Source organism: Dasypus novemcinctus, chromosome 30 (genome assembly GCF_030445035.2).
Source record: "Dasypus novemcinctus isolate mDasNov1 chromosome 30, mDasNov1.1.hap2, whole genome shotgun sequence".
NCBI lineage: Eukaryota > Metazoa > Chordata > Mammalia > Cingulata > Dasypodidae > Dasypus > Dasypus novemcinctus.
This window is the reverse complement of record NC_080702.1, coordinates 28,213,228-28,285,316: the sequence shown is the minus strand read 5'-3', so window position 1 is coordinate 28,285,316 and position 72,089 is coordinate 28,213,228. Positions and strand designations below refer to the sequence as shown.

Below are 72,089 nucleotides of genomic sequence, written 5' to 3'. Positions count from 1 at the left end.
GGTGCCTAAACCAGCCCAGGAGAGAAGGAAGCCAGCAGAGATAGCCAGCAAACTGGTAGAAGCCCAAATTGCCTGAGGGAAAAGAGGGCATGGAGAGCCAGATAAGCTTTCAGAAGCCTACCTAAACTGTGGAGTGGGTGTAGTTCAGTGGAAGAATGTTTGCCTTATATATAAGAGTTCCCTGGTTTAATTCCCCATACCTCCTAAGAGAAGGGATCCAGAGAGTGATCTAGTGAGTTGTTTGGGCATCCAGCTGGCACCTTATGACAGGGAACTTACAGACTGAGATTTTTTTGTTTTAGGTTTTTCTGTCTGTAATTTTATGTTATTTATTATTTTTTTATTCTTTACTTTTTTCTCTAAAACCAGATACCTTACCTGTGGAGGGTAGCCTACAGGGTAATTGATTGATGAGCACTGGCAGCCTGAAATGGTTCTTAGGGGCCTAAAAGGGAAGCCTGTTTTTCCTGTTTTTTTTTTTTCTTTCTTGCCTTTAGTTTTGTTTCCTTTTTTTCTTTTCCTTATTTTCCCCCTTAGTTTCATTTCTTTTCTTTCAGTTTCCCCTCCTCTGTAGCTTTTCTTTCATTCCACCTTCTCATATTTGGTCTTCATTTTTTTACCCCTTCTCATCTTCCTGTTCCTTTTGTTCTATTTTTCCTTGTTTCATTTTTTTATTCCACCTTTTATTCTTATTCCTTTGTACTTTCAATTGTTTTTCACTCTTGTTAATTATTTTTTCATGGCTCTTTTATGGTAACTTTTCTATCTTCTATTATTATTTATTTATTTATTCTTTTTTTTTTCTTCTTTCTTTCCTTTTCTATGGTCTTGTTGCTGCCTCCCTTCACCCCTCCTCCTAGCCTTTGTTATCTCCCTTTTCCAGCCGTTGCTATCCTTCACCGCCTACCTCATAGCTGCCTGCACAGCTCCGCCTATCCACTACCGCCCCGTAGTTCATCCGCCCCCATTCCTACCCCTCCCTTGACCCGACCTTATATAATCAAGTGTATTTCCGCAATAAAGTGGACTAGCTCACTCTCACAGGCTGTCTCCGTGGTTTTTACTGCGCGTCCCCCACACCTGGAGAACCTAGGCCTACGCGCTGGCCTAGGGGCTCACCGCCGAGCCGTGGAAGCCCGCCCGGTCCTCGTGGGTTGCTAACTCAAAGTAGCAAGCTCAAAATAGCAAGCCCACAGTTGGGGGCTCGCCCAGGATCCTTTCCTTCCACTGCCCTCCGGCCCCTCTCTGCTGCTGCTGCTGCTGTCTACAGGCGACCATTTCAGCTCTCCAGGTAGGGACCCCATCGCCGTCTTTTCTTCTCCCACTATGGGCGCCTCTCTCTCCTCACACCATACCCCTCAGGTTCGGCTTTTAGCCGCCCTGCTTGATACCAATGGAGTCCGCGTTTCCCTGAAACAGCTCCAAAAATACTGGGACCTGCTACTCCCTTTTAATCCGTGGCTCGCCACCTGCCAGCTCTGGAGCCCAGACACATACTCTCGACTCATAGATCGAGTCACCTCCGCCATAGAGCATGAAAAGCGGTCTTTTCTGCCCGGCCTGCTGCCTGCTCTAGTAGCCATACGCGCCTGTCTCCTTGGTGCGCCGTCAGAAGCCATCCGAGACAAATCGGTTAAGCAACCCAATGACTATGAGCCCGATGATCCTGGTGACACAAATTCTCTGTCTGACCAGCTCGCCGCCGCTCTCGAGCGCGAACCTCCCCGCCCGCGCTCCCCACGACCCGCAGAAGCCGTTTCAGTAGCTCCTCAAAATAGCGGACTTTCTCCCTCTTCTTCCACCTCTGCCCAAAATGGCGCACTTCTGGCTTCTTCTTCACCTATATCCGAGCCCGCCGGTGGGAACAAAGGCGCTTCCTCTCACCTTTACCCGCCCCTCCCTGTCCCGTCATCTTCCGGCCCTGCCCCGGAAATAATGCAGCCGCCATCTTGGCCGGCGCCCGGAAATGACGCGACTTCGCCACCATCTTGGCCGGCACCCGGAAATGACGTGATTTCGCCGCCATCTTGGCCGGCACCCGGAAATGACGTAACTACACCGCCATCTTGGCAGGCGCCCGGAAGTGATGTAGCCGCTCCGCCATCTTGTCCAGCGCCCAAAAATATCCCGCCGCCAGTTTGTTGCCGCCTTGACGCTGCTAAGCCATCATTCTCTCATCTGTTTCCCGCTACCGTTCGTCCCTCGCCACCACCGTATGGCAGCAGCCCCCCACCTGCTTCTAGCGAAGCACATTCTCCCGCCCCCCAGCTATACCCGCTCAACCCGCTGCCCACGCAGCAACGCCCTCAAACTTGGCTTCCATTCACAGCAGAAGAAGTTAAAACTCTTCGTAAAGCCGTTAAAGAAGACGGCATTGATAGCCCATATGTTCAACAACTAATAGAAGAGTTGGGGGTTCAGCTTGTTCTTCCCTATGATTGGATTTCTCTAGCTCGTTCCATCCTTCAGCCAGGCCAGTTCCTTGAATGGCGCGCTCACTATCAAGTAGCTGTTGATCAACAAGTAGTGGAAAATGTTCGAGCGGGTGTCCAAGATCCAGCTGATGCCTACACAGGGGTTAACAACTATGCTGACCCTCGTTCCTATGTGAACATAGACCCAGGGTTTTGGCTCTGAGTGAAAGTTCTCGTTCAGCGGTCATTCTCTTTAATTTCCACCAAACAATCCACCAAGTTCGCGCAAATGCTTCAAGACTCGCAAGAAACCTTTCCGGCATTTGTCGCCCACGTTATCGAAGCATGCCAATGTAAAATTACTAACGAAGATGCTCAGTTTGCGTTAGCAAAAGAACTCATTCTCGATGGGTGCCTCACACCCTTCCGAGCTGTCATCCTTCCTATCCGCAACAAGCCGATGCACGAATGGGTCCTAGCTTGTCGAGACATTGACCCACAGACTAAAGCACTTACTGCTGCCTTCGCTTCCGCCATGGCTGTCTCATCTGCCTCCACTTCTGCCTGCTTTCGATGCGGTCAGCCCGGTCATTTTGTTCGCGAGTGCCCTCAACCGGCAGCTCCCCGCCCTGCCGTAGCACTGCACAGACCAAGAGGTCCCCCCACGCCATGCCTGCGCTGTGGTAAAGGGTATCACTGGGCCCGCGACTGCCGCTCAGCGCAACGTTTTTCTCAGCCTTTAAACTTCCAGTGGGGCAGGCCTCAGCCCCTCCCCCAAGAGGCCCTCCACAAAGCTCCAAAACCCTAATGTGGACCATGCCTATCAAACATCACCAAAAACCTTCACTAGAACTTAAAATAGAGGGACAATGGCTTGACGGACTCTTAGACTCGGGTGCCAAAATCTCTTGTATTCCCTTCGAAATTGCCGCTTTTAATCACTGGCCCCTCGAAACTGGCCCTCAAGTCATCGGCGCCACAGGAGCTGCTACTTCTTGGAAAACATCTCAGCCTCTGCATTGGAGCAACCGAGAGGGTAACGAAGGTCAAATTCATCCACTCGTCCTCTCTTCAGTCCAAACCATCCTGTGGGAAAGAGATGTACTCAGCCAGCTAAAAGCTCGAATCACCACAGAAGCCTTCTTAGCTGCGCCGCCCCCCCCCCCTTATAGGGGCCACTGCTCCTGTTTCAAAACCTGACCCTATCCCTCTGGAATGGGACACAGAGGAGCCCATCTGGGTCGAGCAGTGGCCCTTGCCAACTCACAAACTACAAGCTCTCTCTGCCCTCGTTGAAGAGCAACTACAGGCAGGGCATATTGAGCCGTCTACCAGTCCCTATAACTCGCCAGTTTTTGTCATCAACAAAAAGAACACAAGTAAGTTTCGCCTCCTCCACGACCTTCGAGAAATTAACAAGCATATTAAGCCAATGGGGTCACCTCAGCCTGGTTGCCCGCATCCCACTGCAGTCCCCCAGCATTTTTATGCAGCCACTATTGACATCAAAGATTGCTTTTTCTCCATTCCTCTTCACCCGCGAGACTGTCCACGGTTTGCGTTTACAGTCCCGCGTACCAACAATCAAGGAGCAGCACTCCGATTCCAATGGCGAGTACTACCACAAGGCATGCGGAACAGTCCAACTATATGTCAGCTCTATGTCAATCATGCCATTGAGCCGCTACGCTCTAAGTTCCATCCAGAGCACACATACATCATCCACTATATGGATGACCTTCTTTTAGCAGCAAGTTCTAACACACTTCTCAATGATTTACTTTCTGCAGTTATGACGAACCTCTCAAGTCTTGGATTAATAGTGCAACCTGACAAGGTCAACCCCCAGCCACCTTTCCAGTTCTTAGGCTTTCATTTTCATCAGTATATTCGGCCCACCAGCCCGCAAATCCATGTTTCTGATCACATGACGCTGACTGAGCTCCAACGGCTTTGCGGACAAATCAATTGGCTTCGATCAGCACTCCCCATCACAACAGCGCAAATGCAACCCCTTTTCGAGCTCCTGCAGACTAAGTGCAGTCCATCCGCTGCAGTCGTTCGCCCCATCACCATCACCCCAGCTGCCAAAGAAGCCATCCAACAAGTAAATGCTGCACTCCAGCAATGCCGCCTAGAGCGATTCTCTCCCGATCTCCCAATCCTTGCCTTAGTTTTGCCAACACCAGTCACCCCAACGGGTCTCCTATGGCAAGATGGTCCTCTTCTCTTTCTACACACGTCAAAAAGTAAACTCCCAAAAATCTGCCCATTTACAAGGGCTTGGATCACATTAGCCACTGACTTAGTACTTCTCTCCATACAAACGTACGGCGTCCTGCCACACACCATTGTTTGGCCCTTTGATGCAAAAGAAGTTACTTCCCTTATCATGAATAATGCTCAAATGCAGAGCCTGATAGAGTTCTTTCGTGGCTCCTTCGACAACCACTATCCTCATCATCCACTGCTGCAAGGTGTATCTCAATTAGCATTTTTCAACCCGTTCCGTCCGCTGCCCGCAAGAAAGCCAATCCCCTTTGCCATCACTGCTTTCACTGATGCCTCAAAAAGGAGCTTCGCTGCTGTCATATATGTGCCAGGAAAGCTTGAGCCACGACAGTTGATGTTTGCCAATCACCTTTCTGTTCAAGTGGGTGAACTCTTAGCTGTCGCTGCAGTCCTCAATCTTTACCCAGACCAGCCTCTCAACATCTTTACAGACAGCTTGTACACCTTACAGGTATGTCGCAGCCTCCCACTTGCTACCTTTCTACCCAGCGACTCATCTATAGACCAAGCACTCGCCTTTGTACAGCGACTGCTTGAAGAAAGGCAACAACCCTGGTTCATCGCTCATATCAGAAGTCACTCTGGCCTGCCAGGACCACTGACTCAAGGAAATGCCCTTGCTGACGCCTTAGCATCCGGCCGCCATGTATACCCAGCTGCCATTCGAGAAGATTCCATTGACAAAACAAGACTAGGAGACTTCGTCAACCAAGCCAAACTTTTACACTCTCAATTCCACTTCTCTGCGCGATCTATCCAGAGGCTCTTTCCAGACCTCCCCATCGAAACATGCAAACATCTTGTGCGTTCCTGCCGAACATGTGCACCTTTGCTACCCCTTGGACCCTTGCAGCCCCGCGGAGCTAATCCCCGCGGCCTGTGGCCTAACTCCCGCTGGCAGCTAGACGTCACCCATGTTAGTGCTTTTGGGCGCCTTAAATATCTTCATGTTGCAGTTGATACCTTCTCGCACCTATGCTATGCCGTGCCCCTCACAGGAGAGAGTGCCAAACATTGCATCAAAGCGCTTCGGCAAGCCATTCTATTCATGGGAATTCCCTGGGATCTCAAAACCGACAATGGACCAGCCTATCGCAGTGCCACCTTTGCCAGCTTTGTGCAGATGTACCACATCACACATCATTTCGGCATCCCCTACAACCCGCAAGGGCAAGGAATTATTGAGCATACTCACCAGCAGCTCAAGCTACTCATTCAAAAGGAAAAAGCTTCCTCTCCCCACAAGGCCCCTGCCGACGTCATTACTGCCTGCCTTATCCATCACAATCTCCTGACCTTCGATGACAAAGGACTCTCCCCAACCCATAAACATTGGGGACCCATGTGGCAACCTTCGCAAGTTCCCCTTGTTCATTGGAAAGACCCCGCCACAAACCTTTGGCAAGATCCAGCTCCCTTGCTAGCACAGGGGAGAGGTTTTGCTTGTGTCTTCCCAGACTCCGAGCCACAACCGCTCTGGGTTCCTGGGCGCTACATCCGGCCTGCCACCGACCCCAAAGTTCCACCGAATGATGAACACACTATGCCCTCCGTAAGAGACAACATTGACTGCGGAGGCCCAGATGTCACCCCATTCGCTCAAATCCAGCACCAACCAGCCCCTCCCTGAAAAGTTTATATTAGATAAGTGCTCTCTCCGAGTTTCCTTCTGCTGATTGTCCCTCCCCTATGAGGGCTCTCTTCTCCTTTCTTTGTCTTTACAGATTCCCCAAAAGGACTCACCTCTGCACAGTCTACAAGAAGAGCCTTATTGCCGCCTCTACAACCTGCTGCTGACAAGTGCCTAACCTCCACCGAAACGTGCCTTACAACTTATCAGAGAAGAACTCTCAGTGCAGATGCTCTTCCCACTCCCCTCGCACCCTCACCCACTTTTATACTTCTTTTTTATAGTCTTCATTTTTTTAACAATCTTTTCAGCTGTCTGTCTCGCGGCTACAGCCCCAGCAGATTGGAACCTCCACCAACGCTTTCTCCTTGCTGTCACCTTTCTACTTCTAATTGGCGTTTCCACCTCCCTCGTCGCCCTCCTCCCATGACCACCATGCGCCCCCAAGTAAATTCACTTGAGCCTACCTCTGCAACACCACCGTCCATGAGAACCACACCAGCTCCTTCTCGCCACGAACGACGTCGACAATGCTTCCTTGCCCGCCGCTTAAGCCGTCTTTCCCTTGAAGATGATGACCCCATCGAGCGCCAAGTTCTCCAGCTCCTCCGACAGGCCTGCTCTGTTCACACCCCCGCCTCCTGTTCCCCTACCCTTCCCTACCTCATCCATCTCCTCATTCTCATGTTGTCTCTAGCCTCCTCTGCCCAAAGCTCCTCATCCCATCAGCCATTCAACTGGACCTTGCAGACATTCCCGGAAAAACGCATTCTCGCTTATAATGTTACTAGTGTCGCTCCCTCCTTTCTCACACACGTCTGCCCTCTTGCTGGAATTTCCTTCCGTCCCGAATGCCAAGTAAGCAACATCAGAAAAGCGAAAGTAGGCCACCACTCCTCCTCATCCTGTCGAGGCGGGAATACAGCATGCCTGCTTTCTCGAAACAACCGTCTCCTTGGCCCTCAATTCAACCCTGTGTCTGGTTTTTACATCTGTCCTGCTAGTGCTCGAGGTTGTCATGACCCATCACACTTCTACTGCCCCTCTTGGGGATGTGTGACCATGGCCCATGGATGGTCCGGCGCCCCCAACAGAGACCCGTATCTCTCTCTCCAAGTAGCCAACAATTCCTGTTGGGACTTCATTTGGCTGACAGTAAAAAACCCAAATGACGATACATGGCTGGCCGCTCGCCCCTATGGACTCCAGTTGTATATGAGCAACTATGATCGTGGCGCTTTGTTTGAAATCCAAAAGCGTGTTGTCTCCACCCCACCCTCTGCTATTGGTCCCAACCACATCCTTAACCCTCCTCCCTCACCCACTGTTCACCTTCTTCCGTCCTCATCTACCCCCCTCAAAATCTCTTCCACCTCGGCCGCCGTCGTCCCTTCTACAAGCCCCACTTCCCCCTCCGCTTCAGGTATACAACCACATCCTCTCATCCCCTCTAGTCCCTACTTCAAACTCCTAAACGCCTCCTATTCCTCTCTCAACGCCTCCCACCCCAACCTCACTCGCTCTTGCTGGTTGTGTCTTTCCCCCAGCCTCCCCCTCTATGATCCACTTGCTATCCCTTCACCACTCTTTACTTCCTCCACTGACGATTCCCCCTCTTCCTGCAATTGGAATCAATCTACTCATGTCCCACTCACTTTTACGCACATCTCTTCCAAAGGTTTATGCATTCACCCCCGTTCCTCCCACACTCCTAGCCTTACTGCCTGTACCAACTATACCTCCCCAAACATCTCTGCCAAATACTTAGTTCCCCTAAACACCACCCAATGGCTCTGCTCTTCCACCGGACTTACCCCATGCTTATCTGTTGCCACACTTAACAAGACCAAAGAAACGTGTGTTCTCATCCTCCTCACGCCTCGAGTCATCTATCACACTCCTCTACATTTCTTTGAAGCCTTTGACCACACTCAAGAAGCTATTTACCTCCACAAACGCGAACCTATTACTGCTGTACTCACTGTCACTTCCCTCCTAGCTACAGCTGGAGCTGCCACTGGTGTTGCAGCCCTAGCCACACAAGCCTCCGCCCTCCAAAACCTCAGACAAGCAGTAGACTCTGATATCATCTACCTCCGAGATGCAGTCAAATATCTTAAAGACTCCCTCAATTCCCTTTCAGAAGTTGTCCTGCAAAACCGCCGAGGCCTTGACCTCCTCCTCCTCAAAGAAGGTGGCCTATGTGCAGCTCTGGGAGAAGAATGCTGTGTCTATGCCAACTATACCAGTTTAGTAGACTCCAGCTTAAAAGAACTTGAAAAAGGTCTCAACCAACGCCGACTTGAACGAGCCCAAACTGCTGGTTCCTGGGGCTTCCTGCAGCCCCTCCTCCCCTATCTCCTCCTGCTAATAACCCCAGTTCTGCTCATCATCCTAGGTCTCACCGTTGGTCCTTGGGCCATTCGACGAATCATCCGCCTTGCCAAAGATCACGCTGACAGTGTATTTTCCTCGTTTGTTCAAATCCATTACCACCGTCTTGCTACCTCTGATCTCGCTCCTCAATCTCGCCCTTGTCCTCGCCCCCCTTCCCACCATACTTCCTGCCTGTGAAGCTGCTTGCTGTGAAACTCCCTGACCTTAGCCGCCGGCACGGGTTTGTTTCCCTCGGCGTAAAGGGCTTGGGTGCACCCTCCGCCCCCCTTTATTGCTATACGTCTGAGAGTCCTTCACGGTTAAGCCAGCCACAGCGCTATCCACCCCAAAAAAGCGTGCGCAACATCTTGTTAGATATTTCGTCTAGCACCGGCACGCACCGACCCTAAGGGCTATGCATACATTCTGGCCAAATGGTATGTCATTTGCCCATTGCCAGTCAATTCTACCCCCTTTTTCTCTCACCCTCCACAGCCCATCCCCCTACTCTCACGCCCCTTTTTTTTATAAAACAAAAGGAGCAATTGTTGCTGCCTCCCTTCACCCCTCCTCCTAGCCTTTGTTATCTCCCTTTTCCAGCCGTTGCTATCCTTCACCGCCTACCTCATAGCTGCCTGCACAGCTCCGCCTATCCACTACCGCCCCGTAGTTCATCCGCCCCATTCCTACCCCTCCCTTGACCCGACCTTATATAATCAAGTGTATTTCCGCAATAAAGTGGACTAGCTCACTCTCACAGGCTGTCTCCGTGGTTTTTACCGCGCATCCCCCACACCTGGAGAACCTAGGCCTACGCGCTGGCCTAGGGGCTCACCGCCGAGCCGTGGAAGCCCGCCCAGTCCTCGTGGGTTGCTAACTCAAAGTAGCAAGCTCAAAATAGCAAGCCCACATGGTCTTAATTTTTTTTTCCCAAGGGAAAAAGGACAATTACAAAAATATAAAATAAGTGGAACCTAGAGCCAAAAAGGAACCTTAACATAAAACAAAACAATAAAATAGAGTAGAAAGAGAAGCTACCCATTTGAATAAGCCCATCAAGATAAACATATGCCTAGACACCAAAAAAATTACACCTCCTACTAAGAACAGGAAGACATGTCCCAATATAAGGAAGAAAACTAAAAAACAGGAGGAGATGAAGAAGACAGAACAACTAATCAAGGATGTCCAAGCAAATATCATGAATCAACTTAATGAAGTGAAGGAAGAGATAGAAGATATTAATAAGACACCGGGGGAACATACTGAAGAAACTGTATGTATGTACATAAAAAGATAACAGATCTGATGGTGATGAATGGCACAATGCAAGAAATCAAATATATGCTGGAAGCACATAACAGCAGATTTAAACAGGGAGAGGAAAGAATTAGTGGTGTCAAAGATAGTACATCTGAAATTGGACAGGGAATTGAATGACACCATGAAATTCACAAACATATGCATATAGGCATCCCAGAGGTAGAAAAGAAAGGAAAGGAGGAAGAAACAGTGTTGGAGGAAATAATGGCTGAAAATTTCCCAACTCTTGAGGAACATGGATTTACATGTCCAAGAAGTGCAGCACACTCCAAACAGTATAAATCCTCACAGTATAATTCAAGACATATATTTATCAAATTGCAAAATGTTCAAGAAAAAGAATATTGAAAGCAGTAAGAGAGAAGAGATCCATCACAGACAAGTGAAGTTCAATAACAGTAAATGCTGATTTCTCATCTAAATCCACAGAAGCAAGAAGGCAGTGGTATAACATAGTAAGGTACTGAAAGAAAAAAAACTACCAGCCAAGAATTCTGTACCCAGCAAAACTGGCATTCAAAAATGAGGGAGAGGAAAACGGACTTTGGCCCAGTGGTTAGGGCATCCGTCTACCACATGGGAGGTCCGCGGTTAAAACCCTGGGCCTCCTTGCCCTGTGTGGAGCTGGCCCATGCGCAGTGCTGATGTGCACAAGGAGTGCCCTGCCACGCAGGGGTGTCCCCCGCGTACGGGAGCCCCACGCGCAAGGAGTGCACCTCTAAAGGAGAGCCGCCCAGCGCGAGAGAAAGTGCAGCCTGCCCAGGAATGGCGCCACCCACACTTCCCATGCCGCTGACGACAACAGAAGCGGACAAAGAAACAAGACGCAGCAAAAAGACACAGAAAACAGACAACCGAGGGAGGGGAGGGGAATTAAATAAATAAAAAAAAATAAATCTTTAAAAAAAAAAATGAGGGAGAGGTGGGAGGTGGGGCAAGATGGCATCTGAGTGAGTGCACCTCATAATATCTCCTGCAAAGAAGTGGCTGAGTAGGGTTGGAGTCCTGCTGGACCAGGCTGTTTTGGGTGCTTGCAGGGCAGGAGGTGTCTGGACATCGATTTAGTGGGACGGGGACAGAGGAAGATTCTTGCAAGAGGTAGAATTTTGGGTCTCTTTCATGGAGGTCGGGGTTGTGGGTGGGGCCCTTCCCCCTGGGGCTGGTGGGCTGGAGGGCTGGCAGCGGCAATTTCCTGAAGGCTTTGCTGTGCTGGCCCTGAGCGGGCTGTTTTGGGGGCATGCAGGGTGGGAGGTGTCTGGAAGTTGATTTGGTGAGACAGTGACAGAGATTCTTGCGAGAGGTGGAATTTTGGGTTTCTGACATGGAGGTCAGAGGTTCTGGGTGGAGCCCCTTCCCCTAGGGCTGGTGGCTGGGCTGCGTCGGTCCCTGAAATCATTGTTGTGTTCCAGCACTCCCAAACCCTGAGCGGGCTGTTTTGGGGGCTTGCAGGGCAGGAGGTGTCTGGGTGTTGATTTGGTGAGACAGCGACAGAAGAGATTCTTGTGAGAGGTGGGATTCTGAGTTTCTGACATGGAGGTCAGAGGTTGTGGGCGAGACTCCTCCCCCTAGGGCTGGTGCCCAGCTGTGGGGATCCCTGAAAGCTGTGTTGTGCTGTGGTGCTCCCAGGCCCCCTGTTAAACAGATACGTGGTTCCCAGGTCTGTGTCCCCTAAACCCTGGGGGCCCACGCTCCAGAGACTCACACACCTTAAGTCTGCAATATCACAGACTTCCCATCTCTGAATGCACTGCACCCTGAGGTCCATCTGAGGTCCTTGATTACCCTAGCCCTTGGCGATTGTGTGTGTGTTTTTTCCCCTCTCTCTCTCCTTGAACTTGGAGGAGGGTACCAGCTGTCTTGGAGAGAGTCTAGGAAGAAAGGAGAGGTGCATCTGCTGAGAGAACCCAATTTACCTAAACATCCTGGGATAGGAAACTTGGTATGGGAGAAGGTGGAGTCAGAAAATCAGTTAGACCTCTCCTAGCACACCTAAGGGGCCCGAGGGACTGTAGGAGGTGCTATCCAAGCTTCCAGTAGCATAATTGGGATTTCTGGTGAGGTGTAGGTGCTCTCACACTGGAAATAAAGAGCCATAGTCTTCTGTGTTGAGTTGGTTCAACAAAGACCTACTTGAATCTCCTACTGGACCTCTCAGGTAGCTTTCCTGTTGCCCTGGGAGAGAGAAGTGAGGAAAGAGAAAGGGGGAAGGTCAGATCCCAAAGTGTATTATTTCACTGCAAAGAGGATTCCTAGCTTAAAACATTGTTTTTTTTTTTTTTTTTTTTTTTGTTTGTTTTGTCTTGCTAATATGGCATTGTGTCCTGGTCTTTTCTCCCATTTTATCCCCCAAGATCCTTTTTCATTTATCTAGTTTTTTTTCTCTTTTTCTTTTTCTTCCTTGCTTCCCCCCCTTTTCATTGTCCCCCCTTTTTCTCTTCTCTTTTTCTTTTCTCTCTTCTTCTTCTTATTTTATTTTCTTTATATGATACATACTGCAGGAAGCGCTTCACACTTGCTGTGTTTCCTCATCCTCCATTTCTTCTTTTCTGTCTGTATTGATTTTGGCCACATATACTATCCCCTGTCCCCCACATCTTTCTATCCTCCATCATCTACTATTTCTCTTACATTCTACCTCCCTTTTTTGACCCCCAAATTGTCTGACTTTTTTATTTCTAATACCTTTGTTCTGTTTTCAGTCTTTTATCCACTCTTGAAATTCTTGTCTTTCTTTTCTCTTTCCCTCTCTCATGAAAACACTGGCCTTCTAATTTGTACTATAATTCTCCCCATATTCAGTTGACTGTCTCATTATAGGTACTCTGCTTACTGCTATAACTCTACACAACTTACATGAGTCTAATATCCATTCTCCTAGATCTCACATTGTTGCTCTGTTGACATTTATTACCAATACTACTTTCTACATTTTCTTTTCTTACTCATTTTGCTTTCCCTGGCCCTAATATTTTCCTTCAAAGTGAACTTAGCCAGCAACAAGAAAATAGAGTAAGAAGAACAAAGTGACAAAGAGAAGAGATAACACTTACACACAAACAACTAATTAATCTCCAAGACTAGACAAAGAAGCTAAGGAACTGATTAAATCCATCAAGATAAAGTGATAACCAGACAGCAACAAAAAACAACAAACCAAACCAATAACCAGGAAAAACATGGCCAAATCCAATGAACAAACTAAAGACCAGGAAGAGGAGCAGAACATTGGACAAGTAATTAAAGATCTCAAAACATATATTAAAGACCAACTTAATGAAGTAAAGGAGAGATTAAAAATATGAAGAAAACACTTGGAGAGGAAATTGAAGACATACACAAAAAGTAACAGATATCATGGGAATGAACACTACAGTTCAAGAAATCAAAAATACACTCACAGCAAATAGCAGCAGATTAGAACAGGCAGAGGAGAGAATTAGCAATGTGGAAGACAGTATATCTGAAATAAAAAAGATAGTAGAACTGATAGATTAAAAGACAGAAAAAATCTAGCTAGGACTTAGGGACTTGAATGACAATGCAAAATGCACAAACATACAAATTATAGGCATCCCAGAAGGAGAAGAGAAAGGAAAGGGAACAGAAGGGGTGTTGCAGGAAATAATGGCTGAAAACTTCCAAAATCTACTGAGAGAGACGGATGTACATGTCCAGGAAGCACAATGCACCCCAAACACCATAAATCCCAACAGGCCGACCCCAAGACATATACTTGTCAAATTATCCAATGCTCAAGACAAAGAGAAAATTCTAAAAGCAGAAAGAGAAAAGAGAACCATCACATACAAGGGAGGCTTCTTAAGATTAAGTGCTGAATTCTCATCTGAAACCATGTAGGCAAGAAGGCAGTGGTTTGATATAGTCACAGTACTAAAAGAAAAAAATTTCCAACCAAGAATACTCTACCCAGCTAAACTAGCATTCAAAAATGATGGAGAGTTCAAAATATTCACAGATAAACAGAAATTGAAAGAGTATGCCAACAAGAACCATGCCCTTCAAGAAATACTAAAGGGAGTTCTGCAGGAAGAAAGAAAAAAACAGGAGAGGCAGAGTTGGAGGAGAGCGTAAGAGCATCAAAAAAGACAAAAAGAGAAGGAAAAACAAACAAAATATGACAAACACAAGTCCAAAAATAAATGGCTAACATCAATAATTCCTTGAAAGTAATAACACTGAATGTCAATGGATTAAACTCAACTGTCAAAAGATTCAGACAGGAAGATTGGATAAGGAAATATGACCCATCTATATGCTGTCTTCAAGAAACACATCTTAGACCCAGGGATTCATGGGGTTGAAAGTGAATGGCTGGAAAACAATCTTACAAGCAAAGAATAACCAAAAAAAAGGCAGGAGTAGCTATATTAATATCAGACAAAATAGAATTTAAATGTGAAACAATTGTGAGAGACAAAGGATACTACATATTAGTGAAAGGGATAATCTTTGAAGAAGAGCAAACAATCATGAATATTTATGCTCCTGACAAGGGTGCCTCCAAATACGTGAGGCAAACACTGGAAAAACTAAGTGAAAGAGTAGATGCCTCTACAATTATAGTGGGAGACTTTAATACACCACTATCAACTTTGGACAGAACATCTCAAAAGAGAATCAATAAAAAACAAAAACTTTGGACAGTATATTAGAGGAGCTGGATCTAATAGACATTTACAGATCATTACATCTGAATACAGCAGGATATACATTTTTCTCAAGTGCACATGGATCATTCTCCAAGATAGACCATATGCTAGGCCACAAAGAAAGGTTCAAGGTTCAATGAATTCAGAATGATCAAAATCATACAAAATAATTTCTCTGACCACAGTGGAGTGAAACTGGAAATCTGCAAGGGCCACAGGCCCAGGTTTCACACCAAGATATGGAAATTAAACAGCACACTCTTAGAAAAACAGTGGGTCACAGATGAAATCTCAAAAGAAATAACTACCCTGAAACTAATGAAAATAGTAACACAACATACCAAAACTTATGGCATGCAGCAAAAGCAGTACTGAGAGGAAACTTTATAGCCATAATTTCATACATCAAAAAAGAAGAGCAAAAATTGAAGAACTAACTGCACATTTGGAGGAATTAGTAAAAAAAAACCAACAAAGTAACCCCACAGGAAGAAGAAATAAATAACAAAGATATAGCAGAACTAAATGAAATAGAAAATAAGAAAGCACTTGAAAAGATAAACAAAACCAAGAGCTGGTTCTTTGAGAAGATCAATAAAATTGACAAACCCTTAGCTAGACTAACAAAGAAAAAAAGAGAGAAGATGCAAACACACAAAATAAGAAATGAGAAAGGAGATATCACCACTGACCAGACAGAAATTAAGACTATAAGAGGATACTTTGCAAAACTATATTCCAACAAAAATGACAATTCTGAGGAAATGGACAAATTCCTAGAAACACATAGGCAGCCTGTATTGATGAAAGAAGAAACTGATGATCTCAACAAACCAATCACAAGTAAAGAGATAGAAGCAGTCATTAAAAACCTCCCAACTAATAAGAGCCCAGGGCCAGATGGCTTCACAGGTGAATTCTACAAAACATTCTGGAAAGAACTAACACCAATCCTGCTGAAACTCTTCCAAAAAATCGAAACAGAAGGAACATTACCAAACTCATTCGATAATGCCAACATTATCCTAGTACCAAAGCCAAACACAGACACCACAAGAAAGGAAAATTACAGATCAATTTCTCTAATGAACCTAGACGCAAAAATCCTCAACAAAATACTTGCTAACCGTATTCAACAATGTATTAAACGAATTATACACCATGACCAAGTGGGACTCATTCCGGGTATGCAAGAATGGTTCAACATAAGAAAATCAATCAATGTAATACACCATATAAACAGATTAAAGGGAAAAAATCACATGATTATATCTATAGATGCAGAAAAAGAATTTAACAAAATATAGTACCCTTTCTTGATAAAAACACTGTAAAAGATTGGAATACAAGGAAATTTTCTGAACATGATAAAAGAGTATATATGAAAAACCCACAGCCAACATCATTTATAATGGTGAGACCCTAAAATCCTTCCCTCTAAGATCAGGAATAATACAAGGATGCCCACTATCACTTCTTCTATTTAACATTGTCTTAGAAGTACTTGCTTGAGCAGTGAGGCAAGGACCAGATATAAAAGGCATTCAAATTGGAAAGGAAGAAGTCAGAATTTCATTATTTGCAGATGACATGATCCTATACATAGAAAACCCTGAGAGGTCTACAGCAAAGCTTCTAGAACTCATAAACGAGTTTAGTAATGTTTCAGGTTATAAGATCAATGCGCAAAAATCAGTAGCATTTCTGTACACCAATAATGAGCAAGCTCAGGAGGAAATAAAGAAACAAATACCATTTACAATAGCCAATAAAAAAATCAAATACCTAGGAATAAATTTAACTAAACATGTAAAAGACATACACAGAGAACTACACAACACTGTTCAAGGAAATCAAAGAAGACCTAAATAAATGGAAGAATATTCCCTGTTCATGGATAGGAAGACTAAATATTATTAAAATGTCTATCCTATCAAAACTGATCTACACATTCAATGCAATCCCAATAAAAATCAACACAGCATTCTTTAAGGAACTAGAAAAACTAGCTATGAAATTTATTTGGAAAGGAAAGAGGCCCCAAATAGCCAAAGACATACTGAAAAAGAAAAACGAAATTGGAGGAATCACACTACCTAACTTCAAAACATACTACAAAGCTACAGTAGTGAAAACAGCATGGTTTTGGCACAAGGAGACACACAGACCTATGCAACTGAATTGAGAGTTCTGATATAAATCCTCATATATATAGTCATATAATATTCGATAAAGCCCCCAAACCCTCTCAACTGGGAGAGAATGGCTTATTCAACAAATGGTGCCTGGAGAACTGGATATCCATATGTAAAAGAATGAAAGAGGATTACCATCTCACACCTTACAAAAAGATAAAATCAAGATGGATCAAAGACCTAAATATAAGAACCAAGACCATAACAACTTTGCAAAGCAGTGTAGGGAAGCATATACAAGACCTTGTAATAGGAAATGTCTTCATGAACGCCACACTAAAAGCATAAGCAGCAAAAGAACAAATAGATAAATGGGACTTCCTCAAAATTAAAGCCTTCTGTACCTCAAAGGAGTTTGTCAAGAAAGTGAAAAGAGAGCCTACACAATGGGAGAAAATATTTGGTAACCATATATTGGATAGGAGACTTATAACGTGCATATATAAAGAACTCCTACATCTTGAAAATAAAAAGACAAACAACCCATTTAAAAAAGACGGGAAAAGATTTAAACAGACACTTCTCCAAAAAAGAAATACAAATGGCTAAAAAGCACATGAAAAAATGCTCCAAATCTCTAGCTATCAGGGAAATGCAAATCAAAACTACAATGAGATACCATCTTACTCCCAGAAGATTGGCAGCTATGAAAAAAACAGAAGACTACAAATGCTGCAGAGAATGTGGAGGAATGGGAACACTCATCCAATGCTGGTGGGAATGCAGAAGGATCCAGGCATTTAGGAGGACAGTTTGGCGGTTTCTCAAAAAACTAGCCATAGATTTGCCATATAACCCAGCAATTCCACTGCTGGGTATATACCCAGTAGAACTGAAAACAAGGACACAAACTGATATATGCACACCAATGTTCATAGCAGCATTGTTCACTATTGCCAAAAGTTGGAATCAACCCAAATGCCCATCAACAGATGAATGGATTAATAAAATGTGATATATACATACAATGGAATACTACTCAGCTTTAAGAACGAATACACTACAAACACACATGATAACATGGATGAATCTTGAGAACTTTATGTTGAATGAAGCAACCCAGGCATTGAAGGGCAAATACAACATAACCTCAATGATATGAAATAAGTAAACCAAGCTGCCTCAGAGAGCTAGAGACAGGATGATAGGTTTAAAGGAAATTGTGGGGCAGAGGAAAGATGTAAGCTGACACCTACATGGGTGAAATCTATGATAAGCTGGAGGTAAGTATTTGTACAAGGAAGGTATAAAATGGGGGCATAGGGTTACTTTTGGGTGGGGCTTTGTGGGCTTGAGGGGGGCTAGGGATGGGAGGATGGGTAATAATACCCAAGAAATTGGGGGGAGGGTGGGGCAACATACAAACATAGGAGATTGTCAGGTACTTGGTTTGAGAGTATAATGCTGAGAAAACTTTTCAAAAATATAATAAGGAAGGTTACCTGTTTAAGATGCTTAAAGGAGATAATCTGATACCGGACAGGCTCCTAGGGAATATGTGAATGCTCATTTTGCCATATTTGGTTATATCATTGGATAGAGTCCCGTATAATGAGAGTGAAGCTATACCCACATCCTGATGAGGACTGATGCACTCAAATAGAGGAAATTGTATCTCTCAAGAGAAATGGTGGCTTCCAGTACATAAGGGCAGTTGAGTGTGTCAAGCCCTCAACACTGTTGCAAGTATCTCTGAACATGGCCCTTCAAGCAATGAAGATTAACTGTCACTGTGGGCCCTAAGGGGAGGGGAAAAGAGGTATTGAATAGATGGAACCAATGTAATGAACCAATGTAACTCTGTGGGCAAAAGAAGTGTTCCACAAGAGTACACAAGGATGGACAAAACATGTAAAATTACACAAAAAATATATAGGGGCTGTTAGGCTAAAATGTAAATCATAATGTAAAACATAAGATAACTAAAAACTTAGAAAATTGTGTAGTCTAAAATATAAACCACAATGTAAACACAAATGTTATGTTGTTTGAAAGCTATTGCCTCAATATCTGTACATCAGTTTCAGTAAATATAGTATAAATATGTAAAAAGATTATTGTTGTGGAATGGAAAAGGGTTTTATGTTGGATATGTGGGAGTACTGTATATTGTATATATGAATTACTGTGATCTAAAACTTTTGTGAAGTTAAGCTTAATAATTAGAAAAAAGAAAAGAAAAAGATAGGACTTAGACACTGAGGAAAAGACGGAAGTAACTGCCTTGCCAATTTGCATACAGGGCAACACTTATTGCAGTGAAGGAAGGCAAAACATCAAAAACAAAGTTTTTCATTTTTTAATTTTTTGATACCCCAATTTATTTTTACCCTAATTTTTCTAAATTAATATGTATTCCATATCTAACCTTTAAACTCATCACTATATTCCATTTTACTATTAATGGAACTGGGCAATATATTGGGCTTCATTTTTTTTAGAAGTTTTGGATCACAGAGAGGTTCAACAATGGCAGGGGAGGAATACTGGTGTGGGATGTTATTGACAGGGGACACATGGTTGGCAGGGAGTTCTCCAGGGCATATATCCAGGATACATAAAAATGTTGGGATATTTTCATAGTGAACAATTAAAAACAACAACTTAGGGAGTGTTGAGTTTCTAGCCAGGGGAGCTCTATCACAGTCCCTAAAGGAACAGCGACAATCCCCCAAGTGCAATGGCAAAGACCAAAAAAGAATGAAGGTCCAACAATGAGCCCTTGATAGTAATGACTATGCTTGTGAGCCTGTGCACTTGAAATAAGAACAAGGCCTAGAGCTGCAGGGTGCCTAAGAGTTACCTCCTGAGAGCCTCCGTGTTGCTCAAATGTGGCCAGTCTCGAAGCCAAACTCAGCATGTAAATGCATTGCCTTCCCCCCAGCATCGGACATGACTCCCGGGGATGAGCCTCCCTGGTGCCAAGGGATTACTACCAAGTACCAGCTGATGATGTAACTAGAAAATGACCTTGAATAAAAGGGTCAACTCGGACCAGCAGAATATCTCAATCTACATATAATACCAGGAGTTAAAAATGCTTTTTGACCTGAATAAAAGGGGGAAATGGAAAGGACAAATGAGTTTATATGGCTGAGTCTCCAAAAAGAGCAGGAGGTTATCAGAAGGGTTGCCCTTATGCACAACTCAGCAGAGTCTTAGAGACAGCTAAAGTAGATACAAGCCCAGGTATTGGTTCTTCTGAGGGCTACAGAGACCCACAGGTTCTATGATCATGGCAGATGGAGTTCAGTGCCATGTCATTTGTCCGTACTTTGGAGTTTATGTTTCTGTGTGATGGAACTGGACTCAGATGTGATCTTTGTTCACAAGCCTCTCCTGTTACTTTTATTGGAACTGTAGTTGGTGCTGGGGTTTAATGTATACTCAGGGGACCTGAATCTCTGGACTGACCATGTGATAGCCAGGCCCTGAGCCTCAACAGACTTCAGCTCCTACACTCTGGTTTATTGGACTTACCCCACTCAGCTAACACGGAGGTGAAGGAGGTCAACCACCACACCAGGGAGCCAAGAGTGCCTACAACTGAAAGCAGGAGAATTGCATCCAGCATCCATGTGGAATCTAAGCCCCCTTTTGATAAAGATGTGGAGTAGACACAACCATTCCAAGGTCCACAGGATGGAGGAATAGAGTATGGATTAGAGTGGACTTACTGATTTTCTATTCATGAACTATTGTGATTAGTGGAAGAAAATGTGGCATTGGTGGGGAGAAAGTAGTCATGGTGGCTGCTGGGGGTAGGGAATGGGAGGAAGAAATGAGATGTGGGGGCATTTTTGGGACTTCGAGTTGTCCTGGGTGGTGCTGCAGGGACAGTTACCAGACACCGTATATCCTCCCATGGCCCACTGGGTGGAATGTGGGAGAGTGTGGGCTATGATGTGGACCATTGACCATGAGGTCCAGCAGTGCTCAGAGATGTATTCATCAAATGCAATGAATGTCTCATGATGATGGAGGAGATTGTTGTTATGGGGGAGGAGTGGGGTGAGTGGGGTGGGGAGAATATGGGGACCTTATATTTTTTGAATGTAATATTAAAAAAATAAAGACAAAATAAATTTTTTAAAAATGAGGGAGAGTTCAAACTATTCACAAACAGATATTAAGAGAGTTTGTCAACAAGAAACCTGCCCTGGGTGGCGGACTTGGCCCAGTGGTTAGGGCATCTCTCTACCATATGGGATGTCCATGGTTCAAACCCTGGGCCTCCTTGACCTGTGTGGAGATGGCCTATGTGCAGTGCTGATGTGTGCAAGGGGTGCCCTGCCACGCAGGGGTGTCCCCCACGTAGGGGAGCCCCACGCGCAAGGAGTGCGCCCTGTAAGGAGAGCCTCCCAGTGTGAAAGAAAGTGCAGCCTGCCCAGGAATGGCGCCACACACATGGAGAGTTGACACAAGATGGCGCAACAAAAGGAAACATAGATTCCCATGCTGCTGACAATAACAGAAGAGGACAAAGAAGACGATGCAGCAAATAGACACAGAGAACAGACAACCGGGGTGGGGGTGTGGGGGAAGGGGAAATAAATAAATAAATAAATCTTAAAAAAAAAAAAAAGAAACCTGCCCTTAGAGAAATACTAAAGAGTGTTCTGCCGTTTTAAAGGAAAAAATAGGCGAGGGAGGGTAAGAGGAGAGTGTAGAAAGGAAGATTATCAGTAAGTATAGCTAAAAATGTAAAAAGAGCAATAGAAGCAAAATATGACAAATATAAACCTAAAGAAAAAATGGCTAATACAAGTATTGCCTTCGCAGTAATAACACTGAATGTTAATGGATTAAACTCTCCAATCAAAGACACAAATTAGCAGAATGGATAAGTGTGGGAATTCCTCCACTGGAAAGTCCCTAACGGAAGATGGTGCCTAGAGCTATGGAAATGATGCCTGAGGTAAACAGCAGCGAAAGTAACAAAGAGCGCTTGGGTCAATAACCCAGCCCCTTTCCAGGAAAAGGCAACTAAAACCGAGTGAGCACAGACCCAATAAGGGCACAGTAACCAGCACTAGAGCTCTGACGTGCGTCTCACTTCACTCAATATCATCCAACCTCTTCAAAAAAAGAGTATAAAATAGCCTCCCCCCTTACAATAAAGGGACTTGCCTCCTCCCATTAAACAGTCTCCGGAATCTCTTTGCTGTGTGGCTGCTGTATGGTTGCTGTGTGGAGTGTGTAATACCTCCGTGGTCTGTCCCCTCTCCCAAGAGCCTCTGCCCTGTGAGGTTGGAGCACCTGGGGGAACATCCAAGACGAAGTGACTAACCTCGGCGCTCATCGCTGCGGGCAACGTGGCACACTAAGCGGCTAAGGGAGTGACAACTACAACAGATAAGGAAACATGACCCATCTATATGCTGTCTACAAGAAACTCACCTAGACCCAGGGACACAAGGAGGTTGCAAGTGAATGGTTGGAAAATGATTTTACATGCAAACAATAACCAAAAAAAGGATGGGAGTAGCTATAGTAATATCAGACAAAATAGACTTTTTTTAACCCCCCCCCCCCATTGCTTGTGCTTGCTGTCTGCTTTCTGTGTCCAATCACTGTGTGCTATGTCTGCTCATCTCTTTAAGAGGCATGGGGAATTGAACCTGGGATCTCCCATGTGGGAGATGCTCAATCACTTGAGCCATCTCTGCTCCCTGCTTTGTTGTCTCTCATTGTGTTTCCTCTTTATGTGTCCTTTGTTGCATCACCTTGTTGCATCAGCTCGCTGTGCCAACCCATCATGCCAGCCCACTGTCTTGCTCATCTTCTTCAGGAGGCACCAGGAACTAAACCCAGGGCTTCCCATGTGGTAGGCGGGAGCCCAATGGCTTGAGCCACATCTGCTTCCCAAAATAGACTTTAAATGCAAAACTATTGTAAGAGACAAAGAAGGACACTATATATTAATAAAAAGGGTAATCTATCAAGAAGAAAGAACAGTCATGAACATTTAGGCACCTAGGCAGGGTGCCCAAAATACATAGGGCAAACATTAAAAAGACTAAATGGAGAAATAGATGCCTCTACAATTATGGCGGGGGACTTTAATATACCATGATCACAATGAGACCAAACATCTCAACAGATGGTCAATAAAGGACAGAGACATGAATAATGCATTGGATCTAGATCCAATAAACATATTCAGAACATTACACCCAAATACAGTAGGATATACATTCTTCTCAAGAGCACATCAATCATTCTTTAGAACAGGCCACGCACTAACTCACAGAACAACTCTCAATGAATTCAGAAAGATTTAAATTACATAAAGTAATTTCTCTGACCACAATGAAAGAAGCTGGAAATTTAAAAGGGGGAAAGAACAAGAATAGGCACAAAGATGTGGAAGTTAAACAACACACTCTTAGACAATCAGTGAGTCAAGGAGGAAATTGCAAAAGAATCAGTAACTACCTTGAAATGAATGCAAATGAGAACACAACAAAACAAAACCGAGGAGATGCAGCAAAAGCAATGCTGAGAGGGAAATTTATAGCCATATATGCCCATATTTAAGAGGTGGACAGAGCTAAAATCAAAGACCTAACTGCACACCTGGAGGAACTAGAAAAAGAACAACAAACTAATCCCAAAGCAAGCAGAAAGAGGGAAATAAAGATTAGAGGAGAGCTAAATGAAATTGAGAAAAAAGACTAGAAAAAAATAATACCAAAAGCTGATTCTTTCAGAAGATTAATAAAATTGACAAACCCTTAGCTAGACTAACAAAGAAAAAAAGAGAGAAGGTGCAAATATATAAAATTAAAAATGGGTAAGGGGATATCACAACTGATCCCACAAAAATTGGGTATCAGAAGAGGGATACTTTGAAAAACTGTATGCCAACGATAGATAACTTAGATGAAATGGACAAATTTCAAGAAACACATAAGTAGCCTACATTGACAAAAGAAGAAATTGATGAACTCAACAGACCAATCACAAGTAACAAGATTGAATTAGTCATGAAAACTAAGAAGAACCCAGGACCAGGTGGCTTCATAGATTAATTCAACCAATCATTCTGGAAAGAACTAATACCAATCCTGCTTAAACTCTTCCAAAAAAAAAAAAAAAAGTAGAGGGAACATTGCCTAGCTTGTTCTATCACACCAACAATACCCTAACATCAAAGCCACATAAAGATGACACAAGGAAAGAATACTACAGACCAATCTCTCTAATGAAATTGGATGCTAAAATCCTCAACAACATACTTGTTAATCGTATTTGAAAATGCATCAAATGAATTATACTCCATTGTAAAGTGGGTTTCATGCCTGGTATGCAAGGATGGCTCAATATAAGAAAATCAGTGACAGATTGAAAGGAAAAAAAATCACATGATGATTCCTACTGGTGCAGAAAAAGCATTGGAAAACTACAGCATCCTTTCTTGATAAAAACACTTTAAAAGATAGGAATAGAAGGAAACTTCCTCAACATGATAAAGGGTATATACGAAAAACCCACAACTAACATCATATTCAACAGTGAAATGCTGAAGGCTTTCCCTCTAAAATCTGGAAAAAGACATGGATGCCCATCGTCACTGCTTTTAACACTGTATTAGAAGTACTTGATCAGGCACTTAGGCAAGAAAAAGATATAAAGGCGTCCAAATTGGAAAGGAAAAAGTAAAAATTTCACTATCTGCAGATGATATGATCCTGTGTACAGAAAGCCCTGAAAATTCTACAACAAAGCTTCTAGACCTGATAAATGAGTTCAATAAAGTGGCAGGATAAAAGATCAAAATGCAAAAATCAGTGCCATTTCTGTAGCTCAGTAATGGGCAATCTGAGCAGAAAATCAGGAAAAAAATTTCCATTTACAGTAGCAACTAAAAGAATAAAATTACCTACAATAAACTTAACTAAAGATGTAAAGGAATTATACACAGAAAACTACACAGCATTGTTAAAGGAAATAAAATAAAACTTAAGTAAATGGAAGAATATTCCATGTTCATAGATTGGAAGACCAAACATCATTAAAATATATGTCTTACCCAAATTGATTTACAGATTTAACGCAATCCCAATAAAAAAATTACAACAACATATTTTTACTTCATTGGAAAAGCTAATTATGAAATTCATTTCGAAGGGCAAGGGGCCCCAAATAGCCAAAGACATATTGAAAAAGAAAAAGGAAATTGGAGGAATCATGCTACCCGACTTTAAAGCATACTACAAAGCTACAGTGGTCAAAACTACATGGTTTTGGCACAAGGATAAATATACTGACCAACGGAACCAAATTGAGAGTTCTGATATAGAACCTCACATATATGGTCAACTGATATTCAGCAAGGCCACCAAGTCCACTCAAGTGGGACAGAATGACCTCTTCAACAAATGGTGCTGGGAAAACTGGATATCCATATCAAAAAGAGAGGATCACCATCTCACATCCTACACAAAAATTAACTCAAGATGGGTCAAAGATCTAAATAGAAGAGCCAAGTACATTAAGCCCCTAGAAGATAATGTAGGGAAGCATCTATGAGATTTTGCAATAGGAAATGGTTTCATAAACTTTACACCCAAAGTGTGAGCAATGAAAGAAAAAATACATAAATGGGACCTCCTCAAAATTAAAAAACTTGTGGTCTTCAAAGGAGTTTCTCAAGAAAGTGAAAAGGCAGCCTACTCAATAGGAGAAAACATTTGGTATCCATTTATCTGATAAGGGCCTAATATCCAGTGTAAAGAAATTCTACATCTCAAAAATAAAAGACAACAAGGCACTTTAAAAATGGGCAAGAGATTTAAATAGACACTTTTCCAAAAAGGAAATACAAATGACTAAAAAGCATATGAAAAGATGCTCATCACTAGCTATAAGGGAAGTGCAAATCAAAACTACAATGAGATATCATCTTACACCTGTTAAACTGTTAACTATTTTTTAAAAAACCAGCACTAAAAGTGTTGGAGAGGGTGTAGAGGAAAGGAAACCCTCATCCACTGCTGGTGGGAATGTAGAATGGTGCAGCCATTGTAGAGGATGGTATGGCAGTTCCTCAGGAAGCTAATTATAGAACTGCCATATGATCCAGCAACCCCACTGCTGGGTATATACCCAGAAGAATTGAAAACTGGGACATGAACAGATGGATATATGCACACACCAATGTTTATAGCAGCATTATTCACTATTACCAAAAGTTGGAAGCAACCTAAGTGTCCATTAACAGAAGAATGGATATGCAAATTGTGGTATACACATATATACAATGGAATATTATTCAGCTGCAAGTAGGAATGAAGTATGGACATATGGGACAACATGGATGAATCTTGAAAACCTTATGTTGAGTGAAGTAAGCCAGTCACTAAAGGACAAGCATTACTGACCTTACTGACTTAAGCAAATTGAGCAGACTCAGAGTCTGGAATATAGGTTATCAGCAGACAGAAATGGAGTAGAGTGTGGTAAGCCAATGTTCAGTATGGGAAAATCCTATTATAAGGTGGAAGGAGGTGGTTGGGCAGTGGATGGGGGCAACAGAGGTACGGGGATGGGAGTGGGGTCAAAGGTGCTAGAATATGAGGGTGAGTAGGGTAGGGGGATGGGTTGTAATATCCATGTAACTGGGGGAGGAAGGCTGAAGGAACAGTTGAAATTTGGGGACTTGTAGGTCTGTGGTTAAAACTAAAATGGCTGGAATATTCTTCTAGCAAATGTGGCAGGAAGAATTATTGGTGCAGGGCATTGGGGATGAGGGAATATGGGGGAAAGAGTGCACCTGCAGTAGGCTTCTATGGAATATGAAAGTGTTCATCTTGTCAAAGGGTGTCATCTCAGTGGGTGAAGCCCTACACAATAAACAAGAAAATATTAAACTCTGATCCTGGGGAGTCCTGCTGGGTTCTCAAATAGGCAAGAGTTCCTTGAGAACATAGGCAATGCTTAACAACAACAACAAAAAATGGACCACAGGGGAGCAGAAGTGGCTTAAGTGGTTGGGCAGCTCCCTCCCACAAGGTTTGGGGTTTGGTTCCCAGTGCCTCTTGAAAAGATGAGCAGACACAGAGAGCACACAATAAACAGACACAGAGAGCAGACAGTGAGCGCAAACAAGGGGGCTGAAATAAATGCCCTTAATACTAATGCCTGTAACTATGAACCTTATTCTTCAAAAATTGCAATCTAGTGGTTACCATGGGTTCTGAGAGGAAGGGAAAGAATAGATGGAGAATGGAATATTTTAGAGCATTGGAACTGTTCTACATGATCTTGCAATGATGGTTACAGGCCATTATGCATTTTCTTAGAACTTATAATAAAAGTACATGGTATAAAATGTTAACCACAATATAAACCACAGGCCATGGTTAGTGGCACTACTTTAATTATTTGTTCAATTGTAACAAATGTACTAAATTTTAATAAGATGTTATTAATAGGGGAAAAGTGAGGGGGGAATGGTGGGGTATATGGGAATCTTCTATATTTTGTGTGACTTTTCCATTACCTAAAGCTTCTCTGAAAATAGAGGGAAAAAATAAACACTGGGGCAACACACAGGAGAAACTGTCACTATAAATAAAAGATAACAGATTTTATGGGAATGAAAGACAATGCAAAAATTTTTAAATTCATTTTTAATATATTTAAAAATTTTTTTTTATTCTTTTGTTTTGGGGAGATTTTGGATTGCAGAAGAGTCACAACTCTTGTCAGGGGAGGATCACTGGTCCAGGGTATTGGTGGTGAGGTTGTGTGTGTGGGGAAGGGTGAACCTGGGGCATGGCTTTATGGAATATGAATGTGTTCAAGTGGTCATGGATATTGTCTTGGTGGGTGAAGACCCACACAAAACCAAAAGAATATTGAACTCTCATCTTGGGAAGTTCTGCCACATTCTCTAGCAAAGTGGCAAGAATCTCAAGTACATGGGTAGTGGCCTTTGATATTAATGGTTGTACTTAAGAACCTTGTTCTTCTGAAATTGAAACTTAGCCTAGTATTATGTATCGCCTAAGAGTTACCTCCTGAAAGTCTCTTTGTTGTTCTAACGTGGCCTCTCTCTAAGCCAAACTCAGCAATATAAACTCACTATCTTCCCCTGCTGGCATGGGACATGACTTCTAGGGATAAGCCTTCCTGGCACTGGGAGATTATTACCAAGTGCCAAGTAGTGATGCACTTGGAAAAATACCTTCACCAAAAGGGGGAAATAGTAAATAGAAGTGAGTTTTTATGGTTAAGAGATTTTGAAGTGAGTTAGGAGGTCATGCCAGAGGTTACACTTAGACACATCTCAGGAGGATCTCACTGACTGCTGCAGTAGAGCCTCAAGCAGGGGGACTCCTAAGGGCTCGAGAGACATATGGACTCTATAGGCAAGGAAGACAAAGATAACCCCAGGAAATTGGCACCCTGTCAGTGGGTCTTACCTTGGAATATATTACCTATCCAAACCCCTCCCCTGCCATGTATCAGAGTTGGACTCATAATTTTCCTACACATGGTTCTTATGCTCCTTTTATTTGAAGCTGTAATTACCACTATACCTGTTAAATCTTCCAGATGTTCATATGCCAGTCAAACCATGAATCTCAGCAGACTTGCAGCCAACACCTACCCTCCAATTCATTGGACTTACCCAGGACAGCTAAAGGATGATGATGAACAATGTCCATCCCCCAAAAGCAGAGTATCTATAACTGCAACCAAGACAGTTCTACCTATCTACCCCATGGGATTTAAACCTCCTCTCAATTGGAAGCAAAGTGGGCATCACCACCCCCAAAATCCCCAAAACTGAGGAACGAACAAACATAAGGGGGGAATGCAACTCTGAGCTAAAGTAGACTTATTATTCTAGTAATGGAAGAACTTGTAACATTGATATAAAGGCAGTGGTCACTAGAGGTTTTGAGGGGAGGGAAAGGGAAGAATAGGCGGATCATGGGGCATTTTTGGGACACAGGAATTGTTCTACATGACATTGCAATGATGGATACGGGCCATTATATGTTTTGTCAAAACCTATAAAATTGTGTGGTGCAAAGTGTAAACCATAATGCAAACTATATACCATGGTTAGTAGCAATAATTCAATATATTTTCATCAGTTGTAACAAATGTACCACACAAATAAAAGATGTTAATGGGGAAAAGTGTGGGATGGGAAGGGGGTGAAGTATATGAAAATTCCCTATATTTTCAATGTAACATTCATGTAACCTAAAGCTTCATTAAAACTAAGAAATAAAATAATAAAATTACATACCAATTTCTCTAATGAATATAGATGTAAAAACCCTCAAGAAAATACTAACCAAATCCAAAACCACATGAAAAGAATTATACACCATGACAAAGTGGGCTTTATACTAGGTATGCAAGGGTGGTTCAATACTAGAAAATCAGTGTAATACACCATATTAATAAATTGAAGAATAGGACATGAACAGATATTTTCACACTGATGTCCATAGCAGTATTATTCACAATTGCTAAAAGACGGAAATATAAGTGTCCATCAACTGATGAATGGATAAACAAAATTCAGTATATAGATATGATGGAATACTATTGAGCTGTAAGAACAAATGATCTTGGGGTGCATATGACAACATGGATGAACCTCGAGGACATTATATTGAGTGAAATAAGTCAGACACAAAAGGACAAATATTGTTTGCTCTCACTGATATGAACTAAATACAATGGGTAGACTCATGGAGTTAAACTAGAGTATAGGTTAGTAGGAGATGGTGTGGGTTGAGAAGGGGAAATTGATGCTGAATTTTTGAAGAATGTTTATTAAGGTTGATTGTAAATACGTGAAAATGAATAGAGTTGATGGTAACATTACAATGAGTAAAAAACTGATGATTTATAAATGCAATTTTGGCAGAATTGAGTAGTCTAGGGAGATCAATGTTACTTGAAAGACAGCTAGAGAAGAATCTAGGGACTCTATAGTACAGTGATTTCAATGGTAGGACTGTGGTTAATAATACAAATACAAGAATGTCCCTCTAGTAATAGGTGTTACAATATGGTGATGCATGTGGAAAATACAACTAATGTAACTTATAGACTATAGTTAACAGTAATACTATAATAATTTTGTAGTATAGGCCAAAAAGATATATCAATGCTAAAGGTATAAAAAAAAGTATGGGATTTAGTTTTATGAGACACGAATATGATCTTTTTTTTTTCATTAAGAAGATGACCTGTCATGTCATTTGGCCAATCTGTGCTCATTTGTCTTTCAGAACACTGGAGAAACAGCTGATAGGATAAACGTTCCTGGACAGGATTTTTTAAGGTGATGCTTCCGTAAATTGTTGAGCGGACTTTTGTTAATTTACTTTTTGAAGTTGATATAAAGTTTACTTTTTTATGGACTTGCATACATATTACTCTGCTTGTAAGAAACCCCCACAATGAACTAAACCTATGTAACCTTTCTTCAAACTGGCAGGAAGGCTATGCTTCTCTGGGATACAAATTGTGTCAGCCTGTCATTGCAGCAAAACCATAATGACAAACATATAAGGCAATTTAAAATTCTTTCACAGGACATTAAACATATTCACAACTACATCCTGTGTCCCAAATCAATGGGTATTGTCATTTCCTAGATTGCCCCATGCCCAAATTCATCATCGCATATCACTTGCCTAAAACTTGCAACCATTGCAAAACTCAAGTTTAACCATGGCTGCCTGTGCCTTTGATGGGAAATCATTACTTTTTTAACTCCACAATATGGGACTGAATATCCTTCCCCACTACTTACAAACACAACTGAATGGTTCCTGGAACCGTGTTTATTAAGACATATTAGATGTCTTAAAGTAAATGATGACTTCACTCACTGAGGAAAGCAAGTCTTCTATTCTCTGAAACCAGAACCTAGAATACATTATTTCATGGCAAGTTGTGCACCTTTTGAGTCAAGAGTACCTAACATATGAGGGATGCTCAAAAACTAGCATCAAGTAAGAAATATGATTTCTGAGCAAGAAAGGTTTATCTGAATAGTGACCCTGACTCTGTTCCTTGCTAGGATTGTGTTCTCTGGCAATCTACCTAAACATATAGGCCTCAGTTTTCTTTGCCTGATATGAGAAAGGTGATTCTCACATGAAAAGACAGGGTCAAATCATTCACCCCATAACAGGGTAGAGGAATGATCCCATGTGGTTTTATTTGGTTGCAACACTGCAGTTGTCACAGAAGAAGCAAGAACACATAGCCACTAGCAGTATTAACAAAACATAATGTTTACTATCCAAATTGGACTGTATGCAATTACAGTGTAGGAGAAGAGTCAGAAACTCAGGAAATATTCCCAACCATAACAGTTAAAATCAGTGCCATGATGGATACATTAGGACTTCTGAACTTTGGATTTATCAAAGTTCATGTGGAGTTTGTGGAGATGTCTCTGGAAACCTACACCTCTCAGAAAATACAAGTCAAGTAGATGGTGTTGGGTTTTGAGGTTGCTCTTCATTGGCAGAGTCAAGAATCAGGAAAATGAGCTGGAAGCTGGCATCTACAATGTGCCTACACACCTGTCTTGTCTCCTTGTATACTGGCTCCAAAACCTGAGTAATGGCCTTCCAAATCTTATTCAATTTTGGGCATTAGTGAATTCTAACACGAAAGGGAATTGAATTCTGGAAAATATAGTTTGCAACATTAACCATTTTGATATAATATCATCCAAGAGACCCATATTCAACTCTATAGATTTTATTGTCATATCACAGTTCTCACTTAATCAAACAGTATCATTCAAATCCCACCCAGAAGCAAGGACAAAGGCAAAAGGGCAAAAGGTGGAAACAATTCACATGAGATTATACTTGGATAAACTTTTCACACTTAACACTTCCATGTTGATTATTTATTAGCACGGAAAGTAGAATAAAGCTCTTCTAGGGAAAAAAAAGGAAAAAAATAGCTTTAATCAAGTAAAGAAGAAGAATGGACTATACAATTGGTAAATGATATCTAGTACCTGCCACACGAGGCTGGTAAGAAAATCTCAACAAATTAATGTAAATTTTCCAATGGCCCCTTATTTACAGAGCAGTTAAAAACGATTTAGAAATTAAATCTATTTTGCATATTAAAAATACACTTCAAATTTACCAATGGACCCAATAGATTACTTAAATTATAACATTTCTTAATTTCAATTTTTGATTACTTAAGTTATAAAAATAAACTCTACCCATTAAAACATTTCTGGCATTGGTAAAAGATTACTTAGAAAATTATTTGTCACCTCAACGTTCTATGTCCAAAACTAAGAACTGGAAATTCCTAGCCCAGGAATCCATTTTAAAAATGAGATACTATGTCAAGACAATGTCATTTATGAATTTCATAAGATTTCTGTCATGGTTTGAACTTTCTGAACCAATACTAATTCATCACCATCAAGTACTCCCACATCACTTTTATTTACAGAGCTTTCCTTGGAGGGAGTTCCTTGATGTTCTCAAAATGAGAATTAAAGGTTTTCTTCCTTTTGAACATTTATAGAGTTTCTATCAGGAATGCATCCTCAGATGCTTCTGTAAAGATGAAGGCCACTTGAAGGTTTTCCCACATTGGTTGCATTCATAGGGTTTCTCTCCACTGTGTGTTCTCACATGTTTTAACAAGGATGAGGACCAACTGAAGGCTTTCCCACATTTTTCACATTTATACAGTTTCTCTCCAGTGTGTATTCTCACATGTCCCCGAAAGGATGCAAGCCAACAAAAGGCTTTCCCACAATACTTACATACATATGGTTTCTCTCCCGTGTGAGTCCTTTCATGATTTCTAAATGAACTAGGACAACTTAAGGCTTTCCCACATTGTTTACATTCTTAAGGTTTCTCTCCAGTGTGCATTCTCAAGTGTCCTTGAAAGTATGCAAGCCAACGGAAAGCCTTCCCACAGTACTTACATTCTTAAGGCTTCTCTCCACTGTGAGTCCTTTCATGTCTTCAAACAGAACTGGGACAACTGAAGGCTTTACCACATTGTTTACAATTATAGGGTTTTTCTCCAGTGTGCGTTATCATGTGTCTCCTAAAGGCTGACAGGCAAATAAAGTATTTCCCACATTCCTTACATTCATAGGGTTTTTCTCCAGTGTGAATTCTCTCATGTATTTGAAAAGACTAAGGATAACTGAAGGCCTTCCCACACTGTTTACATACATAGGGTTTCTCTCCACTGTGCATTCTCACATGTCCCTGAAAAGATTCAAGGCAACTAAAAGTTTTCCCTCAACACTTACATTCATAGGGTTTCTCTCCTGTGTGAGTTCTTTCATGTCTTTGTAATGAACTGGGACAAAGGAAGGCTTTCCCACATTTTTTACATTCGTGAAGTTTCTCTCCAGTGTGAGTCCTCTCATGCCTTCGAATGGAGGTGGGACAACTGAAGGCTTTACCACACTGTTTACATTCATAAGGTTTCTCTCCATTGTGCATTCTCACATGTCCTTGAAAAGATTCAAGCCAACTGAAAGTCTTCCCACAACACTTACATTCATAGGGTTTCTCTCCTGTGTGAGTCCTTTCATGTCTTTGTAATAAACTGGGACGACTGAAGGCTTTCCCACATTTTTTACATTCATGGGGTTTCTCTGCAGTGTGAGTCCTTTCATGCCTTTGAATGGAAGTGGGACAACTGAAGGCTTCCCCACAGTACTTACATTCATAGTGTTTCTCTCCAGTGTGGTTTCTTTCATGTTGCTGAAAGGACTGGGAATAGCTGAAGGCTTTCCCACATTGCTTACATTTATATGGTTTTTCTCCATTGTGAATTCTCTCATGTCTTCGAAAGGACTGAGGATAAATGAAGGCCTTCCCACATTTTTTACATTCATAGGGTTTCTCTCCAGTGTGAGTCCTTTCATGCCTTCGAATGGAAGAGGGACAACTGAAGGCTTTACCACACTGTTTACATTCATAGGGTTTCTCTCCATTGTGCATTCTCACATGTCCCTGAAAAGACTCAAGGCAACTAAAAGTTTTCCTACAACAGTTACATTCATAGGGTTTCTCTCCTGTGTGAGTCCTCTCATGTCTCTGTAATGAACTGGGATAAAGGAAGGTTTTCCCACATTTTTTACATATGTGAAGTTTCTCTCCAGTGTGAGTCCTTTCATGCCTTCGAAGGGAAGTGGGACAACTGAAGACTTTACCACACTGTTTACATTCATAGGGTTTCTCTCCATTGTGCATTCTCACATGTCCTTGAAAAGATTCAAGCCAACTAAAAGTTTTCCCACAAGACTTACATTCATAGGGTTTCTCTCCTGTGTGAGTCCTTTCATGTCTTTGTAATGAACTGAGACAACTGAAGGCTTTCCCACATTTTTTACATTCATAGGGTTTCTCTCCAGTGTGAGTCCTTTCATGCCTTCGAATATAAGTGAGACAACTGAAGGCTTTACCACACTGTTTACATTCATAGGGTTTCTCTCCATTGTGCATTCTCATATGTCCTTGAAAAGATTTAAACCAACTAAAAGTTTTCCCACAACACTTACATTCATAGGGTTTCTCTCCAGTGTGAGTCCTTTCATGCCTTTGAATGGAAGTGGGACAACTGAAGGCTTTCCCACAGTACTTACATTCATAGCGTTTCTCTCCAGTGTGGGTTCTTTCATGTTGCCGAAAGGACTGGGAATAGCTGAAGGCTTTCCCACATTGCTTACATTCATATGGTTTTTCTCCAGTGTGAATTCTCTCATGTATTCGAAAGGACTGAGGATAACTGAAGGCTTTCCCACATTTTTTACATTCATAAGGTTTCTCTCCAGTGTGAGTCCTTTCATGCCTTCGAATGGAAGAGGGACAACTGAAGGCTTTACCACACTGTTTACATTCATAGGGTTTCTCTCCACTGTGCATTCTCACATGTCCTTGAAAAGATTTAAGGCAACTAAAAGTTTTCCCACAACACTTACATTCATAGGGTTTCTCTCCTGTGTGAGTCCTCTCATGTGTTTGTAATGAACTAGGATAAAGGAAGGCTTTCCCACATTTTTCACATGTGTGAAGTTTCTCTCCAGTGTGAGTCCTCTCATGCCTTCGAATGGAGGTGGGACAACTGAAGGCTTTACCACACTGTTTACATTCATAGGGTTTCTCTCCATTGTGCATTCTCACATGTCCTTGAAAAGATTCAAGCCAACTGAAAGTCTTCCCACAACACTTACATTCATAGGGTTTCTCTCCTGTGTGAGTCCTTTCATGTCTTTGTAATAAACTGGGACGACTGAAGGCTTTCCCACATTTTTTACATTCATGGGGTTTCTCTGCAGTGTGAGTCCTTTCATGCCTTTGAATGGAAGTGGGACAACTGAAGGCTTCCCCATAGTACTTACATTCATAGCGTTTCTCTCCATTGTGCATTCTCACATGTCCTTGAAAAGATTCGAGCCAACGGAAGGCTTTCCCACAATACTTACATTCATAAGGTTTCTCTCCAGTGTGGGTTCTTTCATGTCGTCGAAAGGAATGGGAATAGCTGAAGGCTTTCCCACGTTGCTTACATTCATATCGTTTCGCACCAGTGTGAATCCTTTCATGTCTTCGAAAGGAAGTGGAACAAATAAAGGCTTTAGTACATTGTTTACATTCATATGGTTTCTCTCCAGTGTGTGTCATCATGTGTCTTCCTAAGGATGAGGGATAAATACAGTCTTTACCACATTTCTTACATTTATATGGCTTCTCTCCACTGTGGTTTCTCCCACATCATGTAAGACAGGAGAACTCATTGAAGATTTTTGCATACTGCTTGCATTCATAGGTTTTATATACAGTGTGAGTCCTTATAGGTCAAGTGAACCAATAGCAATGAGTAAAGATTTTTCCACAAAATTTACAGAAATGGGATTTCTTTCTGCTGTGAGTTTTCATATGCATTCTCAGGTAGGAAGGTGAAGTGCAAGTCTGCCCACATTTCTGGTATTCATGTGATCTGTGTCCGGTATGAGATCTGATATGCCACTTAAGTAATGCATGATGCATGAAGACTTTTCCACACTCACTGCATTCATACAGATATACTCCAGGGGTTTTCTTGTACAGATTAAGGTTTGGAATCTGGCTGAAGGTTTCTCTACACTTATTACTTTTATTGCTTTCAAGGACTCTCTGCACCATCTGATTTCTGCTAAAAATGAGAAGTGTATTACTAATGGCTACCTTCGTAAAGACTTAATACTTATTTTCATTGAAATTTTAGGCTTTCTGTCACATGGCTGAATTATCAGAAAGTTTAATAAACAGAGTACTCTATAAGAAGGCATGAAAATAGTCATTAGGTTTTTTAATACATGGTGTTTCCTAACATTGTTTCCAACTGAACTCTGTTATATATATATATGTCAATTTAAGACAACATTTTTGGTGAAAATTCTAGAATAAATTTGAAGTTAGGCTTATGTACTTTGTTTCTTTGTATAATTTCATGATCAAACAAGATTCTTTTGGAATACTGCTTTTTCTTTGCATGCAACTCACCTTAGGTGTTTCCCTTGGTTTTTGTGCTGATATCCATTGTTACTGTCGTTCCAACTTCTTCCTAAAGTGCATACCCAGAAATCATTTCTTGAGAACTTTGCTGTTATCTGTTCCTTGGACATGTTTTGCCCAAAATTACTCTCCTGGGAAAATGATTCATTGTCTTTAAAGTGAGTCTCACCATCTGAAACAAAACAAGTTAACAATCTTATACAGAAGGTACACATAAGAAGAGCAACACTGAGGTGCTTAGTTGTTTCAGAACTTCATCAGCAACAGGCATAAGAGGTCAAAATAGTAGGCAATATAATGAACAGTAAAACTATTGCAATGTTAAAATACATATACTTACATATATATATACACACACACACACACATATATACCCTTTTATGTGCCCAAAATGACCCATACTCACACTGATATTAAAGAGCTTCAAGTCTCTTAACTCAGACTTTAAAGAAACACTGAGTTTAAAACACCAATTTCACTATCAAGGGAGAATTATTAGATTCTGGGTCCACGATGCCTGTGATTATATCAGTCTTATTTACCCATGTTGATAAGAAAGCAATACTTGTCCTCTAAATCACTAAGTGGAGGAATGGTGTCATCCTTACCTACTGAGGAAAGGTTCCTGAAGGTTTCAAGCATCACCTCTCTGTAGAGGTTCCTCTGAGATGAATCCAGCAAAGCCCACTCTTCCAGGGTGAAATTCACAGCCACATCCTCAAAGGTCACTGAGTCCTAAAATATCCCACATGTGTGCAGGAGGATGAGACTGGTAGAACATGGAATCAATATGCAATTCATTGAACATTCTTAGACGATTCCACGAACTCCTAACATTTATTCCGTGACCTTGTCAGAACCATTACTTACAGTCCACACTACCTCATAGGTTTAACAGCACCGTGAACCCAATGAACTTATCTCCCCATTGGTACTGTGATTTCTTCGAGTCATAGTGTTCTGTAACAGTAGGATCCAGAGCACTTTGGAGAATGAGAGAAATGCTACACGAATGGAATAAATATTTCTATCCTAAGACCATAAATTCCTTGGAAGAAAAGTCGTTCTTAACGACCAGATGACTCAGCACTGCATGGAGCACAGGGTCAAACCTGGATGAGGTTTCAATGAATACTCACTAAAGAACAGGAGGTCTATGGAAATTCAATTTTCAAAGAGCACATTTTGTCCTGGTGTACTCCAGGGTCTTTAAAAGTAGACAGGGCTAACAGGCTGAGTGAAAATATTCTTTCAGTCCTCTTTTGGCAAAAGGAGCATGATAGCCCAGCCCCTCAGATTCATAGTAAGCTTTGAGCAACAGAATTCCCCTAAGTCCTGGTCTCTGAAAAATACCTTCAACCCAGTGATGTCGACATGCAGGAGATGCAGAAAAGGCTATCATGCAGCAATTCAAATGCTAGAATTTACCTACTTGGTAGGGCAGCAGAACAGGAATCCTCCTCTTATTGGTTGGTGGGGATTGAATCATGTACCTCACAAAACACATATTCAAGTACTAATCCCTGGTCCAGTAAGTAGGAACCTATTTTAAAATAATATCTTTGATTCACTAAAGTAAGTCTTGGTGTGCATGAAAGCTCATTTGTAGAGGAGACCTTTGAAGATGTTGCTATGCTATTATAAGGCATGGCCAAACTGAACCGGGGCAAGCGTTGATCTGGTACGGCTGAAATCGTTATAGGCAAAGGAAATTGGACGTGGAAATAGAAGCCAAAGAGAGATCACCACATTACAGAGGATTGCCAGAAAGCTATCACCAGAACCAAATGACTTTGGAGAAAGCATAACCTTGCTGACACCTTGATTTCGAACTTGAAGCCTCCAAAACTATGAGCCAATAAACTCCTATTGTTAAAGCCAACCTATTCTGCCGTATTTATTGTAAGAGCCCTAAGACACTGCTGCAAGAGTTGAAATCAGCTGCCTGAATCAGCCCTAACTACTCTGTGTATAGCACATCTGCCTCAAATTTCTACAACCTAGTGTACAGAAAAAAGTTAAGTTAGCAGGTCTAAAACTGCTGATCATTAGAAAGACCTGCTTGGAAAGCTGACCCTTCACTTGAGTCTCCTGAGATTGTGGGGGGGATCCTATAAATCTGATAAGAAAATCCTGAGATTGTGTGGGGGGGGATCCTATAAATCTGACTGATAAGAAAATCTCACTGTACTTACTAAAGTGTCTGTGCAAAAACGTAGTATATGCTAAGCCCCTTCTTTCTATCTGAGACTATGAGTACATGCTAGGCAGAGAGTACAGCCAATACAATCTCAGAGTATCCAGTCTCTAATGATCTTCCCTGGTAGACATTTCACACGGGTTGTCACAACTCATTGGTGGGGGTTTAAAAAGCCAGTCCCACATTTCTTCAGTGAGAGAGAACTCTTTAAAATTTGCAATCGGCTTCCTCTGGATTTTGCCTCACATGCTTTTTCCCTTTGTGATTATTTTCTGTGTACTTTTGCTGTAATAAACTCAGTTAAGAACACAACTATATGCTCACTCCTGAGTTCTCTTAGTGAATCACTGTACTTGGAGATGGGATTGAGGACCCACAACACACCTGCTGGGGACACATCACATTACGGGGAATTAGTTGTACCCTGTAAGGATTTTGGCTTTGACTCTCAGTGAAATGTAGAGCACAGGAGTGATTTCATCTAAAAGCTTTAAAGATCCATGGATTATACTGAGAATAGACAGATGACAGGGGGCAGGTGTGGAAACCTGGAGATGTCTTAGGAGCTTAAAGTCATAACCAGGTGAAAAGAAGATGTGTCTGCCTGGGAATTTTCAATGAATTGCTGTGCTGGGTCAGTATCCTAGCTATCATCTGAAGACCTACAAAAATTCCCTGATGACTGAAGGTGGAACAACAACAGAGTAAGAGGAGTCAAAAATGACTGAGATTTTCACACAAACTATAAAGATGGTACTTCCATCAGTTAGATGTAGAAAGTCAAATGGATTCAGTTCCTAGAGAAGGAATGAGAAATTCATGATGAGGTATATTGAAATGGAGGTGAAGAGAAGACTTGCAAGTGGATACACACAGAATAAACATTGGTCCTAAAGGTAAAAATTAGAAAATATTCAAATGGCCACTTAACAACAGAATTAATAAATGATAATAGTATATTATTACAAGCAAATACAAGATAGGAATAAAAGTAAATGAACTATTACCCCATGGGAGAGTCTGAAATAACTTATTTTTTCTGAATAACTTTGAACAAAGGAAATTGGACATGAAATAGTACAGTGTGATTCCATTTATATGCAATAGAGTCATGTAATATCAAAATTTATTTATTTAAGGATGCATACACAGGTGATAAAACTATCAAGAACAAGGCAATTATCTTCAGGTAATTCAGGACATGGGACATGGTTACATTGGGAAAATAAGGAGGTCTGTCATTAGGATTCATTAAGGCAGGATATCAGGTGTGAAACTTTGTTTTGTATCTAGGGATTTCATTTCACAAATGTTTATTTTTTAAAATTATTTCCATGAACTATACATGTCATTCATTTTCCAGCATGTATGCTATACGTTACTATAAAAACTCCAAAATAAATTGTTTTACCTGTATTCATCTAAAGAATTATAAAACATGACTTAATAATATTCAAAAGCAAAACATGAACAAACACTTGGCATTTTAAATAGATGGTAATGTGCATAGCCTGACAAAGGACTTAATGAAAAGAGACTTTCAAAAAAAGAAAAATAAATAATGTTTGTTTTTCCTCCTAAAAATATTAGTAACAAAAAAGATGTCTATTACTTCACTCCTAGTCACCAATACATTAGAGATTGAATCTAGGGCCACTAAGAAATAAACAAAAGTATGAATCATAAAAAAAGAAAATCTTGTCTTTATAAAAAGCTCAAGGAACTGTTCACACAGAAGAGTCCAAGAAAAAAAATTAAAGTCTCAGAATAAGATTTTCAGCAAATTTCCATATTAAAAACAATGTAAAAATAAAATTTCATTACCCTATTTAACAGCAAAAGCAAGTTAGTAAAAATTTTTTAAATCTACTACAGCAGCACTCACAACAGTGTGAGGACTTTGGCTGATAATTTCTACAGGGGAACTAGTGAAAATTATTTAAAAACAATCATTATAGTCGCTGGAAATGGTTCTAAGGAGAAACTGCAAGTGAAGAAACATCTATTCAAGAAAAACTACAAAAAATTCCACTAGAAAAGAGAATGTTTGGTATTTTAACCAAGACTCCTTCTTTCATCCCCCCTCACAGCTCAATGAGATGGAACCTGCACTCCAGACTGCTGCATGTCAGGAACATGACTTGAAATAGAGAATAAAAGAAGAAAAAAAAATCAACAAAGTCAAAAGTTGGCTCTTTGAAAAGATCAATAAACTTGAAAAGCTGTTAGGCTAGACTGATGAAGAAAATAAGAGAGATGGCCCAAATAACAACAGTCAAATGAAAAGGCGGGCATTATTATCAACTACACTGAAATCAAAGAGTATAAGAGGATACTATGAACAACCGGACACCAACAAATTAGATACCCTAGATGAAATAGACAAATTCCTAGAAACACACAAATAACCTACACTGACTCAAGAATAAATGGAATAATTAGTAAAGAGATTAAATCAAGAACCAAAAGCCTCCCAACAAAGATAACCTCAGAACCATTTGGCTTCACAGAATTTGACCACTATTCCAAGAAGTAACACCAATCCTGTACAAACTCTCCCAAAACTTGGAAGAGGAGAAAACATGAAGCCAATATCATTCTTATGCCAAAGTCAGAAAAAGATACCAAAAGAAAAGAAAACTATAGGCCAATATCTCTTATGAACATAGATGCAAAAATCCTCAATAAAATACTAGCAAACTGAATCCAAAAGCATACTAAAAGAAGTATACACCATGATCAAGTGGTATTTCTCCTAGGTATGCAAGGGTAGTTCAACATAAGAAAATCAATTAATGTAATACATTAATAGAATGAAGAAGGAAAAAAAACCCATGATCATCTCAACTGATTAAGAAAAGGCATTTCATAAAAATCCAGTATCCCTCATTCTTGACCAAAAACAAAAACAAAAACAAAACCGTAAAGAACAACTATTAGAAGGAAAGCTCTTCCAAGTGATAAAGGGCATATATGAAAAACCCACAGCTAACAACCTACTTAATGGTGAAAGAATGAAAGCTTACTCTCTAATATCAGGAAAAACACAAGGATACCCACTGTCATCACTGTTATTCAACACTGTACTGTAAGTTCCTGCCAGAGCAACTAGGCAAGAAAAAGAAATAAAAGACATCCAAATTGGAAAGACAGATGTAAAGCTTTTTCTACCTACAGATAACATGATCCCATATACAGAAAGACCTGAAAAACCCACAATAAAACTGCTAGAGCTAATAAATGAATTCAGCAAAGTGGCAGGGTACAAGATCAATGCCCCCAAATCAGCAGTGTTCTGCACACTAGCAATGAACAATCAGAAGAAGAAATCAAAGAAAAAATTCTGTTTATAAGAACTAAAAGAATCAATTATGTAGGAATAAATCTAATCAAGGATGTAAAGGTCTTGTACACAGAAAACTACCAAACATTGCTAAAGAAATGAAAACAACAATAACAACAACAAAACCCTAAATAAATGGAAGGACATTCCATATTCATGAATTAGAAGACTAAATAATGTTAAGACGTCAACTAATACAATCAATTTACAGATTCAATAAGACTCAATCAAAATCCAACAACCTTCTTTGCAGAAATGGAATAGCCAAAGCTATCTTGAGAAAGAACAATGAAGTTGGAGGACTAACACTTTCCAATCTGAAAAGTTACTGCAAAGCCACAGTAATCAAAACACCATGGTACTGGCACAAGGATTGACAAATGGAATTGCACTGAGAGCTCAAAAACCAATCCTCACATCTATGGCCAGATGATTTTTGACAAGGGGGCAAAAAGACCAATCAATCGGGAAAGACCAGTTTCTTCAACAAATGGTGCTGAGAAAACTGGATCTTCATTTGCAAAAGATTGAATATGAACCCCTACCTCACATCATACACAAAAATCAACTCTAAATGGACCAAAGACCTAAACCTAAGTGTCAGACTATCAAACTCCTAGAGGAAAACATAGGGAAATATCTTCAGTTCCTTGTGTTAGGCATTGGTTTCTTTCTTAGACTTTACACCCAAAGCACAAGCAACAAAAGAAAAACAGATAAATGGGACCTCATCAAAATCAAACTTTTGTACTTCAATGGACTTTATCATGAAAGTGAAACAGTAATCTACGCAATGAGAGAAAATATTTGGAAATCACATATCTGATAAGGGTTTAATATCTAGACTATATAAAGAAACCTTCAACTAAACAAAATGGCAAGTGACCTAATTAAAAACTGGACAAAAAACATAGACATTTCTCCAAAGAAGATATACAAATGGACTTCCAAGAAGATGGTGGACTAGAAAGACATGAGACTCTCTTTTTTCCCCAGAAAAATAGCTAGAGGACAGGCAGAAACAACCTGAAAAAAAAATCTAGTGTTTAGGACACCAGGGGAAGGCTGGACACTGCCCACGGGAGAGAGGCAAAGGAAAAGAATCATGTCAGCAAAACTGACTTAAAAATGGCAGCTGCTACTGCCAGCACCATTCCCCACATTAAAGACACTTTTGAATTCTCAGGTCTCTGGGCCAGTGGCTACAGAAAAAGGGGGCCCCAGGGATCCATGTCCCCAGAAAAAGGGGGAGAAGAGAGGGGGAAACAGCCTAAGGCTGACTCATTTTTTTTTTAAGATTTTTTATTTGTTTCTCTCCCTTTCCCCCACTTCCCCCCCAGGTGTCTGCTCTCTGTGTCCATTCGCTGTGTGTTCTTCTGTGACTGCTTCTATCCTTATCAGCCGGCACCAGGAATCTGTGTTTCTTTTTGTTGTGTCAGCTCTCCGTGTGTGCGGTGCCATTCTTGGGCAGGCTGCACTTTCTTTCACACTGGGTGGCTCTCCTTACAGCGTGCACTCCTTGCACATGGGGCTCCCCTACGCGGGGACACCCCTGCGTGGGAGGGCACTCCTTGCGCGCATCAGCACTGTGCGTGGGCCAGCTCCACATGGGTCAAGGAGGTCCTGGGTTTGAACCCTGGACTTCCTATGTGGTAGGTGGACACCCTATCCATTGGGCCAAGTCTGCTTTCCCTGACCCAGCTTTTGACCCATAAATTTGGTCTGCTGTGTCTCATGAACCTTTCAGGCTGGGTGGGGCCGTGCCATTTTTGCCATGGGAGCCAGCTCGGGACTAAAGAGATCTGAGACTAAAGACAGCCAACCCTCTCGATCTCCCTCTTTACTAATTGGGACTGATTGTTGAGGATGCACCTCCCCAGAAAAGGGGAGAGAGGGGAACATAGCCTAAGGCTGACTCAGCATTTGACCCACAACTTTGGTCTGTTGTGTCCCACAAGCCCTTTCAGGCCAGCTGGGGCCATGACATTGTTTGCCTGGGAAGCCAGCTAGAGACTAAAAAGATCCAGGACTAAAGAGATCTGACTCTCTCAAACTCCCTCTCTACTAACCAAGACTGATTATTGAGGACACAGAGGGAAGTGGAATTATTTCCTACCAGGGAAAAGGGAGGGGCTGCCAGCAAAGGTTGGAGAACTGTCTCTGAAAAAATTTATTTTACAAGGCTCTCAACCTCCAGGCAGGAACCTATATCACACTGCTCCAGCCAATATTGCAGCAAACACATTCTGACCAGGCAATGAACTGAGAGGGCTGCCAAAGAGTGCCAAAGAGAATGGCAGTAACAAACTGGCTCCCACCACTAAATCCCTATTAAAAAGAGAGAAATTGAGCATCTGAGTAAATTCACCATCCTAACTATAAATCATACTAAGGAAAGAGAAGAAATGGCCCAAGAAAAGGAAACTATCAAAATCCCAGAAAAGACCGTTTAGGACAGCTAATTAATAAGATGCATATAAATGTCCAAAATCACATATGAGTTGAAAGACAAGCTGACTAAAGAGATAAAGGACATCAAGAAGACACTGAGCAAGCACAATGAATGTGAAAACATGAATAGAAAGAAACAGAAGTCATAGGAATGAAAGACATTACCTATCAGGTAAGATCAAAAACACATTAGAAAACGACCTTGAATAAAAGGATCAACTCAGACCAGCAGAATATCTCAGCCTACATGTAACATCAGGAATTAAAAATGCTTTCTGACCTTGAATAAATGGGGGAAATGGAAAGGACAAATGAGTTTATATGGCTATGAGTCTCCAAAAAAGAGCTGGGAGGTCATCAGGGGGTCGCTCTTATGCACAACTCAGCAGAGTCCCAGAGACAGCTAAAGTAGATACAACCCCAGGTACTGGTTCTTCTGAGGGCTACAGAGACCCACAGGTTCTATGGTCATGGCAGATGGAGTTCAGTGCCATGTCAGTTGGCCCTATTTTGGAGTTTGTGTTCCTGAGCGTGATGGAGTTAGACTCAGATGTGATCTTTGTTCACAAGCCTCTCCTGTTATTTTACCGGACCTGTGGTTGGCGCTGAGATTTAGTGTATACTCAAGGGACCTGAATCTCTGGACTATCCATGTAATAGCCAGGCCCTGAGCCTCAAGAGACTTGCAACTTCCACCCTCTGGTTTACTGGACTTACCCCAGCCAGCTAACAGGGAGGCGAAGGTCAACCACCACACCAGGGAGTCAAGATTGCCTACAACTGCAAGCAGGAGAACTGCACCCATCATCCAAGTGGAATCTAAGCACCTTCTCGATATAGAAGTAGAGTGGACATCACCATTCCAGGGTCCACAGGCTGGAGGAATAGAGTATGGATTAGAGCGGACTTACTGATATTCTATTCTGACACTACTGTGATTAGTAATGGAAGTAAATGTAGTATTGATGTGGAGAAAGTGGCCATGGTAGCTGCTGAGGATAGGGAGTGGGAAGAGGAGATGTGATGTGGGGGCATTTTCAGGACTTGGAGTTGTCCTGGGTGGTACTGCAGGGTCAGTTACTGGACATTGTATGTCCTCCCATGGCCCACTGGGTACTGTGGGGAAGAGTGTAAACTATAATGTGGATCATTGACCAAATGGTGCAGCAGTGCTCAGAGATGTATTCACCAAGTGCAATGAATGTCCCATGATGATGGAGGAGGTTGTTGTCATGGGAGGAGTGGGGTGAGGGGGTGGGAGGTATATGGGGACTTCATATTTTTTTAATGTAACATTAAAAAAAAATAAAGACCAAAAAAAAAAAACAAAACACATTAGAGGGAGAAGCAAATTTGGCTCAACAGATAGGGCGTCCACCTACCATATGGAAGGTCCAGGGTTCAAACCCAGGGCCTCCTGACCCGTGTGGTGAGCTGGCCCATGCACAGAGCTGATGTGTGCAAGGAGTGCCATGCCAAGCATGGATTTCCCCCATGTAGGGGAGCCCCACCCCACAAGGAGAGCCGCCCCATGCGAAAAAAGCACAGCCTGACCAGGAGTAGCGCTGCACACACGAAGAGCTGATGCAGCAAGATGACGCATCAAAAAGAGACACAGATTCCCAGTGCCACTGATAAGAATGCAGGTAGACACAGAAGAACACACAGCAAATGGACACAGAAAGCAGACAATGCGGGGGGGGGGGGAAGGGGAGAGAAATTTTAAAAATGTATCCCTTTTAAAAAAACAACACACATTAGAGGGAAGTGAATGTGGCTCAAGCAATTGAGCTCGTGCCTACCACATGGGAGGTCCCTGGTTCAGTACCCAGTGACTCCTAAGGAAGAGAGTGAGCTGGTACAGTGGGCAGGTGTGGCAAGCTCCTGCAACACGTGACACAAGAAGAAAAATATAATGAGAGATCCAACAAAGCAGGAAGCGGAGGTTTCTGGTGCCTCCTAAAGAGGACAAGCAGGCACTGACGGAACAAGATGACACAAGACACACAAGAAAAAAAACACAATGAGAGACACAACAAAGCATGGAATAGAGGTGGCTCAAGTGATCAGGTGCCTCCTTCCCATATCAGAGGTCCCGCGTTCAGTTCCTGGTGCCTCCTAAAGAAACAAGGAAGATGAACAGACAAAGCAAGTGCAGACAACAAGGCAGTAGGGAGAAATAAATAAATATAAAAACACACATGAGAGGCATACAACAGCAGACTCAAAATGATAGAAGAGAGAGGAAGTAATACAGAACAGCTGAAATTGAAGAATGAGAAGAGCAGAAAAAGAATGGGAAAAAATAGAGCAGGGGCCTCAGCGAGTTGAATGACAACATGGAGCACAATAAGATACATGTCATGGGAATTTCAGAAAGGGGCAGAAAGAGTATCTGAGGAAATAATAGCTGAAAATTTTCCAACTCTCATGAAAGAAATGAACTTACACATCCAAGAAGCACAGTGTATCCCAATCAGAATAAATCCAAATAGATGTACTCCAAGACATGTACTACTCAGAATGTCAAACGTCAAGGATAAAGAAAAAATTCTGAGAGTAGCAAGGGAGAAGCAAACTACCACATACAAGGGACGCCCAGTAAGACTTAGTGCAGATTTCTCATCAGAGAGCAATGCAGGTGAGACATTAGGACAATGAAAGAGAAAACTGCCAGTCAAGAAGTGTTTATCCAGCAAAACCGTTCAAATATGAAGGTGAGTTTAAAATATTCACAAACAGAAATTAAGAGTTTGTAAAAAAAAAAAAAAAAAATCCACCTTTGCAGGAAATATTAAAGGAAGCCCTACCTACAGCCCAAAAGCAAAAGACAGAAGAGAGAGGCTTGGAGGAGAGTATAGAACCAAGAATAGCAGAAAGGATAAACAAAAGAGTAGGAAAAAAAAGACAGATGAAAATAGATATGACATATGAAAATCAAAGAATAAAGTGGTGGAAGTAAATAATTCGTTAACAGTAATATGCATGTGAATGGATTTAACTCCCTTGGGTTCAGCGTCTGCTCCTGGGCTGGCGGCGCATGCCCTCCCAACTTTCCCCCACTCACCATGCCGCCTCACAACCTTGGTCCTCTTTTCACCCCAATGCCCCAGCCTGTGCCTCTTCCCACCTGGCTGGTACGTCCACCTGCCTCCCTCGCAGCCCCAGCTTGTGTTCACGGGGCCGCAGGCAACTGCTCCCCCTTCCAGTTACCCCGCCTCTGCCTTTTCTGTCCTCCTGTCCCCTTCCCTTGGCCCACTACCACCGCCCTCAATGAGACAATGGCATCAGCCAACTTCAGGAAAATCCTGATCGGGATGTATGTGGAGATCAAGCAGAACGAAGGCTGAATACATCAAGCAATGGTAAGATCTTTAAATGAAGATAATGAAAGTGGAACTATTGAACTGATAGAAAATAGAGATAGACCCGGAGAGCACCTTTTCACTTAATCCTGACCCTGTACCTGATGAAGAAATTAAACCCAGTCCAGAAACACCTCCACCTCCAGCACCCTCAGCCAAAATAAATTGTAGAGAATCAATGGACTGTGGCTTCTAGTGAGAATGACCCTCCTCCAAGAGATAACAGAGTGCTGGGATCTGCATGTGCACAGCCTAATCAACTTCCTGAACAGTCTTCTTCTGTGCAACAGAATGCATGTTGAAAATCTGTGTGAAAGAAGTAGAAAAAATACAAGAAAAATGAGAAAAAAAGGAGACTGCAACAGCAAGAACTTAGAGAAAGAAGAGCCCAGAATGTTGACGCTACACACCCAAAACATGAAATCATGTGTATGAGCTCAGACTTTAGAGAAGTTTGGATTATAGACAATTAACAACAGCAGATCCTATTGATGAGCACAGGATATGTGTAAGTGTAAGGAAACAGCCATTCAATGAACAGACATTCAAGATTATTCAAATGAAAGATCTTGATGTAATCGCAATCCCTGGTAAAGATGTTGTGATGGTACATGAATCCATAAAAAAAAAAGTAGATTAAAGGTCCCTAGAAAACCAAACATTTCATTTTGATTATGCCTTTGATGACTCAGCTCCTAATGAAATGGTTTACAGGTTTACAGCTAGACCACTAGTTGAAACTATATTTGAAAGGGATATGGCTATATATTTTGCTTATAGACAGAATGGAAGTGGAAAAACTCATACTATGGGTGATGACTTTTCAGGAAAGAACGAAGATTGTTCTAAAGGGTTTCATGCATTAGCAGCTTGAGATGTCTTTTTAATGCTAAAAAAGCCAAACCATAAGAGGTTAGAACTTCAAGTATATGCAACTGTTTTGAAATTATAGTAGAAAGGTTCTTGATTTGCTAAACAGGAAAACAAAATTAAGAGTTCTAGAAGATGGGAAACAGCAAGTACCAGTGATGGGATTACAGGAACAGGTCAAATGTGTTGAAGATGTACTGAAACTCAATGACACAGGCAACAGCTGCAGAACATCTGGTCACACATCTGCAAATGCATATTCACCTTGTAGCCATGCATCTCGTAGCCATGTAGTACTTCAGGTTATCCTTGGAAGGAAAGGAAAATTGCATGGAAAATTTTCTCTCATTGATTTGGCTAGAAATGAAAGAGAAGCTATACTTCAAGTGCAGACAGGCAAATTCAGCTTGAAGGTGCTGAAATTAATAAAAGCCATTTAGCACTCAAGGAGTGCATCAGAGGGAAACGGACTTTGGCCCAGTGGTTAGGGCGTCCGTCTACCATATGGGAGGTCCGCGGTTCAAACCCCGGGCCTCCTTGACCCGTGTGGAGCTGGCCATGCGCAGTGCTGATGCACGCAAGGAGTGCCGTGCCACGCAAGGGTGTCCCCCACGTGGGGGAGCCCCACGCGCAAGGAGTGCGCCCGTGAGGAAAGCCGCCCAGCGTGAAAAGAAAGTGCAGCCTGCCCAGGAATGGCGCCGCCCACACTTCCCGTGCCGCTGACGACAACAGAAGCGGACAAAGAAACAAGATGCAGCAAACAGACACCAAGAACAGACAACCAGGGGAGGGGGGGAAATTAAATAAATAAATAAATCTTTAAAAAAAAAAAAAGGAGTGCATCAGAGCCTTACGAAGAAATAAACCTCATACTCCTTTCTGAGCAAGTAAACACACTCAGGTGTTAAGAGATTCGTTCATAGGTGAAAATTCCCATATCTGCATAATTGCCACAATCTATCTGGGGATAGCATCCTGTGAAAATACTCTTAATACATCAAGATATGCAAACAGGGTGAAAGAAGTGACTGTGGATCCAACTGCTGCTGGTGATGTCCATCCAATAATGCACCATCCACCAAAGAAGACTGATGACCTAGAGGCACAGTGGAGTGTGAGGAGGTCCCCTCAGAGAGATGATCTAAACCTTCTTTGTGAACAAAAAGAAGAGGTTCCTCCACAATTATTTACTTTCCATGAAGCTATCTCACAAATGGTAGAAATGGAAGAACAAGTTGTAGAAGATCACAGGGCAGTGTTCCAGGAATCTATTCAATGGTTTGAAGATGAAAAGTCTCTCCTAGAGATGTCTGAAGAAATAGACTATGGTGTAGATTCATATGCTAAACAACTTGGAGCTAATCTCGAGCAAAAAAATACACATTTTAACTGTGCTGCAGAATAAAGTAAAATCTTTCATGCAGCCTTACAAGAAGAAGAACAGGCAGCTAGCAAATCAACCCAAAGACATCATGGGCTCTTTAAAATTGGTATTTGTGACTACAGGATCCCCGGAATCCCTACTACTAAAATATAAAATAGTTCAGCTGTCACAGCCATTTGAAAGTTTGAAATTTTAAGTGTCTGTAGAAAACGTCTTGTCCGTCATCTGAGTGATATTTCAATTTTGTGAAACACTCCTTTCTCTTCAAAATGCTTCTAGTCTGGAAGCATAACCAAAAATTGGGGTCAGTGAAGCCTATTGTTTCATTTGTGCAAATGGTGATTTACTTTTGAAGATCCTTGCCAATTTTACTTTCTATATGATGTTAAGTAAGATTGTGGACTTGACCCAGAAGTGCATAGTAGGGGGGAAACCACAGCATTTTCTTTTAACTTGATTCAATTTTTGCAGCAAGACTGAACAATTTTAAATTCTTTGCATGCATGCATACCTCATGAGTGATTATACATACCCGGCCCACTCCTAGAGACAGCTGTGCTCATCTCATTCTGCTTTGCGCCTTGAGTAAAGGCGACTGACCCTAAATTTCTGAAGCACGGCCAAAATGAATTACACTCCTTGTCATTGTAAATTACCTTTATCGGTGTACATTTTTCCTGTATTTGAGACAATGTGTGTGTGACTAGTTAATTTTGAGAATGTGCCATATCACTGAATGGAACTAAAGTCTGTGACAGTAGACATAGCTGTTGGACCATTCCATCTTAAGAAATGTGGAATTATGATGTTCAAGCCACATAATGTGGTTATAATTTCCTTAGCATTTCTTAAAAAGAACTAAACTATAAACTAGTTGGTATATAATAATGAAATTTAAAAAACACAGTAGAGGCCTACAGGAGCAGATTCAAAATGAGAGAAAAAAGAATAAGTGATACTGAAGACAGAACAGATGAAATTGAAGAGAGAAAAGAGTGGAAAAATTGAGCAGGGGCTTAGGGAGTTGAATGACAACACAAAAGCCAAAAACATACATGTCAGAGAAGTTTCAGAAGGAGAAGGAAAGGGGCAGAAAGACTATTTGAGGAAATAACAGCTGAAAATTTCCCAGCACTCACGAAAGAAATGAACTTACACATCCAAGCAGCACACTGATTATTTATCAGAATAAATCCTAATACACCTACTCCAAAACACATACTGCTCAGAACATCAAACTTCAAAGATAAAGAGAAAATTCTGAAAGCAGCAAAGGAGAAGCAAACCATAATATACAAGGGATGCCCAGTAAGAACTGAGTGCATATTTCTCATGAGAAACCATAAAGGCGAGATATATAGAGGCATGATACAATTAGGATACCATAAAAAAACACTGCCAGCCCAGAATTTTTTATCCAGCAAAACTGTCCATCAAATGTAAAAGTGAGTATAAAATATTCACAAACAGAAACTAAGAGAGTTTGTAAAAAAAAAGAATCCACCTTTGCAGGAAATACTAAAGGAAGTTTTAGAGTCTGAAAGAAAAACAAAGGAGAGAGGGGCTTGAAGGAGAGTATAGAAGAAAGAAGAAAGGATAAAAAAAAGTATAAAGAAAAAGCTAACATATGACATATGAAAACTAAAGAATAAAATGGAGAAATAAATAATGCATAAGCAATATCATGAATTTGAATGAATTAAACTCCTCAATCAAAAGATACAGGCAGATAGAATGGATTAAAAAAACATAAGCTATTGATATGCTGCTTACAGGAGACTCAACTTAGACCCAGGGATAAAATCTGGCTGAAAGTGAAAGGTTGGAAGAAGATACTCCATGCAAATAGCAACCAAAGAAGAGCAGGGGTAGTTATATTATTATTAAAGAAAACAGACTAAATGCAAAAAACGTATAGGAGGCACAGAAAGGCATTATATAATTTAAAAAGGGGACAATCCACCAGGAAGATATAACAGTAATAAATATCTATGCACCCAGCCAGGGTCACCCAAAATACATGAGACAAACTCTGGCAAAACTGAAGGGAGAAATAGACATCTCTGCAATAATCACTGGAGACTTCAACACCCCACTCACATCATTAGAAAAGAACAATTAGACAGAAAATCCACAAGTAAACAGAGAACTTGAACAATATGATAAAATGAGTTCGACCTAACAGACATATACAGAACAGTATACACAATCTCAGCAGGTTACACATTCATCTCAAGTGCCCACGGATCTTTCCCCAGGACAGACCACATGTTAGGTCACAATGTAGCTCTCAATAAATATAAAAATACTGAAATTATACAAAGTACCTTCTCAGATCATAATGGGATGAAACTAGACATCAGTAATAGATGGGAAAGAGCTAAATTCACAAATGTGTGTAAGCTAAACTAATGACCCCTAAATAATCAGTGGGTCAAAGAAGAAATTACAAGTGAAATCAGTAAATATATGGAGACAAATGAAAATGAGAACACAATTTATCAAAATACATCAGGTATGGCAAAAGTAGTGTTGAGAGGGAAATTTATAGCCGTAAATGTATATTTTAAAAAGGAAAAAAAAGCTAAAATCAAAGATTTAACTGATCAACTGGAGAAACTAGAAAAGAACAGTAATCCAATCAAAAAGCAAGCAGAAGGAAATAAATAATAAAGATTAGAGCAGAAATAAATGAAATTGAGGAAATAAGGGAAAATCAACAAAACCAAAATCTGATTCTTTGAAAAGATCAACAAAATTGGCAAACCTACACTAACAGAAAAGAAATACAGAGAAGATGAAAATAAATACAAACAGAAATGAAAGGGGGGAATTTAAGACTGACCCGACATAAATAAAAAGGATCATAGGAGGATATTATCAGAAACTGTATGCCAACAAACTAGATGATGAAATGGAAAAATTCCTAGAAATGCATAAACAACCTACATCAATGCTACAAGAAATACAAGAACTTAACAAAACAATCACGTTTATAGAGATTGAATCTGTCATGAAAAATCTCCAGGCAAATTAAAGTCCAGGACCTGATGGCATCACAGGTGAGTGCTACCAAGCATTTTGAAAAGAATGAACACTAATCCTGTTTGAACTCTTCTAAAAATTGAAGAGGAGAGAAAACTACCCAACACATTTTTAGGAAGCCAACATCACCCTAATACCAAAGCCAAATAAAGATACTACAAGAAAAGTAAATTACAAACCACTCTCTCTAATGAACTTAGATGCAAAAATCCTAAACAAAATACTTGCAAATAGAATCCAACAGCATATTAAAAGACCTATACATTATGACCAAGTGGGATTTATTCCTGTTATGCAAGGCTGGCTTTAACCTAAGAAAATCAATCAACATAATATACCACATTCACAAACTGAAGGAGGAAAAAAACATGATCATCTCAATCAATGCAGAAAAGACAGCTGACAAAATCCAGCATCGTTTCTTGATAAAAACACTTCAAAAGATAGGAATAGAAGGAAAATTCCTCAATATGATATGATCAAAGGCATATATGAAAAACCCACAGCCAACATCATACTCAAAGGGAAAGGTTGTTCCCTCTGAGGGATTAGGAACAAGAAAAGGATGCCCACTGTCACCGCTGGTATTCAATACTGTATTAAAAGTTCAAGCTAGGGGGAGTGGATTTGGCTCAACTGATAGAGCATCCGCCTACCACATGGGAGGTCCAGGGTTCAAACCCAGGGCCTCCTGACCCATGTGGAACTGGCCCACGCGCAGTGCTGATGTGCTCAAGGAGTGCCGTGCCACGCACGGGTGTCCCCCACATAGGGGAGCCCCATGCACAGGGACTGCGCCCCTGCAAGGAGAGCTGTCCCATGAGAAAAAAGTGCAGCCTGCCCAGGAGAGGAGCCGCACACATGAAGAGCTGATGCAGCAAGATGACGCAACAAAAAGAGACACAGATTCCCGGTGCCACTGACAAGAATACAAGCGGACACAGAAGAACACACACACTGAATGGACACAGAGAGCAGACAACTGGGTGAAGAGGGTGGAGGGGGGAAAGGGAGTGAAATAAATAAAAAATAAATCTTAAAAAAAAAAAGTTCAAGCTAGGGCAATTAGACAAGAAAAAAAATTAAAAGGCATCCAAATTGTAAAAGAGGAAGTAAAATTCTATTTGTCAATGACACAATCCTGTATTTAGAAAATTCTTAAGTATCCATAACAAAGCTATTTGAGCTAATAAAAGAGTTCAGCAAAGTGGCAGGATGCAAAATCAGTAATGTTTTTTGTACACTAGTATTAAAAATCTGAGGAGGATTAAGGGGGGAAATTCCATTTACAATAACAACAAAAAGACTCAAATATCTAGGAATTAACTTAACCAAGGAAATATCTAGAAGTAGAATTGCTGGGGTCATATGCCAACTCTATATTTAATTTTTGGGCAATTGTTATATATTGTTTTCTACAGTGACAGAACTAGTATACACTCCCTCCAACAATGCACTAGAGTTCCAGTTTGACTGCTTCTCCAACACTTGTTATTTCGTTCTGTAAAACAGCTATCCTTATGGATGTGAAATGGTATCCCATTTTGGTTTTGAATCACACTTCCCTAATGGCTAATGATGTTGAACACCTTTTCATATGCTTATTGGCCATTTGTATATCTTTAAAGAAAAAACAAATCAATTTCATTGATACAAATTAATAAAGCATACAGTTCATCCAAAGTATACAATCAGTGGTATCTGGTATAATCACATAGTTGTGCATTCATCACCTCAATCATTATTAGAGCATTTTCATTATTTTAATAAAAACAATAAAAAACAGATAAACCTCTCAATCTCTCTGCTTCCCTGCTGTACATAGCTACTATTTTTGGCTGTTCTTACATATCTATTTATTTATTAAGAAGCACTCTTACTGAGATATATTCACATACCATACGATCTATCCAAAGTGTGTAATCAGTGACTTTTAGTCTAATCACACTGTTGTGCATTCATCACCACAAAAATTTTAAAACCATTTCATTACTCCAAAAAGAAAAACTCCAAACCCTTTAGCATGCTTTCCCCAGGTCTACATAACCAGTAATCTAATTTCATCTTTATAAATTGATTTATAATTACATTTTATATAAATGGAATCCACACAATATGCTACACACTATATAGCAGCACAGTTATACAGTACTTGTCCTTTTGAGTCTGGCTTGCTTCACTCAACTGTCCTCCAGGTTCATCCATGTTGTCCTATGCGCCACGACTTCATTTCTTCTTACAGCTGCATAATATCCCACCATGTGAATACACCACCGTTTATTTATCCACTCATTGGTTGAGGGACACAGGTTTTTTCCCAGCGTTTGGCAATCATGAACAACGCTGCTATGAACATTGGTGTGCAGCAGTCTGTTTGTATCACTGCTCTTAACTCTTCTGCGTATGGACCCAGCAGTAGTAGCGCATGTTCATGGATGAGAAGGATCAATATTGTTGGCTATACTTCCCAAATTGATCGACAGATTCAATGCAATCTCTCAGAATCCAGCTGACTTCTGTGTAGAAATAAATTAGCTGACTCTAAAATTCATATATATGAAAGTGGAAAGGAAGCAGAATAACCAGGATAATCTTGAAAAAACACAAAGTCAGAGGACTTACACTTCTTGATTTCAAAACTTACTACAAAGCAACAATAATCAAGACAGTGTGGTACTGGCACAAGGATAACATACAGATCAATGGATAGAATTCAAAGTCTAGAAATAAAAACCATGTGTCTATGTTCATAACAGCATTATTCAGTATTGCCAAAAGTTGGAAACAACCCAGGTGTCCATCAATACATGAATGGATAAACAAACGGTGATCTATTCACACAATGGAATATTATGCAGCTATAAGAATAAATGAAGTCATAAAGCTCACAAGGACATTTGGAAGATTCTGAAGAAATGTTTCATTTTTGTTAGTTTCTCTCAAGGTGCTTAAATTAATCCTAAAAATTCCTAATAAAAGTGAAAACCCAGAGTCAGGGAGAGGAGAAATGATTGAAAGGCATTAAAAACAATCAGCGGGGAAGCGGACTTGGCCCAATGGATAGGGCATCCACCCACCATATTGGAGGTCCGCGGTTCAAACCCCGGGCCTCCTTGTCCCATGTGGAGCTGGCCCACGCGCAGTGCTGATGTGCGCAAGGAGTACCATGCCACGCAGGAGTGTCCCCGTGTAGGGGAGCCCCATGAGCAAGGAGTAAATCCTGTAAGGAGAGCCGCCCAGTGCGAAAGAAAGTGCAGCCTGCCCAGGAGTGGTGCCATACACATGGAGACCTGACACAGCAAGATGATGCAACAAAAAGAAATGCTGATAAGGATAGAAGCGGTCACAGAAGAACACACGGCAAATGGACACAGAGAGCAGACAACCAGGGGAGGGGGGAAGGGGAGAAAAATAAAGAGTAAATCTTAAAAAAAAAAAAAAAAAAAAAAAGGAACCAGAGGGTGAAGCGGATGTGGCTCAACCAGTTGGGGTGCCCACCTACCACACGAGAGGTCCCAGTTCGGGTCCCAGTGCCTCCTAAAAGAAGATGAGCAGATGCTGCCTCCCCAGCCTCAACCAGCAGATGCCACAGCCCGCGGGGAGCTGAAGTAGCTCAGGCCGTTGGGCACTCCCTGCTCATGCGGGAGGTCCCAGGTTTGGTTGCTGGTGCCTCCTGGAGAAGGCGAGCAAAGAATAAACTATTTCTTCCATTACTAGTCACAACAGTTCCATAGCAGAAAAGCAGTAAGTCCACTCTAATCCATACTGCATAACTGTCAGTGATAAAGTTCAATAAAAGTTCAGTGAAAAATAGTCATTAAAAAAAAAAAGAATGGACAGACAGAGGAGAGAACCACCTGGGGGAGGGGAGGGAGCTAAAGATAAATAAATCTTTAAAAAGACAAAACAGAACAGGGGAGTGGATATAGCGCAACTGGTTGAGCACAGGCTTGCCATGTACCAGGTCCTGAGCTCAATCCCAGGTACCTCCTAAAAAAAAATTTTTTTTTTAAAATAAATAAATAGAAGAGAACCAGATGGGGAAGCAGGTGTAGCTCAGTGATTGAGTGCCTGCTTCCTACGTACAAGGTCCTGGGTTCAATTCCCTGGCACCTCCTTGAAAAAAATAAAATTTAAAGAACCAATGGGGAAGCAGATGTAGCTCAGTGGTTGAGCACCTACTTCCCAGGATAAAGATCACTCTGTGCAGTCTTGGGATAGAGAAAGATTTCTTAGGACAAAAAAAGTACTAACCTAAAAAGAAAAATTGATAAATTGGAAATAATTTTTAAAAATTTGCTGATTAAACAATACCTTTATAAAATGGGAAAGCAAACCACTGAGTAAGAGAAAATATTCATTATTATATACCTGACATAGAACTTATACTCAAATTAAATAAATAACTCGCACAACTTAATGATAGAGAAACAAACAACAAATTTTTAAAACAGGCCAAAACATGAAGAGACACTTTACAAAACAAGATAATCAAAATATTGGAGGCAACCATCATTTTTGCTTATTTTCATAAGAAGAATAGCAGCTATCTACAGCAGGGAAAGCACAGAGGTTAAGAGGTGATTATTAAGGGGTAGAACTTTTTTGGTTTGTCTTTATTACTATTATTGGAATAATGAAAATGCTCTAATAATGACTGAAGTGATAAATGCACAACTATGTGATTATATCAAATACCATTGATTGTACACTTTGGATGGATTTAATGCTTTATTAAAATTTATCAATAAAATTGGTTTGTTTAAAAATATTGTAGCAGTTTGATATGGTTATGAATTCCAAAAATAGATACTGGATTATGTTTGTAATCTGGTCTGCACCTGGCAGGACTGAGTTATGATTAGGGCTTTGAATGGGCCACGTCGTTAGGGCATTGAATCTCCACTCTTTGGTGGGTGGGAACTCACAGATAAAAGGCATGGCAAGGGACAGAGTTGAGTGTTTTTAATGTTGGAGTTCTGATGTTGGAGTTTGATGCTGAAGCCTTAAGCTGGAGCCCTGGGAAGTAAGCTCACAGAGGAAAGAAAAGCAAACCCCAGGAAGAGAGGAACCCTGAGCCCAGAGAGAAGCAAGACCCTGGAAGAGAGGAACCCAGGAAGCCTGAACCCTCGCAGCCATCGGCAGCCATCTTGCTCCAACACGTGGAAATAGACTTTAGTGAGGGAAGTAACTTATGCTTTAAGGCCTGGTATCTGCAAGCTCCTACCCCAAATAAATACCTTAACACAAAACCAACCCATTTCTGGTATTTTGCATCAGTACCCTTTTGGCTGACTAATACAAATGTAAAAAACAAACAGACATGTGTCTAAAGCCAGCTGTTTTCTTAATAAGACCATCCAATGGGGAAAAAATAGTATTTCAACAAGTGGTGATGAGACAAGTAGATAACCACATACAAATGAACGAAGCTGTATACTTACCTCAGACCATATATAAAAATGAATCCAAAATAGTTCAAAGACAAACAGAAGAGCTAAACCTGTATTACTCTTAGAAGAAAAATATAAGGGCAAACCTTCAGAATCTTGGATTTGGCATAACATTCAGAGATAAATAACAAAAGAAAAAACAGATAAAATGAAAACCTTTTGTGCTTCAAAGGACACAATCAAGAAAGTGGAAGGATAACCTACAGAATGGGAAAAAATCGTTGCAAGTTATATATCTGATAAGGAAATTGTATCCAGAATATATATATAAAGAACTCTTGGAACTCAAAGGTGAAATGAAAAAACAACTAAAAACTGGGCAAACAAATAGATATTTCGCCAAGGAAGATACACAAATGGCCAATAAGCAAATAAGCACATGCAACTATGTTCAAGCCATTAGCCATTAGGGAAATGCAAATAAAAACTACAATGACTTACCACTTCACACCTACAAGGATGGCTAAAATTTAAAAGTCAGATAAGAAATGCTGCTGTAAACAAGAAAGCACTATTATACATTGCTGGTGGGAATGCATTAAATGAAATGGTGTAGTGACTTTAGAAAAGAGTGTGGCAGTTAGTTCAATGATTTAACACACACTTACCATGTGACCCAGCAATTCCACTCCTATATACCCAAAGGAAATGAAAACATGTCCACATAGCATTATTCATAATACCCATAGATGGAAACAATCTAAAGTCCATCAATTGGTAATAGAACAAAATGTGCTATATCCACACAATGGAAAATTATTTGATCATAAGAAGACGTACTGATACATGAAACAAGATGACTGAGCTGTGAAAACATTTTTGCTAAGTGAAAGAAGCCCAGCAAAGACAGCCACAAATAGGATAATCTATAGAGACAAAGTACATTAGTGGTCCTTAGGGTAGAGTAGGGGAGAGGGGAGAATGGGGGATGGATAACTAAAGACTATGGGGTATGTGACAGTTTGAAATTACTTTATGAATCCCAAAAAGAGAAAGATTATGTTTCTAAACTTATCTATTCCTGTGGGTGTGAGACCCTCTCAATTGGACTACATCAGAAAGGCACGACTCAGGTTGAGTCTCTACCTTCCTGCTGGGCCTGATATGCATGGAAACACACACACAGAAAAAAAGCGAGCTGTACCATATTTGATCTGGTCCTGTGAGAGAGAGAACTTCAGGAAAACAGACCAGCTCAGGGGAAGAGGGAGACTTCAGCACAGATTGGCAGCCATCTGGATTTGCCACATTGCGGGACAAGAGGATCAACAGCAGCTGACGTTGGTGAGAAGGCACCTCTGATGGTGCACTGATTTGGAGATTTCATGGCCTCAGAATTGTATGCTTTTACCCCAAATAAATCCCCTTTATAAAAGCCAACTGATTTCTGGTGCTTTGCAGTGGCAGTCCTTTGGCAAACTAAAGCAGGGTATCATTTTTGTAAAATAAAGTTTAGAAGAATTTTTTTAAAATGATGTTTTAAAATTTCTGTTACAGAAGCTGTGGGTAGTCATGCATAAAATACAACATTCCCATTTACTACATTATTAATACCCTTAGAAGAATTTTTTAAAATGATGTTTTAAAATTTCTGTTACAGAAGCTGTGGGTAGTCATGCATAAAATACAACGTTCCCATTTACTGCATTATTAATACCTTGCTTTAGTGTGGTACAATTTGTTTCAATTGATGAAAGCACAGTTTTATAATTTTGCTATTAACTATAGACCATGGTTTACCTTAGGGTTCACTCTATTGTGAACAGTTCCATACATTTTTTTTAAAATTTTGTATTCTAGTAACATATATACAAACTAAAATTTCCCCTTTTAACCACATTTAAATATTTAATTCAGTGCCGTTAATTACGTTCCTAATGTTGTGCTACCATCACCGCCATCATTACTGCAACTTTTCCATTATCCCAAATAGAAACTCTGTACAATTTAAGTATTAACTCCCTACAGGGTATCTTTTTGAGCTGAAGAGAGTATCCTAAAATTAATTGTGGTGATGGCTGCACATACTTTCAATGTACTAAAAAAAATTATTGTACAGTCAAAATGGATAAACTGTATGGTAGATGGATTATATCCCAATAAAACTGTTAATATAAAAGCTAACACATGATAAAAACCACATTTAGCTACATATTAAATAAGTCTGATGAAGGCTAGAAAAATATGCTAATAGAAAAAAAATTAACATAATAGGCTAACATCAAAGCAAAATGAAATAAACTTAAGGATAGCATCTATCCTTAGAAAGAACTAAATATCACCAAAATGTCACCTCTCCCAAGAGAACTAAAATTCCATTAAATAGCCAAAAGAGATTTTAAAAGTCTTACAAAAAAAACCAAAACAAAACAACTTCTCTAAGCTTTTATCAACTGTCCAAAAATTGCCAAAGTTTTGTACAGAGCAAGCTGAGAACTTGTCTACCTCATATCAAGAATTAGTATAGTATTAGGAGAGATAAACAAAATATACAAATCTGATGAATGAGTGAGCAGACATGGCAGAGCAGTGGCAGAAATCATGGATACTCTAATATATGGGCAGGGATAAATTGTTATATAAATGGGAAAAAATGCATTGTATTATCATTGATTCCAAGGAAAATTATCAATTTATTGTAGCTTTATATGTGAGAGATAAAATAGGATACTTTCAAAAGTTATACACAAATGGTTTTATGATATAAAAATAGACTTTAAACATGTAAGAAAGAGAGAGTAAGCCATAAAAGAGACTGACAAATTTAACTATCCTAAAATTAAGGGAGTGAAAAGATAAACCACAATCTGGGAGAAAAATATCTATAACACACAAAATTATCAAAGGATTAGTGCAGACTATAAATACATGAACGAATAAAAATGGGAAAATGACAATGTCTTTCACAAAAAATAAAAGACCATGTGATAGTTAATTGACTAAGCAATGGTATCCAATTGTGTGATCAAATAGCCTACACGTAGCTGTTGTATTTCATAGATGTTAACATCTACAGTCAGTTGAGTTTAGGTAAAGGATTTTACCATCATCATGTGTGTGGGCCTCCTCAAAATCACCTTAAGAGCAATTAACTGAGGCTTCCAGAACAAGGAAGTCTGTATTTAGACTACCACGTCTGCTTGTGTCTGAGTTTTCCGCCGACTGCCTTCTGTACAGATTTTGGACTCAAGACTCTGATATCAGGTCTTTGCAGAATTTCCAGGCTGACACCTATCCTACGGATTTCAGACCTTCCAGCCCCCAAACTCCGTGAGCCAATTCCTTAAATAAATCTCTTCAAGAATAAACATATACACCCTGTTGGTTCTGCATTCCAGGGAACCCTGACCAACACAGACCAGATATGAGACAAAAGGTCAACCTCACTGGTAATAAAACCAAAGAGCACAATAAAACCTCAAGTAGATCCCATTTCATACCAGTTAGGAGGGCAAAAACTAGTTAAAATAATCCCAAGTGCTGATATTCATTTTCAACAAATAGTTATGTGGAAGTTGGGAGGGTCAACTGATACACTTCATTTGCCATTTCCTAATAAATGTGAAACTGGCACTGATATTCGATGTATAGAAAATTTTTGTGCAATCAGGAATGAAATTAGGGACACTACAACAGACCTTACAGAGAAAAAAATGGATTATAAGAGGGTACTATGAACAATTATATGTCAAGAAATTAGAAAATCTGGATGAACTGGACAAATTCCTAGAAACATACAAATCAGCTAATCTGCCCTGCCCCCAAAAAAGAAGTAGAAAATCTCAACAGACCTAAAACAAACCTAAAGAGATTAAATCAATAATCAAAAACCTCCCAACAAAGAAATGTCCAGCACCAGATGGGTTCACTACTGAATTCTACCAAAGAATTATAGAAGATTTAATACCAATCCTTCTCAATTACTTCCAAAAAACAGAAGAGTTCTAAGGATGAGGCCAGCATTACCCTGATACTAAAGCCAGATAAAGACAGCACAAGAAAACTATAGACTAATATCCCTTACAAATAGAGATATAAAAATCCTCAACAAAATACTCACAAGTCAAATTGAACAGTGTAGCAAAAGAATTATACACTATAACCAGGTGGGATTTATCCAGGGATTCAATAATAGTTCAATAAAAGAAAACTAGATCATATAATATACCATATTCATAGAATGAAGAGGGAAAAAACCATGATCATCTCAACTGATGCAGTAAAGGTATTTGACAAAAGCCAGTATCCCTCATGAGAACTAGGAAACTAGAAACAGAAGATAACTTTCCCAATATGATAAAGGCAATATATGAAAAAAACACAGCAAATACATTCAAAAGTGAAAAACTGAAAGCTTTCTCCCTAAGATCACAGAAAAGACAAGGATCTTATCACTGTTACTCAACACTGTAATTGAAGTTCTAGCCAGAGCAATAAGCAAGAAAAAGAAGAGGCATCAAATTGGAAAGGAAGACATTAAATGATCCCTTTTGGCAAAATACATGATCCTATATATAAAAAGCCCCCAAGAGATGCTGGACATTGTGTGTCCTGCCATGGCCCACTGTGTGGACTGGGGGAGAGTGTAGACTACAATGTAGACCACTGTCCATGGGGTGCAGCAGTGCTCCAAAATGTATTCACCAGGTGCAGTGAATGTGCCACGATGATGGAAGAGGTTGTTGGTGTGGGAGAAGTGAGGTGAGGGGGGTGGGGAGTATATAGGGACCTCATATTTTTTTAATGTAGCATTTAAAAGAAAACAAAGAAAAAAAAGAAAAGAAGTTAAAAAAACAAACAAAAAATAAAAAGCCCCCAAAGAATTTACAAGAAAGTTACCAGAACTAAAAAACAAATCCAGTAAAGTTGCAGGATTCAAGATAAACCCACACAAGTCAATTGGTTTTCTATATACCAGTAATGAACAATCTGAAAAGGAGATCAAAATAATTCCACTTATAATAGCATCTAAAAGAATAAAATACGTAGGAATAAATTTAACCAAGGAGGTTAAACTTCTGAAAGAAATTAAAGAAGACCTAAATTAATGGAAAAACACCCTGAGTTCACCAGTTGGAAGACTTAATAGTATTAAGACGTCAATACTACCTAAAGCAATCTACAAATTTAATGTAATCCCTTCAAAATTCCAGGAGCCCTTTGTTTTCTAGAAATGGAAAAGTTGATCCTCAAATTAATATGGAATTGCAAGGAAACCTGACTAACCAAAAACAATCTTGAAAAAGAACAAAGTTGGAGGACTCACATTTCCTGACTTCAAAATGTACTACAAAGCTACAGTAATTACAACAGTATGGTACTGGCACAAGGACAGATATAGAAAGCAATGGAATAGAATTGAGAGTCCAGAGATAAATTCACACATGTATAGCCAGCTGATTTTAGACAAGGGTGCCAAGCCCATTCAATGGGGAAAGAACAATCTCTTCAACAATTGGTGCTGGGACAACTGAAAATCCACATGCCAAAGAATGAATTTGGACTCCTAACTCTCACCATACACAAGAACTAATTCCAAATGGATCAACAACCTAAATCTAAGAACTAAAACCCTAGAATTCTTAGAAGACAGCCTCCGTCTGGGGATGGCTGGAGCAAGAGCACAGGAGTGGACCAGGATGGGCTGGCAGTTGAGTCCTCTCCAGTTACACTTTCTTGCCTTCTGGATATTTTTTAACCTTTGCACGTTTTACTTATTTAAATTAATGGAGAAATTTACACAAAATGTATTTTACATTTTAATAGTTTTTATTTTAATTAATTCACATTTATTTTTCAGAAATGAATAATTTTAAATTAGAAATGGTTATGTAAACTATTCTAAAAATGAACTCTTTAAATGTGAACACTTACGAAATTGCAAATCACTTAAAAAATGAGATTGTTCAAATCTCTCTGTAACTAACAGGACAAGTGGCATCACAGTGTGTACTTCATCTCTATCTCACATTGGGGAGTATTTTCAGAAATGAGTAGGATATTTAATGCATTAGGGGTTTGGGCCTAATTTGTTAAATGTTAGGATTTTCAAGGATTTACATAAGCTTTTAGCAACTTTCCCTCATCAGGTAGAATAGGAATTCAATTAGAAGGCAGAGCCCTTTAAACGTCAGTTTTCTCTGGGGACACTCACATTCCAAAGCCTACCTAGAAAATGAAAAACGGACCTGAGAACTTAAAAACACTCAACTCTTCATGGTGAGGTTCTCTTGCCAAGAAGGAATAAAACCTCAGCTTGTTTCTAGAATTCTCGTCTTCCCATCTTAGATCTCAAAACTACTTAGATTATTACCCAAGGAAATGAAAATCTTCCACATTCACACAAGGGAATAAAACGACCAAATGCTTTGGGAAACGACAGTTACACTGGCGGCAATGTTCAAGAAAGAAATCAAAAGGGAAGAAAAGCAAACACTTGACTCAGCTCAGAGAAGCAGCTGCTTCACCCACAGCCGGCAGGGTCAAGCCACACGAAGAGCTTGAGATCCAGATTCTCACCAGAGACAACTCCTGGAGTAGGTCAAGTGCTGCGATTGGCAGGGAGGGTACCGGAGCTGCCACAGGAATAACTTACGTGGCTGCCCACCCCCCTCTTCCCAGCGAGTGGGGAAGCACCCCCAGCCTTCACTTCTCCCTAGAGAAGAGGAAAGCCCCAGCGGAGTTCAGGTGAGATTCTGACCCAAATGAACTCTTAAACTCATAAACCCTTTCTCCAGGACACAGGGCAAAGGAGTTTCTAAGCCCTCCCGCCTGCCCTACGGATTTCAGACTTGCCTGCTCTGTCTGTATCTCCCACTGGCGCAGTTTTTCGGGAGAACTCAGGTGGACTCCTCGCAACAGCATCTGCATGTGGCTCTTGCCCAACAGAAGCAACTCCCTTAGCCTGATTAAACTTTAGACAGGCTTTCCCTGACCCCCTCACCCCGACTTAAACTCACAGGTGTCTAAGCAGCGAGTCCCTTCTCCCTCTCCTCCCTGGGTCATTAGGTGAGCCAGGTGCCTAATCACAGCAGATTAAAACAATGTGTGTTGGAGATTTGGACCCAAAGGGTATCGGGAATGAAAGAAAGAGAAAAGGGAGAAGGAAACAAAGAGAAAGAAAGAGCAAAAGAAAAAGAACCACACAGCTGGGATCAGGGGATCTGCGAGTGGAGACTCGTCAGACAACTTTACTGTTTACAAGGGGCTCTCTAAATACCCCAGTCTACGTGACAACAGCAGCAACAAGTAGTTATCTATAAGCATTACTCATAGTCTAAGGAATTTAAAAAAATCTTATCTCAAGGTACAAAGTCTAAGTGTTCCATTTACTACAAAACATACGTGCTCCTCTTTTCTTTCAGCCTTGAACAGCTTCATCCCATTTGCCAGGGACTCTTAATTCCTGCATTCCTTAGGTTGCAAGCATAGCCCTGGAGACAGCAGGTCTCTCCTCTTGAGGCCACTGTGCCTCAGTTTCCAACGAATCTGAACCTAATGGCCCCAACTGTAAACTCAGTAAATCACTCACCTGTCACCATGACCAGCCCCCCTAACATCCTCCAGGACTTTTCCACTAGCCCACCGCAGCCTTTAAAAACCCCTGCTGTCCACTAGTAATGGAAGAAAGTGTAGCTTTGATCTCGAGAAAGTGGCCACGGGAGCTGCTGAGGGCAGGGGGAGGGAAGAAGAGAGGATGTGGGGCATTTTGGGGACTTGGAGTTGTCCTGAATGATACTGCAGGGTCAGATGCTGGACATTCTATAGCCCGCCATGACCCACTGAATGGACTGGGGGAGAGTGTCAACTACAATGTAAGCTACAATCCAGGCGGTGCAGCCGTGCTCCAAGATGTATTCACCCAATGCAATGAATGTGCCCCAGGGAAAAAATAGAATAAAAAAATATATATGAGAAAAAACAAAACACCCCTGCTGCCCTTTGTTTCAGAGGAGCAGAGTTCCAGGCTCTCTCCCTGCCTGCAGCAGTCCTTGAAGGAACTCATTCTTGAGTATTTTAACACCGTCCAGCTCAGTCTTTTCTTGGACCATCTGCAACTTTCCAGAGCTCCGCAGTCTTCTCTCGGGATGGAGGCTCCTTCTCCGTGGGGGGAGCAGGCTGGGACCCCTCAGAGGGAGGTTCCAAAGAAAGAACCTCCTGGGCCCCCGCCAGCCTCCCTCGAGACCCACCTCAGCCTCTGCTTCCCAGTCAAGGCTGCTCACAAGCGCTGGGCACCACTGGCATTTACTGAGACAAACCCAGTGTTTAAACAACCTGGCAAAGTCATTCAAACCCAGTGTGTACGAGAAGGGAGAAAACTGCAGAGCACTTTTTATAGGTCAACAAGAAAACCCAAGAGATCTATGTATCTTTTAAAAATAAATTTAAAAATACATTTAAAAAAACCCACGAGTATTCCTTTCAGAAAATAAAGGTGTTGGTTAATGATTGCTTCGTGGCAACAATCATATTTGAACATCTCTAGATGTGGCAGAGCTCATCTCATAGCAATTAAAATCCAAAGTTCGGAGAACAGGAAACAGAACAGAATTATCCACTGACACAAATTCTCCACTCTGCAATCAAGAGGAAACTGGTACCTTATTTTTCATTTTTTATTTTATTTTTTTTAATTCACCTATTTATCCGTGATGCTATTTTTGGGGTGGAATTGTATTCATTTTCCCGAAAGTGTAAAAGAACTTTCATTTCCTAAGATTCCTTTCCCCAATAGCATGCTCAAGGTTAAGTCCTGGAATTCCATTTCTTAACACCCAAAAGAAAAGAAGAGACCTGAGGAACTACTTACTACATGTGTTCTGGGCAAGGAAAAAAAGTAAAAAAAAAAAAAAAAAAAAAAAAAAAAATTTTAACAAATGGAGTGTAAGAACTGAAATTTTTCTTTTTTTTCCCCTGAAATTCACCTGTCTTGCCTCTTCAGCAATATTTTATCTTATCTTTCAAGCCTTGTTAATTAAGTATATTTTACACTTAATAACTGAAATTGAATAAGCCATTTCGGGTGACACGGGGGGTGGGGGCGCTGAGCTGGAGCCCAGACCTGGGGACTCCCGTCCGCCTGGGTCATCTCACCGCGGGGCGCCGTCCCCCACCTGCTCACAGACCTGCTCCCTGGCCCCCCTGCCACCTACACTGATGGCGCCCGCACCCCTGGGTCTGCAGTGCTTTCTGCTTTGCAGGATGTTACACCCCCACACTGGGTTGACTTTCCTCCCCATTGCTCCCTTCACTATCTCTGGGAAGGAATCATTTGCCTTTTCCTCTCAATGGAGGTCAGAGGAGGTGGACAATCAACGAGTCTTCGAGGAATGAAAACCGGGTTTGGAGAAGAGAAAATTTCCAGAGTGCCTCCCCCCAACCCCCACCCCCAGAAGTGAGCTTTGTAGGAATAGCTTCCAGCCAGAAATTCCAGGAGGTCTGACAAGGAGATAACGCAGGGACTGGTATTCACTAGACTCTCCAAAAAAGGCAGCTCGGGGCATCCGGGGTCAACCCCGGGCAGATAAGGGTAGGAGGGGGGGTGGGTGCAAAGGGCAGCCTTTAGCACTAACGATCCCCAAGAGCAACCCCAACTCCAAATGCGCCCTGTAGGATGCCTGTGCTCAGGCCGAAGCAGGGAGGAGAGGCCCAAGGGTTTTACACCAGGAGTCAGTTTATTCTCTGCTTTCCTCTCCTGTAAAGCAGTCACAAAGGTAGATCTTTTAAAAAGGGCCGTCCGTGGAAAATGACAATTAAAATACTGCAGCTGTCTGAAAGGGAGCGTGCAGGAAAGGGACAAGGACGTGAGCTGGAGGGGGAAAGTTAGCTTTCAGGAATGCGGGGAAGGGTCTGGGGTTCTGGGGATTTCGCGTCAGCCCTGGGAAGCGCCGTCCAGGGAAAGGATAACCTAGGGCGACGAGACGTGGAGCTGGAGGTCTCAGTGGACACCGGGTCCCCGTGGGAGAAGGAGGGGCTGGGGACGCCTCCCACCCCCCATCGGGCTCACTCCCCGCGGGATCCTTGGGGGGAGGGGTCCTGAGAGCACCTCCCCATCCCGCGAACCCCACGGACCGAGCGGGGACCCTCCCCCGAGGACCCCCAATGCTCGCCCCCGAGTCCTCTGAGGCGGGGGTCGCAGAGCTGGGCGGGGAGGGCGCGGGGACGGGGCAGGACGCCCGGGCTCCCGCTGCCCGCCCGGCCCCACCCCGCGGGCCGAGGGGGCTGGAGTCCAAGCGCCCCCCCAGGTCGACGCGGGTCCCGAGACCCCGGCCCGCGGCGCGGAGGGGACCCGGGGTCGCGCGCCCTCCTCCCCGCCAGGCTCGGGACCCCCGGCCCCGCGCACTCACCATTTCCGCCTGCCGAGGCCCCCGGCCCGTACAGGGGACGGACAGGACGACGGGGGCGCGGGCAGGGCCTCCCGGGGCCGCTCGGGGCAGGAGAGACCCGTGCGCGCGCGCGGGGAGGAGCCGGCGCGTCCACGTGGCTGCCCACGGAGCTCCTGATTGGCCAGCGCCTCAGGCCCCGCCCCGGCTTCCCTCATTGGACAGGGCCCGTGGACCCCGCCCCCTGGAGCCTGAGTGACAGGAGGACCGGAGGGCACGTGACGGTGAGAAGCCAGGGGGCGGGGACCGAGCCGGGGGCGGGGCGGGGCGGGGTCTCGGCCTCCCCGGGGACGTTTGCATTCTGGCACAATTGACTCTTCGCCTCTGGGAAGGAGCACAAGCAACTTCTCTCAATCTACTCCTACGTTCAACCAGGAAAACTGAAATCTTAAGGGCATAAGATTATTAGCGCTTGAAAACACTGCTGTGAGCTGGCATCAATACCCCATAAAGGAAACAGAAAGGAGAGAAAGCAAACAATTGCACCAGCTCCGAGAGAAGCAGCCTGCTTCATCCAGTTCACAGAGAAAATCCTCTTCCAGAGGGTGAGACAGCTCCCAGCTCGAGGGCCCAAGGCCGAAATGCGCCCAGGGCGGCTCAGTCCCGGGGATGGGCAGACACTGCGAGCTCAGCGTGCCCTCCGCTCCCTTCCTCACCGAGGGGAAACTCTCCCTCCTCCGGGGTCTTCATTTTAACCCGCCAGGAAACGCTCACGTGGAATCAGGTTAGGTTCCCACCTAAGTACATTCTCAAAGTCCTAAACCCGTTCTCCAGGAGACAGCCCAAAGGAGCCAGACCTCCACGGGCTTTCTCAGTGTACAGAAATGGCATCTGCCTCCACCTACTCTGCAAGCCAAAACCCAAATCCTGTCCAAATAAGGCCCCCAGGCAACCAAAATACAGCCTCAGAAACGACCAGCCCCCCAGCAACCGCATCTGCAGGTGGTCTTTGGCCCTCTGATGTGCTGTGCTTCCTCTCAGCGCTCACAGCTCCATCTGTGGTTGTTCTGAGCGGCTGCAGGCCACCTCCTGGGCAGGGCAGGCTCCCTGGGAAGAACCAATGGGACTTCACTCACCTTGTTCTGCAGGTTCAAGAGCCTCAGCAGAGTTGCAGCCCCTACTCTCCGGGTCGTTGGACTTACCCAGGTCAGCTAACAGGGTGGTGAGGATGGTCAACCACACACCAGGGAACCCAGAGTCTACAGCTGCAAGCAGGAGAATTACGTCCATCAGCCATGTGGGATCTTAAGTCCCCTCTCCATTGAGAGGTGGAGTGGACATCGCCGTTCTAGGGTCTTCAGGATGGAGGAATAAAATATGGATTAGAGTGGACGTACTGGTATTCTACTATAGAAATATTGTGACCCTAGCAATGGAAGAAACTATATCATTGATGTGGAGACAGTGGCCACGGGAGTTGATAAAGGCAGGGAGAGGGAAAAAAAGTGTGACATTGGGGCATTTCGGGACTTGGAGGTGTCCTGAATGATATAGCAGGGACAGATGCAGGACAGTATATATCCTGCTGAAAACCACTGAATGGACTGGGGGAGAGTGTAAACTATGACATAAACTATAATCCGTGCTGTGTAGCAATGCTCCAGAAAGCACTCATCAAATGCAATGAATGTAGCACAATAATGAAAGAAGTTGTCGATGTGGGAGCAATGGGAAGTGGAGTATATGGGAACCTCTTATATATTTTTTTAATGTAACATTTTATGTGGTCCACGTATCTTAAAAAAACAAAACAAAACAAAACATTAGCTCCCTACTCCAGGAAGGAAGGGAAAACAAATAGGAGAAAGCTCCTTCTTATACTATAGTAGAATGCAAAATACTAAATGGAAAATTTGGGAGGTGTTAAAAAAATCATCACTTCATAATATCAACATTAATAAGGGCTTCTAGCAAGAATCACCAATGGATGTTAAAAACAAGTTAGATGAGGCACAGGATATCTGCATAGTCCCAGAAAAGAAAGTCATGGTCACAGCGAAGGAAATGAAAATGAAAAAAAAATAAACGACATAAAAATGTCAGAAAGAACTAATAGAGGCAATAAAAGAAAGGAAAAGTAAGTAAAACATGAATATTATCACAGTCCTTGAAGAAAGAAAAAGCAGTGGAACAGAGCTAAGGTGATGCATGAAAAAATACCAGGAATGGACAAGGACCCCAAACTACACACGTTGAAAAGGATTCCTGGTACCTGGGAATGATCTAGTCCAACCAGGAAACATCATTATATTTCAAAGAGAAGATAAAATCTCCAAGGCAAGACCCCAGGAAGAAAATAGTCAAATAACTTATAAAAGCAAGAGAATTAGACTCTTCAAAACCAACACACAAAACACCAACACTGGAGGAGCATTAAAAAAAAACAAAGACTTAAAGTGTCAACTAAGGATTGTCCAAACAGCCAAAATGTCCTTCAAATGTTAAGGCTTTAGAAAAAGCCTTATCCACACGTGAGAACTTAAGAAACTCTGCACCCATCAGCCCTTCTTGAGCCCTACTAGAGGATGAACTTCATTCAAACAAGTGACAAGTGGGAAATTTTCACCATAAGGACTACTGGCGACCAGATAAAAACATACAAATAGACATCTAAGACTCAATCAAAGGCGGAGGTGAGGGTGAAAGACTAATATACAAATGTTACAAATTCTGACAAGGCAGAAATAATATAATTAAAAATGAGAGGAGGAGTGAAAGGGGCAAAGGAAAAAAATGTAAGGCAATTTGAGAGCATTAAAGGATATAAAAACAAATCTGATAAAACAGATTGCAAAAGGTTAAATCAAAAAACAGAATTAAGGGTAGTAACAAAAGTGTAAGTACAAAGATAACAACTTGAACAAAAATACAAAACTTCCTAAATAACCAAAAATGTGTAAATCATAGAGCCAGGATCACATACTCATAGAGAAACATAGAAAATACAACAAAATATACATATTTATTAAACTTTTAACAGTTGAGACCAAGCACTCCATTCTTAACAAATGTAAATGGGTTTAACGCACCCTTTAAAGGAAGAGATTTTCAATTGTGCACATTCAAAAAAAAAGATGCATATTTGTATATACTATATGCAAGAGACACACCTAAAATGAAATGATTCAGAAAGGCAA

General features: G+C 41.5%; 1 protein-coding gene and 1 pseudogene across 4 annotated transcripts; one reads left to right on the top strand and one right to left on the bottom strand.

Annotated features, from left to right (window-relative positions):
* Window positions 1–31,641: 31,641 nt before the first annotated feature.
* On the bottom strand, window positions 31,642–69,068 carry LOC101425463 (zinc finger protein 709-like). 4 transcript variants are annotated; one of them, XM_071212755.1, is made up of 5 exons: window positions 59,012–59,033; window positions 45,171–45,329; window positions 37,068–37,194; window positions 36,448–36,631; window positions 31,642–35,509 (listed from the first exon to the last, which is right to left on the bottom strand). In XM_071212755.1, exons 3-5 carry the CDS (start codon window positions 37,099–37,101, stop codon window positions 33,193–33,195), a joined length of 2,535 nt encoding a protein of 844 aa, XP_071068856.1. In that variant the 5' UTR covers window positions 37,102–37,194; window positions 45,171–45,329; window positions 59,012–59,033; the 3' UTR covers window positions 31,642–33,192. The 4 variants fall into 4 exon arrangements, with proteins under 4 accessions (XP_071068856.1, XP_058146240.1, XP_071068855.1 ...); XM_058290257.2 differs by lacking the exons at window positions 45,171–45,329; window positions 59,012–59,033 and adding an exon at window positions 68,917–69,068; XM_071212754.1 differs by lacking the exons at window positions 45,171–45,329; window positions 59,012–59,033 and adding an exon at window positions 68,917–69,049 and having other exon boundaries at window positions 37,068–37,228.
* LOC111765407 (kinesin-like protein KIF2A pseudogene) lies at window positions 48,114–50,173 on the top strand (annotated as a pseudogene).
* Window positions 69,069–72,089: the final 3,021 nt, after the last annotated feature.

Bases quoted from the DNA above. Each gene is read 5' to 3' on its own strand.
- LOC101425463 (XM_058290257.2), bottom strand. The intron at 36,632-37,067 runs GTAAGGATGACA...GTTTTGTTTCAG, and splicing joins CAGGAACCTTTCCTCAGTAG to ATGGTGAGACTCACTTTAAA. The intron at 35,510-36,447 runs GTGAGTTGCATG...TTCCTTTCGAAG, and splicing joins AACCAAGGGAAACACCTAAG to ACATGAAAGGATTCACACTG.